Source organism: Aquarana catesbeiana, linkage group LG03, assembly GCF_042186555.1.
Source record: "Aquarana catesbeiana isolate 2022-GZ linkage group LG03, ASM4218655v1, whole genome shotgun sequence".
Taxonomy (NCBI): Eukaryota; Metazoa; Chordata; class Amphibia; order Anura; family Ranidae; genus Aquarana; species Aquarana catesbeiana.
The window spans coordinates 728,685,358-728,757,446 of record NC_133326.1 but is presented as its reverse complement, the minus strand read 5'-3'; the positions used below and the strand labels follow the sequence as shown (position 1 = coordinate 728,757,446).

Here is a 72,089-nt window from a genome sequence, read left to right as displayed (position 1 = left end):
GAATCAACCAATGTGGTTGCAGCTATTACGGATAGAATGAAAAACGAATGATAACTGTGCGAAAAGAATAACAATCAGATTTATTTATACAGAAAAGAAATGTTAGAATAATCAGATATTACCAAATATAATGTAGTGATGTTACAAATACAGTGTTGCCAGTGGACAAAAATAATTAATACAAGAAGGATATATTGTTACAATGAACATATAAATGCTATCAGTGTATTAAGGCAAATCCTAGGACAGAAAAAGTTAGAAAAAAGAAAAGAGAAATAAGATAATACGGATACGTTACACAGACAGATCTTACGTGACCATGCTTGTGGAGACCATGAGGATAAGAGAGGGTGCATCAATGGGAGCTTTGATTTTTATGTTCCCTCTCTACCCATCCCCACCAATTACACAAATGGACTACTTTCATTGGTTCAGAGTTGCATCAAGTTCTGATTGGCTGTACCTGAAGCCTAGTTGGCCATCATGCTTCTCACATAAGCATTAGACTCTCTTCGGTGCCTCTCTGTCTACCATGTTTCTGGTTGTTGGGTAAGCAACCCTCTATATATATATATATATATATATATATATATATATATATATATACACATATACATCAAATGGGGCAAGGTCATTTAATTAGAAAGTCCTCACAATGGTTCCCTTGAAGCCCCTTGATATAAATATGAAGCTCAATATTTCCACATCATACAGTAGGTAATAAACAAAATATATCAGGCATTCCAGCTCTAGTTTGAAGTCACCGGATATCAATGAACTGTCACTGAAAGTTGCACTACGGTGGAATTTTGTCAATGTTTGGACTTGATTTATGAGTTTTTGGTTGCACTACACTATATATTTTGCTTAATAAAATACCCGTCACCAATTATTATTACCATGAAGGAGAACTGACTCTGTAATACAAATCATAATAGAGAAATTATATACAAATATATTAAAATCTGCAACATTTCCAGGGACAAACCTCCAAATCCCGGGACTGTCCCTGGAATCCAGACACACCTGGCAGTTTATGAATGACATTTATTATATGTAATTATTTTACTATTACAACCACCATACATAGTACAGCTGTCATATGGAAGCAATCAGATGGCTGCACAACAATCACTTCCACACACCCACAAAGTGCGGTCCTCCCTGGGTGTGCTCCCGCCCATTTCCTGGGCTCATCGGTGGACCTGTGACCGGCATGGTGGGGCCATCAAGTAGGGGGAATGGAGATCAGCAAATGTCCATTCTCTGATCTCCACTTCCGGCTAATGACCCTGAAGTGATGTATGAAATGTCACTTCTGGGTATTGCTGGCACTTTCACCAGCCGGTATGGCCGGAGACTGTGATCTGTGCTCCATTAGCTTCAATATGGAACAGGTGGGATATTAGGAGTCTTTTATACCCCTGATTTCTCATTACCAGTTCAGCCACGGACGGATTTACCACCTTCCTGACCAGGCCATTTTTTTTGCGATACGGCACTGCGTCACTTTAACTGACAATTGAGGGGTTCGTGTGACGTTGTACCCAAACAAAATGTATGTCCTTTTTTTCCCCACAAATAGAGCTTTCTATTGGTGGTATATGATCACCTCTGCATTTTTTTATTTTTTGTGCTATAAACAAAAGAAATTTTGAAAAAAAAAAAACAATATTTTTTTACTTTTTGCTATAATAAATATTTCATTTTTTAAAAATATTTCTCCATCAGTTTAGGCTGATTTATATCTTCTACCTATTTTTGGTAAAAAAATTGCAATAAGCGTATATTGATTGGTTTGTGCAAAAGTTATAGCGTCTACAAAATAGGGGATAGATTTATGGCATTTTTCTTCTACTAGTAATGGCGGTGATCAGCGATTTTTAGCGGGACTGCAACATTGCGGCGGACAGATTGGACACTTTTGACACTATTTTGGGACCATTGACATTTATACAGCGATCAGAGCATAAAAATGCACTGATTACTGTATAAATGTCACCTGCAGAGAAGGGGTTAACACTAGGGGGAGATCAAGGGGTTAAATGTGTTCCCTGGGAGGTGTTTCTTACTGTGAGGGGATGGGACTGACTGGGGGAGGAGAGAGATCGCTGTTCCTAAGCATTAGGAACACAAGATCTGTCTCCTCACCCCTGACAGAACGTGGATTTGTGTGTTTACACACACAAATACCCATTCTGGCTCTGTCAGGTGTGATCGCTGGTGCCCGGCGGACATTGTGGCCACCGGGCACGTGAATCATCTCCTAAGTGACAAGGCGGGCGTGCGTGCGCTCCCTGTATCTCTTAAAGCACCCGATATACAGCTATGGTGATTCGCGCAGGGGAGCCATTCTGCCACGGTATAATAATGGCGGGCAGTCGGCAAGTGGTTAAGGAGAACCAGTTACCCAAAAAAGAATCACATTGTCTCCATGTGATAAAAAAAAAAAACGTTTAGTAAAACAGAAATGTAAAAATATTACTATACCTCCCAACATTTTGAGATGGGAATGAGGGACACCTACTAGCAAATCTATGTAGGCATAGGACACGCCCCCTGCCACACCCCGTTAAAGGAGAAATAACCAAAAACAAAGGTTAATTAAATCCACAAGGGCTTTTTTTTTTACCACTACTCTTCCTTTATATTGTCTTTTAACATTTACAAATGTAGAAATTTAGAAATTGGATGAAAGTGGGAAACACTTTTTGATAGTTAAAAAGTGCATTTTATATACATCTATAGAGATCAGACCAAAATGAGGGCCAAATGAGGAGGAAAGAGGGACAGAGGGACTTTGCTCCAAATCAGGGACAGTTGGGAGCGATAATATTACACCTAAATTGCACCTAAAGTCACCCCTACCCCAAAAATTTGAGTGCCCCCCCAATACATGTATGAATGTAAATGCATGTTTCAGGGACACCTACACACAAGGCCATTGCTTGCACTACACATTACATATCACCACACACACCGGAGTGAGATAAGAAATTATCAGCCCATTACTCACAGTTATCTCTAAACTGATGACCTGTAGGGGTTTGTAAAGTGCCGTCTATGAAAATATAGGGCACCAAAGTTTGTTGTAATTTCAGGGGCACACACAATTTTAAGGTTTGCCATGTTGGGTATTTATTTACTCTGTACAACCTCATCTTTTATATTTTACAAAAAATGTGGGTAATCTATTGCGTCTTTGTGCCTTATAGTTCATTTTAGTGTATGTAGGAGGGGCCTGGGGGAGCTGGACAAGGAGTTTCATGCTGATGCTTTGTCTTCAATACTGTCTCAGTCTCTGACCCAGAACAAGTATAGAGATAAGGAATTCTGACACTTTTCTGATTCTTATTCCCAGCATGCTTGTTCTGGGTTGGAGACTTAAAGTAGTAATAAATCCCAAAACAAAAATGACTAATATTGGAGCTTACCAATCCTTGGATGTGGTGGCTGCATTCCTTTTCTGTTTTTTTCTCCCTTTATTTTCCCCTGGTGATCCTGCCAGTAACACACTTCCTGTCTTAGGGTGGCTCCTCTATCTATGGAGGGGCAGTGGAGACCCCCCCTGGACAGTAGCATTGTCTGGAGAGGGGGGTGTTGGATGGACTAGTAGATTTAGACGGACTTTACATAAGTGACTAAGAAATGAAGGAGAACTCCAGATAAAACTTTATAAGCCGTTACATCAACATTTGTGTCTCCTTTTGGGATAAAGGTTTTACATCAATGAATAAAAGCTGACCATTGTAAGCACCCCTGTCAGTGGTAAATGGTTTGTCCCAACCCTCTAACTGACACTTTTGCTGGGCAGGTTGGTCTGTTATAGGAAGTTGAGAAATAACAGCAGAACCAACAGGTAAAAGAACGAAATAACAGGGGGACTCCGAAAAACATAGACTGCTGTGTACATGTCAGTGACAGATGCCATCATATCTGTCTCTTCTTATTTTGTCTTTACTACCACTTTATAAGTTCTTATATTACACACAGCCACTGAACTAGTATTTTCAGAAGGAGGCCCTCAGACTTCTCCCAGGAGCCACCACTTCCTCCAATCATTGGCTGATCAATGAACCAATCCCACCACCCATCCCTGTGATGTCACCAGACTGTGGATGGAGTTCTCACATCTCCCGCCTCTCCCCACATATCTTTATACAACCTTTCCATACACCTAACACAGCATGGAGGGGCTCAGTGAAGGTGGTGGTGAAGGTGTGGAGATGTCGGATTGGGTCACACAGATCATAAAAGGAGATCTGCCCGGCCTCATAATCCAAATATATTCTGACTCTGTTACTGAAGAGATTGGTGGGTAAGGGGGTATCAACATTGTCATGTATCACTTTATACTGATTACGTTCCCTGTCCAAACCCCAGGACTTCTTATTCCTTCCAATTGCTGACTGCAATCCTACCCTCTCTATACTGGGGTAACACATCCCGACTCTCCATTCATCTGATTCACCAACATCCACTTCCCAGTAATGTCTCCCTGAGGAGAAACTCTGACTGCTCAATACCTGAGGACAACTCTTAAATCTCTCTGGTGTTTCTGGGTGATTCTGGTTCTTACTTAACCAGGATACAGTTTTCCCATCATCTGATATCTGTATATTTTTACAAGCTGTGTTTCCATCCAGTAATATGTCTGCAGCTCCCTGTATATAGAAGTATACATTTACCTCTGTTATTATATGAGATAATGTGTGTAATGTGTTTGATATCCCCACCACATCCAGACCCCCTCCATCATGGAGGAGTTCCTCATGTCTCTCTCTGTCCTCATTATCTCCATCCTCAGTATCACACAAGTCACCTGTGTCTGATTCCCGTAAGACAGTCAGTGGATCCGTCATGTTACACAGCTCCTCGATGTGACGCATCTTCCTGGACAGCTCCTCCTTCTTTATTTCCAGATCCCGGATGGAGATGGAGATCCGCTCTGCCCTCCCGGAGATCTCCCTCAGGACTCTCTTCTCCAGGTCTTCCAGATGTCTCCTGAGATCACTAAACAGGGCAGTGACTCTCTCAGTGTCACCAGCTGCTTCTTCTTCTACTTTCCTCCTGTGTTCCTGCAGACTCTGGACTCTTTCCTCCGTCTCCTCTCTCTTTGTCAGAAGTTTCTGCAGAACATTCCGCAGTGTCTCCTTCTTCTTCTCAAAAGCCTCATCCATAATATCCATCTGGTGTCCCCGATGTTCTCCAGTCACACAAAACTTACAGACACAGGTCTCATCCTCAGTGCAGTAATACTCCAGGATCTTCTTATGGACGGAGCATTTCCTGCTCTCCATGGACAAGGTGGGGTCACATAAGAAGTGTTCTGGGGACTTTTTGTGAACTCTCAGGTGTTTTTCACACAGAGAAACCTCACAGAGCAGACAGGATCTAACGGCAGGTACAGGAGAGTCCACACAGTGAGTACAGAAGACCCCGGACTCCTCCTGATCTGGCTGAGCAGACAGGAAATTCTCCACTATGTTACGTAGTGTTATGTTCCTGTGCAGTGCAGGAAGATCTGGAAACTTCTCTCTACATTCAGGACAGGAATATCCTCCAGACCCCTCCTGTGTATCCAGCACACGATCAATACAGACCCGGCAGAAGTTGTGACCACATTTCAGGGTTACAGGATCGGTATAAATGTTCAGACAGATGGAACATTCCAGCTCAGCTCTCAGATCACCAGACGCCATCGCTGACAGCAGAAGAGAAATGAAACTGAAAGTCTCTGGACTCGGTTACAACTTGTCTGCACAGGGCGAGGCTGAGCTCGGCTCTCAGTTGACTTAGAAACCTTTCTATGTCAGATTAGGACACGCCCCATGACTGTGTACATTTACACTTATAATAATCTATTTAACCACTTGAGGGCCAGCATGACATACTTTTCTTCCAGCATTTGTATCCACAGGCCACATCAGGGTGCAGCACCTAGGGGTAGGGCACATTTTTCTGGCAGCAAGCCTGTTATACACCCAGAGCTGAAGAGAAGACCGTGGAGTCTAATCAAGTCTTCATCATCCTCCTCTGTCTTCCAGGAACAGAATAGCTTGAAGTCATCAGTAGCTGCTAAAGCTCCCTGTTCTTCCTCCTCATCCACAGATACTCCTGTCATTGCCTGCAAATTTGCATGGAGAAGTCAGCTGAGATATTTCAGCACAGTGTCAGTCACTTGCTGCATGAAGATGCACAGCAATTAATGAAGGTTGTGGAGGAGAGCAATGGGAGCATAGAGGGAGGTGAAATAAGGCAGGATCAACCAATTGGCATCAATGTTCCTGCAGCTGAGATCTACTGCCATGTTGGCTCCAGTTCTGAGTAACAGGGAAGTGATAATAAGGTCTAAGCAAGTGCAGAGCAGAAAAATGTTAAGTTACTAGTTTTGTTATTTGTTTTTGGAATTTGTTTAGTTTAGTTCAATTTATTCATTTTCAAACGAATTACACATTTTTGGAACAATTCAAATTCAAATTGGTCGAAAATTGATCGACCAATCTGAATTCTGTGTAAAGAATAGGTGGTTGTTAAGTAGCGGGCCAGCAAGCTGGCCACAGTGTCCTTTACAACCATAATTCATCTGCTGCCAGGTGGACACTGACTGCAGAATATAAACAAACAATTGCTGACATTAAAAAAAAAAATTGTAAAAGAACCTTTGGTTTGGTATGGATCTTTTTTTTTTGTGCAATATTTTTTATTGAATATTTAAAAAATAAACATATTACAGAACAGAAAGGATGGTAATAGTGATATACACATTAATTTGATATACATCTAGAAAGGGTGGTCATTAATTAGTTTTCAATAAATAATCTATACCTACAAGTAATGTCAATACTGCGAAATACCTCTTGTGTCATCAAAATCAATAGGGCCATATAGACCGTTTGTCGAATGTTGCACATTGTAACGAATTTATCGCTATAAGACGTTCGAAAGTATTCCTATTCACAGCTTTGGTGATGTCTGATATGTTTATGGCTGTTGTGGATTTCCAGTTGCGTAGGATTAGTGATCGTGTCTCTAGCAGTACATGTGTTATGACAGGTCTGAAGTCTGTGTGAAATTTCTCCATGTTTAAGTGCAGAATTGCCATAGTTGGGTCTGGGGGTGTGAGCATTCCAGTCATAGAGGAGAGCATTCTGCATACTTGGTACCATATACTTTTCACTGTAGGGCAATACCAGAGCATGTGTAGTAGGGATCCTGTTTGTCCGCATGCCCTCCAGCAAAGTGGTGAAGTTCCCGGGGAAGTAGTTTGTTAATCTATATGGAGTGTAGTGCCATCTGTTAGCCATTTTGATTGCTACTTCCCAATGTTTTACACAATGAGAAGCTTTGTGTATTTCCTTGAATGATTGTTGCCATTGTTCTGTTGAGAAGGTAAAGCCTAGTTCTTCCTCCCATTTTCCCATTGCTTTAGTTTTTGTGAATGTGAGTTTATCCCTTATGTGGTTGTAGAAAAAATATATGCCTTTCGTGTTACTTTCAGCTGTTGAGTAGAATTGCCATATTTTGCATGGAAGGGTTATACTTGGTCTTATTTGAGATTTAAGGAAGTGTGTGATTCTTAGACATGTGAACGTCCTATCACTCGGAAGGCTGTATTGTGTCATGATCTGATCAGTAGATTTGAGTTGTGATCCATTGTAAAGGTCTGAGATATGTGTGATACCATTATATGTCAGGTTCCTGACCATCAACAGTGGAATCTTTGTCTCTAGAAGTGTCAAGGTTATTTTGTAGTTTACGTCCTGTATGTCTTTATGTTTCTGTTCCAGTATGAATTTCCATGCTCTTAATGATATCTGCATTGGGGGAGTCAAATTTTTCATGTTCCATGGTATCCGCCTATCACTTATAAGTAGTAAAGTCAGGTCTTTTGTCGGTGCTAGTGCTTTTTCAATGTCCACCCATAGTGGCGTGTCAGTGGGTTTGAACCAATGTTTGGTCTGGTTTAATCGTATTGCCCAGAAATAGTCATATATGTCCACTAGTCCTGCACCTCCTGCTTTTCTATGGGATGTGAGGTTATTTTGAGAACATCTGGCTTTTTTCCATTTCATATATATCTCCATCCTTGATTCATTATATTGTTGATGTAGTGAAGAGGAATGTGGATTGGCAGAGTACGGAATATATACAATATTTGTGGCAATATCGTCATTTTGTAGGCTGTAATTCTGCCAAGCCATGAAATTTCATTATTGGACATGTTCCAGAGTTGGGCCTCCAGTTTGGCTACCAGTGGGACCATGTTAGCTTTGACAAGCGTGGAGGTTTTGTTTGTAAGTGTAATACCGAGGTACGTGATGCCTCCTTTGCTCCACATGTAAGGTAGTTGTGATTGTAAAAAATTGCGTGTGGGGGTGGTACACCAACATCCAGTATTAGTGATTTCGTGAAATTAACTTTGTAGTATGAAACTTCTCCAAATGTGCTAAGAATTTTGTGGGCTTACTGTAATGATGTGACCAGATTAGTCAAGAGCAGGACTACATCATCTGCAAATAGGTTGATGATGTGTGTGCTAGAGCCAAACTGGAAGCCCGTAATCAGGGGGTGTGTCCTTATAGCCTCAGCTAGGGGTTCTACCATCAAATTAAAGATGGTCGGGGACAGGGGGCACCCCTGTCTCGTTCCATTTATAATGTCAAAGGGTTTGGATAAAAACCCTGTAGAGTATACTTGTGCTGAGGAACATTAATATAGGGCCATAATGGCTTGTTGTATGGGGCCCTTGAAGCCAAACTTGGTTAGAGTAATTTCCATATAAGTCCAGTGGACTCTGTCGAACGCCTTCTCTGCGTCAATCGACAGTAGCAGAGAAGGCGTTCGAGTTTTTTCAGCAAAATGTATCACATTTACAATTCTCCTGGTTGCGTCAGAGGTTTGTCTCCCCCTCATGAAACCCATCTGGTCACGCTGTATGATAGATGGTATGATATCTGTTAATCTCCTGGCCAACAGTTTTGCATATACTTTTGTATCGGAGTTAAGGAGGGAAATAGGACAAAAATTGGCTGGTGTGGTGGGTTCTTTACCTGGTTTTGGTAGTGTTACTATGTGTGCTCTCAGCATGTCTTGTGGGAGTGTGGCGGTCTCAGCAGCTTTGTTGAATACCGTTGTCATGTGTGGTGAGAGAATATTGGCAAACGTTTTGAGGAGACTTTCCAGTAGGAAGTGTATTTATTATCTGTTCTATTTCCCGGACCGTAATTGGTGCATTCAGGATCTCTAGGTGGTGGTCAGAAAGGGTTGGGAGGTAAATATTCTGCAGAAATGAATTTATCTTTTCTACTGTCGGTTGTTGTGTGTTGGGATCAATGTGCAGGTTATATAGTGAGCTATAGTATTTTGCGAATTGGTTTGCAATATCTTGTGGGTTCATGATTTTGTGTGACAGTGTAGGATGTTTTAAATAAGCTATTCTGTTTTTTGTGCGAGCTGCTTTCAGTCTGTTTGCCAGATATTTGCCTGCTCTGTTAGCGTTTGCATAATAGTTTAGTCGTAAGCATCTGAGGTGTGTGTCATATTGTTGTGATAGTATTTCCCTGAGTTTTTCTCTGAGGGAATTTAATTTATCAGTTAATGGTATTGAAGGAGCCTTTTTGTTTTGAGTTTCTGTATTGTGTATGTCTGAGAGAACGGTGTTAAGCTGCTGAGCCTGTCTTTTTTTTTCTCTCGCTGCTATCTAAATTAAGATGGCTCTCATGAAGGCTTTGTGTGAATTCCACAAGATATATGGATCATTTACTGATCCAGTATTGTCTAAGAAAAAATGTTTTAGATGCTGAGATATGGTTTTGTGGTATTGTGGTTCTTGGAGTATTCGAGTATTGCAGCGCCAGATGGAGGGTGAGGAGGAGACTCCCCTCTCTGCAACAGACATAGATATAGCAGCGTGGTCTGACCACGTAATATTGTGTATTCTTGTTGTTTCCACGTTTTGCAGGAGCCATTTGTCCGCTAAGAACAGGTCTATGCGGGAGTATGAACAATGTCTGCTAGAGAAGAAGGTGTAGTCCCTTTCATTAGCGTGGAGACATCTCCATGTATCAAATAGCTCCTCTTTATGGAGCAGTGATTGAAGGGATAGTGCTCCTTTAGATTCACCTGAGGAAGTGTCCAGAGATGGATCCGGTGTTGCGTTGAAGTCTCCACAAATCAGGAGATTGCCATATTTCATGAAGTTTGCTTTGTAGAGCACCTTCTTTATGAATCTAATTTGGTGTGAGTTTGGTGCATATAACGTGACTATCGTGTATGGTTTGGAATTAATGTCTCCTGTGGCTATGATGTATCTACCTCCTTCATCAAGAACAATATCTTTGGGTTGAAATGAGAGGGAATTTTTAAAGGCAAGTAGGACACCTCCTTTTTTGTGGTGTGGTGTGCAGGCCATGTAGAGGTACGGATAGTCCTTGTGTGCACAGTATGGTGTGTTGTTGAGTTGGAAGTGCGTTTCTTGGACGCATAGGATATCCGCCTTTTGTTTATTAGCTTCTTTCCACAAAGAAAACTGTTTTGCCGGGTGGTTTAAACCTCTAGCATTAATTGATAGACATGTAATCGTCATTGTAAGGGATGTGAGGTAGTTCGTGGAGCTGTGTAGTAGGAGTACTCACTGCGACCAAAGGGCTTGACTTGTGTTGCTGCTGTGCCATTGGAGAAGGACATCTTTGGTGAATCATTTTCCACGGATGAGGCGAGGTTGTTTCAAGCTAAGCTGTGTATATCACATGAAAAGTAAGATGAACAAAGGCAGAAAACAAAAAGAAAAGTCAACATGGGTATCATAAGAAATGGATCCTAAAATTGATCCTCGTGCAGATGTAACTGCTACTGATGTTATAGGGGTAATGAAGAGATTCGAACTGTGAAACTCAACCCTTGAGATAAGCTTGTGTGTCTGTGGGCTTCAGTTAGGAGCTTCCACCTGCGTTTTTCTTATTTGAACGCTTGTGAGATACAACTTGCCATTCGTTTTGAATGAACGTGGGCCCTGCTGGATGTGATTGTGGTGTGGACTGGTCATGGATGATATCCCAGCGCCTTAAAGCAGTGAGCCCTTTTTCTAAGGTAGATACCGAGACAGTGACCCCATTGTGGGTAATAGAAAGTGTAGCAGGGTACTTCCATTTATGGAGTATTTTATGGTTCCTCAAGGCTTTTGTTATTTTCAGCAGGTTACGGTGACGTTGTATGTCTGGAAAGATCAGGGAGCAGTCTGATGTTGGCATACTACTGAGGAATGTTTTCTGGCTTACGTGAGGCCTGTAGTACACGATCTTTTATGTGCAAAAATGCATTCTCAGTAAGACATCTCTGGGGATGTCAAGGGGGAGGAAAGACGGTTTGGGGACCCTATGTCTCCTGTCCACAAGAAGATCATGCGCTGATGCTTCTGGCACCAGTGTGGAGAATAGGGTCTGGGCAAATTGCAGGAGCTGGGTAGGGGGAACATCTTCTGGGATACCCCTCAGCTTGAGGTTGTTCCTCCTGGACCTGTCCTCAAGGTCGGGCAGTTTGTCTTTTATCCATGTTATGTCCTCCCCCTTAGCTGTGTGAGCCTCCACCATCACATTGTAAGCTGAGGTATGTTCCTCCATTTTGTTTTCCACCTGATGTACTCTGTGGCCTATTGCTTGCACTTCTCTTTGACACTCATTTATCCCCCTGACCATATCTGCATGTAATGAGGAGAGCAGGGACAGTAACATTTCTTTCATCAGTGTCTGATACAGGTTTGTCTGCTGTGGGGAAGTCCTTAATAGGATCCCCATCTTGACTGTTCTGTTGGTTGGAATTACTGTGAGGCTTGCTTACCTCCATGTCCGTATCGGTCTGCCGTCTGACTGGAGAGTCCCTCCGCGGCTACGATCTGGCCAGACTCCTCGTAGAGGGGCTGGATGGGTCCGAGAAGGATTCGCTGGGTGGGTTAGAGGAGCTGATAGCGGCGGATGGAAGCACGTTTGCCTTTGCTCTGGCCTGAGGTCTCACGCTCCACCGCCATTTTGTTGGAGCCCGCGAGCGGCATAATAGCTTGTCATCTTTTGCGGCTGCTGCGGGTTTTTTCTGTGTCTGGGCATCCTCTGCTTGTTCAGCGGGGTCTCGCCGATAGGATGTCGGTTCGTGAAGCCATGAATGGCACCGGTGGGCTCTGATGGCTGTGGATTATCTCCTGTGGGCGAGCAGAGCTCCTAGGTTAAGCATCCATCTTGGAGCCCGGTCGCCACGCCACCCCCCGGGTTTGGTATGGATCTTGAGGGTAACCCCACACTAAAATAAAAAAAAACAGCGTGGGGGTCCCCCCAAAATCCATACATGAACCTTATCTGAGAATGCAGCCTGGCAGGTCAGGAAAGGGGGGGACAAGCGAGCATCTCCCTCCCCGAGAACCATACCAGGCCACATGCCCTCAACATTTATGCTTTGTCCCCCGAATGTAAATCCAGAGTCAATCACAAAGAATGCTGCAGACCAAACAAAAAAAACAGGTCTGCACGCGTCACTTGCCTCCTGGCGTCTGACGTGTCGGGTTTTCACCAATGATAAATGATGACAGGTGACCCTAATTCTTTGTTTATTTACCACTGGGACAGGGTTGTGGGGAAGAGGACCTTGTCCCCATCAACATGTGGACAAGGTGCTTTATGGGGGAGCCCCCCACTGCCCAAAAGCACCCCCCCATGTTGAGGGCATGTGGCCTGATATGGTTTGGGGGGGTGCTCACTCGTCGATAAGTGTCTGATATGGATTTTGGGGGGAACACCATGCCATTTTTTTCTTTTTAACCACTTGCCGACCGCCTAACGCAGATATACTGCGGCAGAATGGCACGGGCAGGCTAAATCACGTACCTGGTACGCCCCCCCTTGGTGCCCGAGGCGGTCGGCTTTGTTAGGGGAGCGATCCAGGCTGAGGGGGAGGCCACTCATTCGTGACCACCCCCTCACGATCGCTCCCAACGAATGGAAATCTTCCTCTGCTGCTGTAATGTAAACAGTGGCAGAGGAAGTGATGTCATCTCTCCTCGAGCTGGTCTTTTCGTTCCTGCGCCGAGGAGAGAAGACATCAATGTGAGTTGCAACAACACTACACTTACAGTAGAACACACTAGGCACACTTTTCACCCCCCATCACCCCCCGATCACCCCCCCTGTACCCCCTGTCACAGTGACACCAATAGCAGTTTTTTTTTTGCATTGGTGTCAGTTTGTGACAGTTATGAGTGGTAGGGCAGTTAGGGTTAGCCCCCTTTAGGTCTAGGGTACCCCCCTAACCCCCCTAACCCCCCTAATAAAGTTTTAACCCCTTGATCATTATGCGATCCTTTTTCTGATCGCTGTATTAGTGTCACAGGTGACACTAGTTAGGGAGGTAAGTATATAGGTTCGCTGTCAGTGTTTTACAGCGACAGGGACCCCCATATACTACCTAATAAAGGTTTTAACCCCCTGATTGCCCCCTAGTTAACCCGTTCACCAGTGATCACCGTATAACTGTTACGGGTGACGCTGGTTAGTTAGTTTGTTTATTATAGTTTCAGGGCACCCGCCGTTTATTACCTTATAAAGGTTTAACCCCCTAATCGCCCGGCGGTGATATAAGTTAAGTTTTAGGGTCAGATAAGGTCTGCGTCGCCCCAGGCAGCGTCAGGTTAGCGCCAATACCGCTATCACCCACGCACGCACCATACACCTCCCTTAGTGGTATAGTATCTGAACGGATCAATGTCTGATCCGATCAGATCTATACTAGCGTCCCCAGCAGTTTAGGGTCCCCAAAAATGCAGTGTTAGCGGGATCAGCCCAGATACCTGCTAGCAGTTGCGCTTTGCCCCTCGGCTCAGCCCTGCCCAGCCCACCCAAGTGCAGTATCGATCGATCACTGTCACTTACAAAACACTAAACACACATAACTGCAGCGTTTGCAGAGTCAGGCCTGATCCCTGCGATCACTAACAGTTTTTGTTGGTAGCGTTTTGATACAGTCGCTAACAGTCAGGAGCTTTTTTGCCTCTGAGTCTCACTAGTGTACCACTAAATTTAGAGCCCAAAATGGCAAATCGAAGGTACACTAGTGAAGAGGCCTACACGTTTCTGAGCATGACAGATAGTGAAGAGGAAGTCATTTATCTGTCAGATTCAGGCTCAGAATACGATTCTGTAGAGGACAGCGGCTCCATGACAGATAGCTCTGATGATGGAGTTGTGGTCCCTGCTAAGGTCAGGTGTACCAGACCCCAAACTTCTTCTTCTGTCCTTGATGTGCAAGAAACGCAGGTCCCTCGTATGGAGCAGAGAAGTACTAGCGCCGCTATTTCTTCTGGTGAACTGGCAAGTACCAGCGGCCTAGTACACCCTGGTCGTACATGCAGCACTGCAGTAACACTTGGTGATGTGGCGAGTCCCATAAGTGCAGTAAAAGCTGGCGAGGTGGCAAGCACAAGCAGTGTCCCACTGCCACCAAAAAGATGAACACAGGCCCAGCGTGCCCATAGTGCCCTTCCTGCTGAATTCGCCAATCCTAATTGGGAACCCACCACTTCTGCAGCACCCGTACTTCCCCCATTCACTGGCCAACCCGGCATTCTGGTGGAAACAGTTGATTTTACGTCACTGGATTTTTATTCTCTGTTTTTCACCGAAGATCTCTATAGATCTATTGTGGACCAAAACAATTTGTACGCTGGTCAACACATCGCCACTATTCCCCAGTCCTCCCTTGCTAGAGATTGGAAACCAATTACGGTTTCCGAATTTAAGATCTTTCTGGGCCTTTCCCTCCTCATGGGCATAACCAAAAAAAGTGAGTTGCAGTCATATTGGTCCACTGACCCAATTCACCATAAGCCTGTGTTCTCTGCTTCCATGGCCAGGGCACGATACGAGAAGATTTTGCGGTCCATGCACTTCAACAACAATGAACTCTGTCATCCTCGTGGAGACCCTGGATACGATCGACTCTACAAAGTTCGGCCCCTCGTAAACCACTTCAAACAACGTTTTGCAGACTTGTTTACTCCCCATCAAGTTGTCTGCGTTGATAAGTCCCTGATTAAGTTTTCTGGCCGCTTGTCATTCAAACAGTACCTTCCCAGCAAGCGTGCCAGATACGGGGTCAAGATGTATAAGCTCTGTGACAGGGTCACAGGCTATACATGTAGTTTTATGTTTACGAGGGCAAAGATAGTCACGTAGAGCCGACAAACTGCCCTGACTACATAGGAAGCGCTGGCAAGATAGTGTGGGACTTGGTGTCACTCTTATTCGGAAAGGGGTACAACTTGTAGGTGGACAATTATTACATGAGCGTGCCACTTTTTAGCCACCTTTTTGATCATCAGATTGGAGCATGTGGCACCGTGTAGATTCCCGTCTTAGGCTGGGGGAGAGAGCCTGCTTGAAGTGTAATAACTTGCTCGCTATGAAGTGGAGGGACAATAAGAATGTTTTCGTTCTTACCTCCCTTCATGCAGACACGACGGTCCAAATTCCTACGGCGACTGGTGTTGTGGAGAAACCCCTCTGTGTCCACGAATATAACCTTAATATGGGAGGGGTGGACCTCAACGACCAGTTGTTGGCGCTGTACCTAGTTGCCCGTAAGGCCAGACGCTGGTACAAAAAAGTGTCTGTTTATTTATTTCAATTGGCTTTGCTGAATGCTTATGTGCTATACAGAGCTTCAGGACGGACTGGATCCTTCTTTAAATTCCAGGAAGAGATTGTCAGAGCCCTTCTGTTTCCAGATGGTGCTCCACCTCACCTTCCCAATCCAAATGCAGTAAGCCGGCTGCATGAGAGGCATTTTCAATATGTCCTCCCGAGTACCCCTACCCAACGAGCCCCCCAAAAAAGATGTCGTGTCTGCAGCAAGCGTGGATTTAGGCGTGACACCCGGTATTATTGTCCCTTCTGTCCTGACAATCCTGGTCTTTGCATTGGTGAATGTGAACGCTACCATACACTAGTTGAGTATTAGCGTAGGGTACAGCACTGCACAGACTAGGACACACTTTCACAGGGTCTCCCAAGATGCCATCGCATTTTGAGAGACCCAAACCTGGTACCAGTTAAAAAAGTTAAAGTTACAAAAAAAAGTGTAAAAAAAAAAAAACAAAAAAAAGTAAAAAAAAAGAAAAAAACACAAAAAATATATAAAATAAAAAAAACAAAAATAGTTGTAGTCGTTTTATTGTTCTCTCTCTATTCTCTCTCTATTGTTCTGCATTCTATACTGCAATGTTTTATTGTTATGTTTTTATCATGTTTGCTTTATAGGTATGCAATTTTTTTATACTTTTTTTTTTTTATTGTTAACCACTTTTTTGTTTTCAGGTACGCCATTCAGCTGCAGAGCGGATTTATTTATCTTGACAGCAACAGCGTTTGCTCCCACGATACATAAAGCTGTGACTCCAGCGCTGTCGGAGATGATTTCACCACCACAGTTACATACTTCAGCATATATGCCGAAGCGTGAGGGCAGCAGTGGGTGGAGGAGCGATTTGCTCCTGCCTTTTGCGGGAGGATGCCCCCATGCTTCGGCATATACCGTATTTATCGGCGTATAACACGCACTTTTTTCCCCTTAAAATCAGGGGAAAGTCACAGGTGCGTGTTATACGCCGATCCCCGCCGATCCCGAGCTGTCATATTTTCAAAATCGCGGATCGCGATTTGAAAATGGCGCCGCCGGAGCCGAAGTACACAGAGCCGGTCCTCGGCTCTTTCCGGCGGCTCTCGTTTACGTTCGGCTCCACTCGTAGTCCCGAGCGGAGCTATCCGAACCTACTCGGATAGCTCCGCTCGGGACTACGAGTGGAGCCGAACGTAAACGAGAGCCGCCGGAAAGAGCCGAGGACCGGCTCTGTGTACTTCGGCGCCGGCGGCGCCATTTTCAAATCGCGGACCGCGATTTTGAAGCCCTGGAAGCAGGGACAGGGGATCCCAGGCTGCACTGGGGCAAGGCTGCACTGGGGCAAGGCTGCACTGGGGCAAGGCTGCACTGGGGAAGGCTGCACTGGCAAGGCTGCACTGGGGAAGGCTGCACTGACAAGGCTGCACTGGGGAAGGCTGCACTGACAAGGCTGCACTGGGGCAAGGCTGCACTGGGGAAGGCTGCACTGGGGAAGGCTGCACTGACAAGGCTGCACTGGGGAAGGCTGCACTGACAAGGCTGCACTGGGGAAGGCTGCACTGACAAGGCTGCACTGGGGAAGGCTGCACTGACAAGGCTGCACTGACAAGGCTGCAATGAAGGGCATTTAAATGTAAGTTTTTTTCCCTTCAACTTCCCTCCTAAAAGTTTTTTTTCCTTAAAATTCCCTCCTAAATTGGGGTGCGTGTTATACGCCGGTGCGTGTTATACGCCGATAAATACGGTATATATTTTAGGTAGGCACAGGTTGCGTTAAATGTTTTATTTTTTACTATTTTTTTTTTTTGTATTTGCTTTGCAGGTATGGTAAGTATTACTGTTATACTGTAATGTTACTTTGTTTTTTGTTAACCATCATTTGCTTAGCAGGTACGCCATTCAGTTGCAGCGCGGATTTATTTATCTTGACAGCAACAGCGTTTGCTCCCACGATACATAAATCCGTGACTCCAGCGCCGTAGGAGGTGATTTCACCACCACAGTTACATACTTCTGCATATATGCCGAAGCGTGGGGGCAGCAGTGGGTGGAGGAGCAATTTGCTCCTGCCTTTTGTGGGAGGATGCCCCCATGCTTCGGCATATATAAACAGTTCATGTATGCCCATCATTAGAAGTGGGTGGATGAAGGGAGGTATTCTAATGGTGGGCATACCCACCGATCAATATCTTTTTTTAGTTCAGCCCACAGGCTGCATGAAAAAAAAGTTTACAATATATGCCTAACAAGGACCAGCAACGTACTGATATGTTGCTGGAATTTGAGTGGTTATACCAGAATGATGCCTGCAGGTTTAGGTATCATCTTGGTATCATTCTTTTCAGCCAGCAGTCGGCTTTGGGAAATTGGGAAAGCATTTTATCACACCGATCTTGGTGTGGTCAGATGCTTTGAGTGCAGAGGAGAGATCTAGGGTCTAATAGACCCCAATTTTTTTTAAAAAAAGAGTACCTGTCACTACTTATTGCTATCATAGGGGATATTTACATTCCCTGAGATAACAATAAAAATGATAAAAAAAAAATAAAAATGAAAGGAACAGTTTAAAAATAAGATAAAAAAGCAAAAAAATTATAAAGAAGAAAAAAAAAAAAAGCACCCTTGTCCCCCCCCCTGCTCTCGCGCAAAGGCGAACGCAAGCGTCGGTCTGGCGTCAAATGTAAACAGCAATTGCACCATGCATGTGAGGTATCACCGTGAAGGTCAGATCGAGGGCAGTAATTTTAGCAGTAGACTTCCTCTGTAAATCTAAAGTGGTAACCTGTAAAGGCTTTTAAAGGCTTTTAAAAATGTTATTAGTTTGTCGCCACTGCACGTTTGTGCGCAATTATAAAGCATGTCATGTTTGGTATCCATGTACTTGGCCTAAGATCATCTTTTTTATTTCATCAAACATTTGGGCAATAGAGTGTGTTTTAGTGCATTCAAATTTTAAAAAGTGTGTTTTTTCCCCCAAAAATGTGTTTGAAAAATCGCTGCGCAAATACTGTGTGAAAAAAAATGAAACACCCACCATTTTAATCTGTAGGGCTTTTGCTTTAAAAAAATATATAATGTTTGGGGGTTCAAAGTAATTTTCTTGCAAAAAAAATAATTTTTTCATGTAAACAAAAAGTGTCAGAAAGGGCTTTGTCTTCAAGTGGTTAGAAGAGTGGGTGATGTGTGACATAAGCTTCTAAATGTTGTGCATAAAATGCAAGGACAGTTCATCCCCCCCCCAAATGACCCCATTTTGGAAAGTAGACACCCCAAGCTATTTGCTGAGAGGCATATCGAGTTCATGGAATATTTTATATTGTGACACAAGTTGCGGGAAAAAAGCAAATTTTTTTTTTTTTTTGCACAAAGTTGTCACTAAATGATATATTGCTCAAACATGCCATGGGAATATGTGAAATTACACCCCAAAATAAATTCTTTGCTTCTCCTGAGTACGAGGATACCACGTGTGAGACTTTTTGGGAGCCTAGCCGCGTTCGGGACACCGAAAACCAAGCACCGCCTTCAGGCTTTCTAAGGGCGTAAATTTTTGATTTCACTCTTCACTGCCTATCACAGTTTTGGAGGCCATGGAATGCCCAGATGGCACAACCCCAACCCCCCCCCAAATGACCCCATTTTGGAAAATAGACACCCAAAGCTATTTGCTGAGAGGTATAGTGAGTATTTTGAAGATCTCACTTTTTGTCACAAACTTTTGAAAATTGAAAAAAGAAAAAAAAAATACATTTGTCTTGTCTTTCTTCATTTTCAAAAACAAATGAGAGCTGCAAAATACTCACCATGCCTCTCAGCAAATAGCTTGGGGTGTCTACTTTCCAAAATGGGGTCATTTTGGGGGGTTTTGTGCTATCTTGGCATTTTATGGCCTTCGAAACTGTGATAGGTAGTGAGGAGTGAAATCAAAAATTTACGCCCTTAGAAATCCTGAAGGCGGTGAGTGGTTTTCGGGGCCCCGTACGCGGATAGGCTCCCAAAAAGTCCTAAACATGTGGTATCCCCGTACTCAGGAGAAGCAGCAGAATGTATTTTGGGGTGTAATTCCACATATGCCCCTGGCATGTTTGAGCAATATATCATTTAGTGACAACTTTTGTGCAAAAAAAAAAAAAAGTCACTTTCCCACAACTTGTGTCAAAATATAAAATATTCCATGGACTCAACATGCCTCTCAGCAAATAGCTTGGGGTGTCTACTTTCCAAAATGGGATCATTTGGGGGGGGGTTGTGTCATCTGGGCATTTTATGGCCTTCAAAACTGTGATAGGTAGTGAGGAGTGAAATCACAACTTTACGCCCTTAGAAATCCTGAAGGCGGTGCTTGGTTTTCGGGGTCCCATACACGGCTAGGCTCCCAAAAAGTCTCACACATGTGGTATCCCCGTACTCAGGAGAAGCAACAGAATTTATTTTGGGGTGTAATTTCACATATTCCCATGGCATGTTTGAGCAATATATCATTTAGTGACAACTTTGTGCAAAAAAAAAAAAATTGTCACTTTCCCGCAACTTGTGTCAAAAAATAAAATATTCCATGGGCTCAACATGCCTCTCAGCAAATAGCTTGGGGTGTCTACTTTCCAAAATGGGGTCATTTGGGGGGGTTTTGTGCCATCTTGGCATTTTATGGCCTTCAAAACTGTGATAGGTAGTGAGGCGTGAAATAAAAAATTTACGCCCTTAGAAATCCTGAAGGCGGTGAGTGGTTTTCGGGGCCCCGTAGGCGGCTAGGCTCCCAAAAAGTCCCACACATGTGGTATCCCCATACTCAGGAGAAGCAGCTAAATGTATTTTGGGGTGCAATTCCACATATGCCCATGGCCTGTGTGAGCAATATATCATTTAGTGACAACTTTGTGAAAAAAAAAACAATTTGTCACTTTCCCGCAACTTGTGTCAAAAATAAAATATTCCATGGACTCAACATGCCTCTCAGCAAATAGCTTGGGGTGTGTACTTTCAACAATGAGGTCATTTGGGGGGGTTTTGTGCCATCTGGGCATTTTATGGCCTTCAAAACTGTGATAGGTAGTGAGGAGTGAAATCAAAAATTTACGCCCTTAGAAATCCTGAAGGCAGTGATTGGTTTTCGGGGCCCTGTACGCCGCTAGGCTCCCGAAAAGTCCCACACATGTGGTATCCCCGTACTCAGGAGAAGCAGCTGAATGTATTTTGGGGTGCAATTCCACATATGCCCATGGCCTGTGTGAGCAATATATCATTTAGTGACAACTTTTTGTAAATTTTTTTTTTGTCACTTGGGACAAAAAAAATAAATATTCAATGGGCTCAACATGCCTCTCAGCAATTTCCTTGGGGTGTCTACTTTCCAAAATGGGGTCATTTGGGGGTGTTTTGTACTGCCCTGCCATTTTAGCACCTCAAGAAATGACATAGGCAGTCATAAACTAAAAGCTGTGTAAATTACAGAAAATGTACCCTAGTTTGTAGACGCTATAACTTTTGCACAAACCAATAAATATACGCTAATTATGTGGGGGTCTTGTGAGCCAAAGATGGACTGATGCCTCTGTGAGGTGAAACAAATATAGATAAGCTGCAAACACTAACCATGTTTCATTGCGTGCATAAACCAAAAAGTATATAAATAAACGTGCCTGCGCTGAAAAAACATATATATCCCAATATTTGGGAGGTGCATATATAGTGTAAAACTATACTACAAAATTTCAATATATAAAAAAAAAAATGCTAGTAATATATAAATTATAGAATAAATACAATCCTTATATAAAAAATATCCTTTGTATTAGATATTTGGGATGATGGTACTTCTATTTGGTAATCTACTTATTTCAACATAGGCGCTCTTCCTTATTATAAAGAATATCCCATAAAGTGCAACATGCAAGAAAACAAAATATATATGTGGTTATAAATATAAGATCAAAATGCAAAATCAAGTGTCCACATTTAAAAAGTTCAATTCATTGATATTAACACATAAAGTGCAAGTAAGTAGTGTCCACAGAAAACAGTGTTCCTCATGCTCCTCCTTAATAGTGTTCACAATCCAGCATGCTTCAGTGCCCTCCTGTGACCCCCCACTTGTGTTTGCGCTCACCTCTGAGCGTGTGACACGGTAATTAAACGGTGTCCAAACACGCATTGGAGCCACCCCTTGGGCTCATACAGGATATGCTGGTATAAACTCCACCACTCTCAGATGTCATCAGATAGTTTCACATACAAGAAAGAAAAAGCTCCATAGTGTGATACAGTAGGGATTTATTTAAAATATATTAAAACTTCAAGGGTCTCTTCCCTACAACCCTGAGCGGTGGTTGTGGGGTTCTGCAGGGGGTGACTTATCGAAATCTGGAAGTCCCCTTTAACCACTTGACATCTGCGCTATGACGGCCACAGCGTGGACCTGAATTCCTGGGAGGCCGTCATATGACGGCCTCCCCTGTGCACGCACCCTGCGCGCGTCCTGCGGGGCGCGTGCCTAGCGCACTGTGATCACCGAGTCACTGAGACTCGGGTGATCACCGATCCAAGTAAGGGGCCGGTCCTGGCCCCTTACCATGTGATCAGCTGTCAGCCAATGACAGCTGATCACATGATGTAAACAAAAGATCGGTAATCGTTTTTTTTTTCTACTCACGCTGAGTAGAAAAAAAAGTAGAAAAAAAGCCGATCACTGGCTCAGATGTGAAGGACATCGGTCCCGAAGTGGAAGAGGCACATCTGCCTCATCAGTGCCACCTAATAGTGCCACCTAACAGTGCCCACAGTGCCACCCATCAGTGCCCACAAGTGCCAGCTATCAATGCCCACAAGTGCCACCTATCAATGCCTACCAGTAGTGCCAATCAGTGCCACCTAGCAATGCTGCCTATCAGTGTAACTGATCAGTGCCCATCACTGCCACCCATCAGTGCCCATCACGGCCGGCTATCAGTGCGAATCACTGCCGCCTATCAGTGACCATCACTGCCGCCTCATCAGCATACATCAATGAAGGAGAAAAATTACCTGTTTTAATTTTTTTATAACAAAATATAAAGAAATATATATATATATATATATATATATATATATATATATATATATATATATATATATATATATATATATTTTTTTTTTTAATTCAGTTTTTACATTTTTTCAACAAAAAGTAAAAACTGCAGAGGTGATCAAATACCACCAAAGGAAAGCTCTATTTGTGTTGAAAAAATGATAAAAATTTCATATGAGTACAGTGTTGTATGATCGCGCAATTGTCATTCAAAATGCGTCATCACTGAAAGCTGAAAATTGGTCTGGATAGGAGGGGGGTTTAAGTGACCAGTAAGTAAGTGGTTAAAAAGAGGGCCCTCAGATCCCGTTCCCCAATGTGAATGAATATGGAGTACACTGTACCCTTACTCATTCACCAAAAATAAATAAAAACAAAGACAGTTTTTGTCTGCTGCTCGCTCGTCCCCCCCCCCCCCGCCTTCCTGGCCTGCCAGGCAGCATGCTCAGATAAGGATCTGGTATGTAATTTAAGGGGACCCCACACTGTTTTTTTTTTAATTTTGGCATGGGGTTCCCCTCAAAATCCATACCAGACCCAAGGGGCCTGGTATAAATTGGGGGACCCCCACACTGTTTTAAATTTTGTGTTGGCATTTGTTTTGTTTACATTCTGCTGTCAGCGGGGAATCCTGCTGACAGCAGGTGAGTCATGGTTGTTAACCGCTTCAGGCCCAGAAGATTTTACCCCCTTCCTGACCAGAGCACTTTTTGCGATTCGGCACTGCGTCGCTTTAACTGACAATTACGCAGTCGTGCGACATGGCTCCCAAACAAAATTGACGTCCTTTTTTTCCCACAAATAGAGCTTTGCTTTGGTGGTATTTGATCACCCCTGCAGTTTTTATTTTTTGCGCTATAAACAAAAAAAGAGCGAAAATTTCTCTGTTTAGGCCGATACGTATTCTTCTACATATTTTTGTTAAAAAAAATCGCAATAAGCGTTTATTGATTGGTTTGCGCAAAAGTTATAGCGTTTACAAAATAGGGGATAGTTTTATGGCATTTTTATTAATAATTTTTTTTTACTAGTAATGGCGGCGATCTGCGATTTTTATCGTGACTGTGACATTATGGCAGACACATCGGACATTTTTGACACATTTTTGGGACCATTGTCATTTATACAGCAATCAGTGCTATAAATGCACTGATTTCTGTGCAAATTAAACTGGCAGTGAAGGGGTTAACCACTAGGGGGCAGGGTAAGGGTTAAGTGTGTCCTGGGTAGTGTTTTTCTAACTGTGGGGGGGCGTGGCTACGTGTGACACGTCACTGATCATAGCTCCCGATCACAGGGAGCAGAGATCAGTGACATCGTCACTAGGCAAAACGGGGAGATGCTTGTTAACATTAGCATCTCCCCATTGTTCCTCCCCGTGAGATGATCGTGGGTATCCCCGCGGGACTCGCGACCCGACTCACGGAGGTCCCGGCCAGAGCACAGGCAATGGCATGGCGGCAAATTTAAAGGGACGTACCTGTACGCCCATTTGCCCAGCTGTGTCATTCTGCCGATGTACATCGGCGTGCGCCGGTCGGGAACCGGTTAAGGACGCCGTGGCCAGCTGGTCCTTAACAACCAGCTATTGTGATTTGCGAATATCCAAAATGAATGCCTAAGGCAACAGATTCCAATATTCGTTTTGTATCTTTCCCATTCTGTTTTTTTATTCTTTAGCCCTGGTTCACATTGATGCTACTTTGAAATCACGCTACTTCACTTGAAGTAGCGCAATTTCAAATTAGCAAAGTCAGCGCAATTTCAGGTGCTACTTGATGTACATGAATATGGGGAATTGCATGGGTTTTTTTTTGCTTTTTTAATAATGGAGTTGTCAAAAACTGTCTCTTTGTTTTTATTTATTTTTGATACTTTTTTGGTGAATGAGAAGGGGTACAGTATATCCCATATTCATCAGTGTTGCCAACCCGCCAAAGTGAAATTTACAGGCAGAATGCCAACATTTACATAGGCACCGATTTTTTACTGGCAAAAAATCATGAAATTTACTGATGGATCCACATTCTTTACTGACACTGAAAAAAAGGATCTAAAATGACTGTTTTTAGTGCTAAACAGTGCAAATATCAATATTTGAACTATAAACACATAGCTAGTGCTATTAGCAATGTGTTTAACCACTTCAGCCCCGGACCATTTGACTGCCTAAAAACCAGAGGACTTTTTCCAATTTGGCACTGCGTCACTTTAACTGCTATTTGCGCGGTCATGCAATGCTGTACCCAAACAAAATTTGCGTCCTTTTCTTCCCACAAATAGAGCTTTCTTTTGATGGTATTTGATCACCTCTGCCATTTTTATTTTTTGCGCTATAAACGGAAAAAGACCGAAAATTTTGAAAAAAAATGATATTTTCTACTTTTTGTTATAAAAAAATCCAATAAACTCAATTTTAGTCATACATTTAGGCCAAAATGTATTCGGCCACACGTCTTTGGTAAAAAAAAATGTCAATAAGCGTATATTTATTAAAAAGTATATAAATAAACATGCCTGCGCTGAAAAAACATATATATCCCAATATTTGGGAGGTGCTTGGGGACAAGATGCTTTAGCGGTACCTCCTCAGCCCTAAACCACCCCCCATGTTGAGGGAATGTAGCCTGGTATGGTTCAGGAGTTTGGGGGCACTCACTTGTCCCCCCCTTTCCTGACCTGCCATACTGCGTGCTTGGATAAGGGTCTGATATAGATTGGGAGGACCCCACACTTTTTTTTAATTCATTTTTTAATGTCAGCAATTGTTTGTTTATGCTCTGCTGTCAGTGGGGAATTCCACTGACAGCAGGTGAGTCATGGTTGCCGAGGACACGGCGGCCACAACGCCACCCCACTCCTTAACAAGCAACTATTATTGACTCCACATGACTGCAGTGATAGAAATAGAACATGACCAATAGAAACATGAACATTCCTAGTCAGGTCCTCTGGTGGACGGCAGATGGCAGGATGACTATAACAATTCAGACCCTGATCTGCAAATCTATTTTTGGATTCTTTTCTATGAAATAAAGATTCCCCAGGACCCCTTTAGACATGGACAATACTAGTTCTAGCAGCTCCTCAGTCCAGGCATTCCCCTATAACACTAAATTCTCATCACTTCCTATCACTATATGATAAAAGAACATTTCTCTATATAAATGGAGACTTTAGGAAGAAAACATTCAGAGAGAAAATATCTAACAAAATCTTAGGAAAGCAATGAGGAGAATGTTGGGGTGTCTTCTCTAATTTAAAGAGAAAATATGAAATGATACTGGACTTTAAATTAGTAGCCACTCATAGACCCAAGTGAAAAAGAGAGAGCACTCAATTGAATAAAAAGCCAAAATTTATTATAAAAAACATTAGAAAAACCTTGAAATCATGGAGTGGATTCAAATATAGGTAAGTACATATCGTAGAATATTGTCCCATGTGGGTCGATCCTATGTATGTATGTACAAGGTAACCTGTAGGTATGCCCATAGATATGGTGAACTTGTAGCTTGGGTTAGTGCTAGTCTTACATATCAGGGCCCCATTTAATGGGCACACTGGCAACATTTGATGGGCACACTGGGGGCACACTGACAGCATTTGATGGGCACACTGGGGGCACACTGGCAGCATTTGATGGGCACACTGGCAGCATATGATGGGCACACTGGCAGCATTTGATGAGCACACTGGCAGTGTTTGATGGGCTTACTGGCAGCATTTGATGGGCACAGTGGCAGCATCTGATGGGCAGAGTGGCAGCGTTTGGCACAGTGGCAGCATTTGATGGCACAGTGGAAGAGTTTAAAGGGAACAGTGGCAGCTTTTGATGGCACAGTGGCTGCAATTGATAGCACAGTGGCTGAAATTGATGTTTGTTTTTCAAAAAAGTTTTGCGCCCCCTCCAAAAAAAAATTTTAAGCACCAGCTGCCACTGATTTCCAGAACTGAAAGCTGCCAACATTGATAGAAACAGGAAAAGGAGGAATAAAATAACTGTAATTGTGAAAAAATATATATACCGTATTTATCGGCATATAATATGTGGGAATTTTAAGGAAAAAAATTTTAGGAGGGAAGTTTAAGGAAAAAAACTCACATTTAAATGCCCATCAATGTAGCCTTGTCAGTGTCCATCTGCAGCATTGTCCATCATTGCATCCTTGTCAGTGTCAATTGCAGCCTTGCCCCTGTGCATTTGCAGACAGTCTGTACTGTCAGTACCTTGCCATTTAAAAATGGCGCTGCTGAGATACAGAGACGGATGTCCTGTATATCTTGGTGGTGCTCGGCCACTCTTGGCTGTTCTCAGTGGCCGAGAACAGCCGAGAGCCACTGAAAGCTGCCGAGAACAGCCGAGAGGCTCACAATCGGCGGGGGGTCGGCGTATAACACGCACCCATGATTTCTCCCTGATTTTAAGGGGAAAAAAGCGTGTGTTATAAGTCAATAAATACGGTAATCAGCATGTGACTGTGAAAATAAAAATACAATAATCAATGTAATTAGCCTACTAATAGGCTTGATGTGATTGCTGCCCACACCACTTAGAGTGTATCCACATGTGACTCTCAATAGGTGTGATGGCGATTTCTACCTACCTCACTTATATGCTTAATGATACATAAAATAAGTGATTAAAACCTTTTGTCTATATAAGAATCAACCAATGCGGTTGCAGCTATTATGGATAGAATAAAAAACTAATAATAACTGTGTGAAAAGAATAAAAATTAAATTTATTTATACAGAAAAGAAATGTTAGAATAATCAGATATTACCAAATATAACGTAGTGATGTTACAAATACAGTGTTGCCAGTGGACAAAAATAATTAATACAAAAAGGATATATTGTTACAATGAACATATAAATGTATCAGTGTATTAAGGCAAATCCTAGGACAGAAAAAGTTAGAAAAAAGAAAAGAGAAATAAGATAATACGGATACGTTACACAGACAGATCTTACGTGACCATGCTTGTGGAGACCATGAGGATAAGAGAGGACGCATCAATGGGAGCTTTGATTTTTATGTTCCCTCTCTACCCATCCCCACCAATTACACAAATGGACTACTTTCATTGGTTCAGAGTTACATCAAATTCTGATTGGCTGTACCTGAAGCCTAGTTGGCCATCATGCTTCTCACATAAGCATTAGACTCTCTTTGGTGCCTCTCTGTCTATCATGTTTCTGGTTGTTGGGTAAGCAACCCTCTTTGATCCGAACATAACCAGTTCCTCTGATATGGCTATCTCTATAAACAATCGGGTAACTTAGTTATCACCTGACTATTGAAGACATCAAACAGCTTTTGAGAAGCATGAAGAAGTCTTGTGAGCCGAGCCCATATCTCATCATAATATCATAAAAAATATTATATACATCATCTTCCTGTAAAAATAAAAAAAAAATTAAAAAAAATATATATATACACACAACTAATGGGGCATGGTAATTTAATTAGAAAGTCCTCACAATGGTTCCAATGAAGCCACTGGATATAAATATGAAGCTCAATATTTCCACAGCATAGATAATAAATAAAATATAGCAGACATTCCAGCTCTAGTCTGAAGTCACCGGATATCAATGAACTGTCACTGAAAGTTGCACTACGGTGGAATTTTGACAATATTTGGACTTGATTTATGAGTTTTTGGTTGCACTACACTATATATTTTGTTTAATAAAATACCCGTCACAGATTTTTATTACCATGAAGGAGAACTGACTCTGTAATACAAATCATAATAGAGAAATTATATAAAAATGTATTAAAATCTGCAACATTTCCAGGGACAAACCTCCAAATCCCGGGACTGTCCCTGGAATCCAGACACACCTGGCAGTTTATGAATGACATTTATTATATGTAATTAGTTTACCATTTCCACCACCATACATAGTACAGCTGTCATATGGAAGCAATCAGATGGCTGCACAACAATCACTTCCACACACCCACAAAGTGCGGTCGTCCCTGGAAGTGCTCCCTCCCATGTCCTGGGCTCCTCGGTGGACCTGTGACCGGCATGGTGGGGCCACCAAATAGGGGGAATGGAGATCAGAAAATGTCCATCCTCTGATCTCTACTTCTGGCTAATGACCTGGAAGTGATGTATAAAATGGCACTTCTGGGTATTGCTGGCACTTTCACCAGCCGGTATGGCCGGAGACTGTGATCTGTGCTCCATTAGCTTCAATATGGAACAGGTGGGACATCAGGGGTCTTTTATACCCCTGATGTCTCATGAACCACTTCAGCCCCGGAAGGATTTACCTGCTTCCTGACCAGGCCATTACGGCACTGTGTCGCTTTAACTTTAATTGTGCGGTCATGCAACGTTGTAACAAAACAAAATGTATGTCCTTTTTTCCCCCACAAATAGAACTTTCTATTAGTGGTATATGATCGCCTCTGCATTTTTTTTATTTTTTACACTATAAACAAAAGAAGAATGACAATTTAGAAAAAAAACCCTATTTTTTTACTTTTTGCTATTCCACTTTTTTATATTTCTCCATCAGTTTAGGCCGATATATATCTTCTACATATTTTGGTAAAAAAAAATTGCAATAAGCATATATTGATTGGTTTGCGCAAAAGTTATCACATCTACAAAATAGGGGATAGATTTATGGCATTTTTATTATAGATTTTTTTAATAATAATGGCGTGATCATTAGCAGGATTGCAACATTGTGGCAGATAGATCGGATGCTTTTGACACTATTATGGGGCCATTGACATTTATACAGCGATCAGAGCTATAAAATGCACTGATTACTGTATAAATGTCACTGGCAGGGAAGGGGTTAACACTAGGAGGCGATCAAGGGGTTAAATGTGTTCCCTGGGAGGTGTTTCTTACTGTGGGGGGGATGGGGACTGACTGGGGGAGGATAGAGATCGCTGTTCCTAAGCATTAGGAACACAAGATCTGTCTCCTCACCCCTGATAGAACGGGGATTTATGGGTTGACACCCACAAATCCCCATTCTGGCTCTGTCAGGTGCGATCGTGGGTGCCCGGTGGACATCGCGGCCGCCGGGCACGTGCATTGGCTCCTAAGTGATGCGGCGGGCGCGCTCCCTGTACCCCTTAAAACACCTGCCGTAAAGCTACAGCGATTTGTGCAGGGGAGCCATTCTGCCGCTACATAATGATGGCGGGCGGTCAGCAAGTGGTTAAGGAGAACCAAATACCCAAAAAAGCATCACATTGTCTCCATGTGATGAAAAAAAAGTTTAGTAAAACAGAAATGTAAAAATATTACTATAACATTTTGAGATGGGAATGAGGGACACCTACTAGCCAATGTATGCAGGAATAGGACACGCCCCCTGCCACACCCCGTTAAAGGAGAAATAACCAAAAAAAGGTTAATTAAATCCACAAGGGCTTTTTTTTTACCACTACATTTCCTTTATATTGGCTTTTAACATTTACAAATGTAGCAATTTAGAAATTGGATGAAAGTGGGAAACACTTTTGATAGATAAAAAGTGCATTTTATATACATCTATATAGATCAGACCAAAATGAGGGACAAATGAGGAGAAAAGAGGGACAGAGGGACTTTGCTCCAAATCAGGGACAGTTGGGAGCGATGATATTACACCTAAATTGCACCTAAAGACACCCCTATCCCAAAATTTTTGAGTGCCCCCCAATACATATATGAATGTAAATGCATATTTCAGGGACACCTACACACAAGGCCATTGCTTGCACTACACATTACATATCACCACACACACCGGAGTGAGATAAGAAATTCTCAGCCCATTACTCACAGTTATCTCTAAACTGATAACCTGTAGGGGCTTGTAAAGTGCCATCTATGAAAATATAGCGCACCAAAGTTTGTTGTAATTTCAGAGGCACACACAATTTTAACCACTTGTTGACTGGCTCACACCGATATACGTCGGCAAAATAAAACGTGTGTGCAAAACGACTTACCCGTACGTTGCTGCGTCACCGGCGGCTAGCGGGCACGCGTGCGCATTTTTTTATAGCACTGATCGCTGTATGAATGGCAATGGTCCCAAAATAGTGTCAAAAGTGTCCAATCTGTCCGCCACAATGTCTCAGTTACAATAAAAATCCCAGATTATTGCCATTACTAATAAAAAAAATGTATAATAAAAATGTTCTCACATCTCCCGCCTCCCCCCACACATCTTTATACAACCATCATATACACATAACCCAGCATGGAGGGGCTCAGTGAAGGTGGTGGTGAAGGAGTGGAGGTGTCGGATCGGGTCACACAGATCATAAAAGGAGATCCGCCCGGCCTCATAATCCAGATATATCCTGACTCTGTTACTGGAGGGATTGGTGGGTAAAGGGATCTTATTACTGTCATGTATCACATAATACTGATCATCATCATCATCCCAGTACAATCTCCAGTACAATCCCCAGGACTTCTTATTCCTTCCAATCCCCGACTCCCTCCATCCCTTCCCTAGACTTGGATAACACATCCCAACTCCCCATCTCTCTGATCCCCCGACATCCACATCCCAGTAATGTCTCCCCGAGGAGAAACTCTGACTGCTCAACACCTGAGGAGATCACTGGAATCTCTTTGTTGTTTTTGGGTGATTCTGGTTTATATCTGACCTGGATACAGTTTTCCTGTCATCTGATATCTGTAGATAATTATGAGCTGTGTTTCCATCCAGTTTAATGTCTGCTGCTCCCTGTATATAGAAGTATACATTTACCTCTGTTATTATATCAGATAAACCTTTGTGTAAGACCCCCGCCACATCCAGACCCCCTCCATCATGGAGGAGTTCCTCATGTCTCTCTCTGTCCTCATTATCTCCATCCTCAGTATCACACAAGTCACCTGTGTCTGATTCCTGTAAGACAGTCAGTGGATCCGTCATGTTACACAGCTCCTCAATGTGACGCAACTTCTTGGACAGCTCCTCCTTCTTTATTTCCAGATCCCAGATGGAGATGGAGATCCGCTCTGCCCTCCTGGAGATGTCCCTCAGGACTCTCTTCTCCAGATCTTCCAGACGTCTCCTGAGATTAGACATGTGCAATTCGTTTAGTTTCAAATTAATTTTTTAACAAATTTTGACAAATTCGTTAATTCCCGAGTCTCAAATTTCAAATTTCTGAGTTTAGAATTTCGAATTTCCGAGTCTCGAATTTCCGAGTTTCGAATTTCCAAATTTTGAATTTCCGAATTTTGAATTTCCGAATTTCCGAGTTTCGAATTTCCGAGTTTCAAATTTCGAATTTCCGAGTTTCAAATTTCCGAGTTTCAATTTTCAAATTTCCGAGTTTTGAATTTCTGAGTTTCGAATTTCCGAATTTCGAATTTCGTTTTTCCGAGTTTCTAATTTCCAAGTTTCGAATTTCCAAATTTTGAATTTCCAAATTTCCGAATTTTGAATTTCCGAGTTTCAAATTTCTGAGTTTCAAATTTCAAATTTCCCAATTTTTAAATTTCCGAATTTCAAATTTCCGAGTTTCGAATTTTCGAGTTTCTGAGTTTCGAATTTCCAAGCTTCCGAGTATCGAATATCCGAGTTTCAAATTTGGAATTTCCAAATTTGGAATTTCCGAATTTCAAATTTTCAAATTTCGAATTTCCGAGTTTTCGAGTTTCAAATTTCGAATTTCCGAGTTTCGAATTTCAAATTTCCGAATTTTGCATTTCTGAATTACTGAATTTCGAATTTCTGAATTTCGAATTTCCGAGTTTTGAATTTCCAAGTTTCCGAGGTTTAGAATTTCCAAATTTCGAATTTCCAAAAATTCGGAAATTCTAAATTTCGGAAATTCGGAAATTCAGAAGTTCAGAAATTCGTAAATTCAAAATTTCAGAAATTCGGAGTTTCGAAATTTCAGAAATTGGAAAATTCAAATTTTCAGAAATTCAAAATTTTAGAAATTCGAAGATTCAAAAATTCAAATTCTGAAATTCGAAATTTCGGAAATTTTATAAATTTGAAAATTCAAAAATTTGGAAATTTGAAAATCAAAAAATAAGAATAAAAACTGAAAATTCAAAAGATTGAAAATCTGAAAATTTGAAAACCTGAAAATCTGAACAAATAACTAACTAATAATGAATATTAAATGATGGTATTGGAATTTCCTTTCAAATCTGGCTGTTAGTGAATGTAACAAGTACAAATTTATCTGAAGTTATGAATTATCTGAAATGACGAATGCCATATCTAAACGAAAGGAACGTAACGATCTAATAATAATAAATAATAATAATAATTTTTTTTATTATTATTATTATTATTTATTATTAATTTGTTCCATTCCATTTGTTTAGAAGCGGCATTCGTTATTTCGGATAATTCGTAATGTCAGATAAATTTGTATTTGTTATGTTCACTAACAGCCAAATTTAAATGGAAATTCCAATACCTATAATTTAATAGTTAGTTATTATTTCAAATTTTACTGTTTTTCTTACTTTTTTTCAGATTTTCTAATTTTTGGATTTTCAAATTTTGGAATTTCCGAATTTTAGAATTCCGAAAATTCGGAATTCGGAAATTTGAAAATTCGAAATTTGGAGAAAATTGAAAATTCGAAATTCGGATATTTAAAAATTCGGAAATTCAAAAATTCGTAATATGAAATTCGGAAATTTGAAAATCCGGATTTTCGTATTTCTGAATTTTCGAATTTCTGAATTCAGAATTTTCGAATTTCCGAATTCAGAATTTTCGAATTTCTGAAAATAGCAAAAAACTAATAAAAAACAATAATTGATTGCAAACCGCGCTCCCTGTAAAGTGCAAGTGCAGATGACACACTCTAATGTAATCAAAGTAAATGTAGTATAAATATATTTTGTCAATAGTGATACTCATGAGTAAATATCACCCAAGTGAAAGCAGCAAATAATCAAACATCAAAGATTGAAAAATAAAATGAAATAAAACAAAACAAGTGAAAGCAACAGTCCAAATTCAAAATGAGTTAAAAAAATTAAAAGTGTTCAAATAATGTTGAAATTGGACTCCTGGATGACTCCTCCTGGGGTTCAGCAAGGCATCAAACAATGGTAATCCACCACCAACACTGGCCACACAGCCTACTCACCAGATTGTGGTGACTCCCATGACAGAAGTTAAAGAACGCTTCAAGAACAGCCAAGGAAGCTCCACACGATCACGGCTTGGTTCAGGTGCTATAACTCAGGTACCTCAGGTAACACTGTAACTGCTTAGATGCATGCAAACGAACTCCCAGATAGAGGTGGGTCATTGAAGACCATTAATGCCATGTATGGGAAAAAGATGAATGAACTCCCATCGTGAAGTATGCCAAAATGTATTGGTCAGGCTAAAAACAGGCTAAAAAAGCTAAAAACCACATCACCCACATGTGGTGTACGAGCGGACAAACAAAATACATTGCGAATGGAAATGGCGTGTCACGTTCGGTGCGTCCGACCAGTTTCGTCAGGTTTTGTCAGTGATGGTTTCGTCAGTGACGTCATCAGGGATCGCACGAACTGGCACGCCACCTCCTTAAATACACACATCAATCAGAGGCTTCCAATCCGGTGACATCCCACCTTGCAGAGGGATTAACCAAAATTAAATTAACACTGCCATCTTGTGTCCAGCAAGTAAAATACGGTTATAAAATTCCTAAGGTATGACCCATCTCTATCCGGGAGTTTGTTTGCATGCATCTAAGCAGTTACAGTGTTACCTGAGGTACCTGAGTACCAGCACCTGAACCAAGCCATGATCGTGTGGAGCTTCCTTGGCTGTTCTTGAAGCGTTCTTTGACTTCTGTCATGGGAGTCACCACAATCTGGTGAGTAGGCTGTGTGGCCGGTGTTGGTGGTGGATTACCATTGTTTGATGCCTTGCTGAACCCCAGGAGGATTCATCCAGGAGTCCAATTTCAACATTATTTGAACACTTTCTTGAATTTAATTTCTGAATATTTTTTGAATATAATTTTTGAATTTAATCTTTTGAACTCATTTTGAATTTGGACTGTTTCTTTTACTTGTTTTGTTTTATTTCATTTTATTTTTCAATCTTTGATGTTTGATTATTTGCTGCTTTCACTTAGGTGACATTTACTCATGAGTATCACTATTGACACCATATATTTATACTACATTTACTTTGTTTACATTAGAGTGTGTCATTTGCACTTGCACTTTACAGGGAGCGCGGTTTGCAATCAATTATTGTTTTTCATTTTTCATCACCACTATAATGTGCTGCTCCTTAATCTACATTAGTTTAACCAGGTTCCATTAGTGCGGGTTGGTAGTTTTCACTATCTATTATATATATATATAAAAGCAAAAAACTAATGAAAAGAAAACGAAAACAAACTAATTTTTTGTCAGTGCATATGTCTACCTGAGATCTCTAAACAGGTCAGTGACTCTCTTGGTGTCACCAGCTGCTTCTTCTTCTACTTTCCTCCTGTGTTCCTGCAGACTCTGGACTCTTTCCTCCATCTCCTCTCTCTTTGTCAGAAGATATGACAGAACATTCCTCAGTGTCTCCTTCTTCTTCTCAGAAGCCTCATCCAATGACTCCATCTCATGTCCTTTATGTTCTCCAATCGCATAACAAGACATACACACACAGGTACCTTCGTTAGTGCAGAGATATTTCAAAACTTCCTTATGGACAGAGCATTTCCTGCTCTCCATGGACAAGGTGGGGTCACATAAGACGTGTTCTGGGGACTTTCTATGGACTCTCAGGTGTTTATCACACAGAGAAACCTCACAGAGCAGACAGGATCTAACAGCAGGTACAGGAGAGTCCACACAGTAAGTACAGAAGACCCCGGACTCCTCCCGATCTGGATGAGAAAACAGGAAAGTCTCTGCTATGTTACGTAGTGCTATGTTCCTATGCAGTGCAGGACGACTCCTGAACCTTTTTCTGCATTCAGGACAGGAATATTCTCCAGACCCCTCCTGTGTATCCAGCACACGATCGATACAGACCCGGCAGAAGTTGTGTCCACAATTCAGATTTACAGGATCGGTATAAATGTTCAGACAGACGGAACATTTCAGCTCAGCTCTCAGATCCCCAGACGCCATCGCTGACAGCAGAAGAGAAACTAAACTGAAAGTCTCTGGCTGAGCTCAGCTCTTAGTTGACTTAGATACCTTTCTACGTCAGATTAGGACACGCTTCATGACTGTGTACATTTACACATATGAAAATCTATTTAACCACTTGAGGGGCAGCATGAAATACTTTTCTTCCAGCATTTGTATCCACAGGCCACGTCAGGGTGCAGCACCTAGGGGTAGGGCACATTTTTATGGCAGCAAGCCTGTTATACACCCAGAGCTGAAGAGAAGACCATGGAGTCTAATCAAGTCTTCATCATCCTCCTCTGTCTTCCAGGAACAGAATAGCTTGAAGTCATCAGTAGCTCCATCAAAGCTCCTTGTTCTTCCTCTTCATCCACAGATACTCCTGTCATTGCCCCACCAATTGGCATGGAGAAGTCAGCTGAGCTATTTCAGCACAGTGTCAGTCACTTGCTGCATGGGGATGCACAGCAATTAATGAACTGCAAGGTTGAGGAGGAGAGCAGTGGGAGCATAGAGGGAGGTGAAATAAGGCAGGATCAACCAATTGTCACCAATGTTCCTGCAGCTGAGATCTACTGCCATGTTGGCTCCAGTTCTGAGTAACAGGGAAGTGATAATAAGGTCTAAGCAAGTGCAGAGCAGAAAAATGTAAAGTTACTAGTTTTGTTTTGTTATTCGTTTTTGGAATTTGTTTAGTTTGGTTTAATTTCTTCATTTTCAAATGAATACCAAATTTTTGGAACAATTAAAATTTAAATTGGTCGAAAATTGATCGACCAATTGAATTCTGACACTGACTGCAGAATATAAACAAACCATTGTCGACATTAACCACTTTAACCCCGGAGGATTTGGCAGCTCAATGACCGGAGCACTTTTTGCAATTTGGCACTGCGCTGCTTTAACTGCTAATTGCGCGGTCATGCAATATTGTACCCAAACAAAATTTGCGTCCTTTTTTTCCCACAAATAGAGCATTCTTTTGATGGTATTTGATTGCCTCTGTGATTTTTATTTTTTACGATATAAATGGAAAAAACTGAAAATTTTGAAAAAAAATTATATTTTCTAATTTTTGTTATAATTTTTTTTTAATAAATTCAATTTTAGTCATACATTTAGGCCAAAATGTATTCAACCGTATCTTTGGTAAAAAAATGTCAATAAGTGTATATTTATTGGTTTGTGCAAAAGTTATAGCGTCTACAAACTAGGGTACATTTTCTGGAATTTACGCAGCTTTTAGTTTATGACTACCTATCTCATTTCTTGAGGTGCTAAAATGGCAGGGCAGTACAACCCCCCCCCCAAATGACCCCATTTTGGAAAGTAGACACCCCAAGGTAATTGCTGAGAGGCATGTTGAGCCCATTGAATATTTTATTTTTTGTCACAAGTGATTGAAAAATGACAACAACAAAAAATTACACAAAGTTGTCACTAAATGATATATTGCTCACACATGGCATGGTTATATGTGGAATTACACCCCAAAATACATTCTGCTGCTTCTCCTGAGTACGGGGATACCTCATGTGTGGGACTTTTTGGGAGCCTAGCTGTGTACAGGACCCCAAAAACCAATCACCGCCTTCAGGATTTCTAAGGGTGTAAATTTTTGATTTGACTCCTCACTACCTATCACAGTTTTGAAGGCCATAAAATGCCAAGATAGCACAACCCCCCCCACCCCCAAATGACCCCATTTTGTAGAGTTAACACCCCAAGCTATTTGCTGAGAGGCATGTTGAGTTCATGGAATATTTTATATTTTGCCACAATTTTCAGGAAAATTACAAGTTTTTTTTTTTTTACACAACTATGTCACTAAATGATATATTGTTCAAACCTGGCATGGTTATACGTGGAATTACACCCCAAAATACATTCTGCTGCTTCTCCTGAGTATGGGGATACCACTTATGTGGAACTTTTTGGCAGTCTAACCGCGTACAGTACCCTGAAAACCAATCACCGCCTTCAGGCTTTCTAAGGGCGTACATTTTTTATTTCACTCTTCACTGCCTATCACAGTTTCAGAGGCCATGAAATGCCCAGATAGCACAAACCCCCCCAAATGACCCCATTTTGGAAAGCAGACACCCCAAACTCTCTGCCGAGAGGCATGTTGAGTATTTTGCAGATCTTGCTTTTTGTCAAAAAGTTTTAGAAAATGAAAAAAAAAAATTCTTTACTTTCTTTGTTTTCAAAAATAAATGAGATCTGCAAAATACTCACCATGCCTCTTAGCAAATACCTTGAGATTTCTAGTTTCCAAAATGCTGTCATTTGGGGGGTTTGTGCTATCTGGACATTTCAGGGCCTCCGTAATTATGATAGGTAGTGAAGAGTAAAATCACAATTTTATGCCTTTAGAAAGCCTGAAGGCGGTGATTGGTTTTTGGGGTCCTGTACACGGCTAGGCTCCTAAAAAGTCTCACACATGTGGTATCCCCGTACTCAGGAGAAGCAGCTGAATGTATTTTGGGGTGTAATTTCACATATGCCCATGGCATGTTTGAGCAATATATTATTCAGTGACAACTGAAAAAAAAAACAGTTTTAATTTTCCCAAAACTTGTGGCAAAATATCAAATACTCCATGGACACAACATGCCTCTCAGAAAAAGCTTGAAGTGTCTTCTTTCCAAAATGGGGTCCTTTGTGGGGGTTTTGTGCTATCTTGGCATTTTATGGCCTTCAAAATTGTGATAGGTAGTGAGGAGTGAAATCAAAAGTTTACACCCTTAGAAATCCTGAAGGTGGTGATTAGTTTTCGGGGTCCTGTACGCGGCTAGGCTCCCAAAAAGTTCCACACATGAGGTATCCTCATACTCAGGAGAAGCAGCAGAATGTATTTTGGGGTGTAATTCCACATATAACCATGCCATGTTTGAGCAATATATCATTTAGTGACAATAAAGAAGAGCACCTACATTGAAATAAATAAATTACCAAGTAAAAGTACCATCATCCCAAATGTCTAGTACAAAGAAAAGGGCAGGGAGTAAGGAACAGCCGCAGTTAGCTGCTTCTGTCAGCGGATGTCCCAACCCTCCACACACAAGGGGAAACAAGGGGGGACTATAGCGGTACTGAAGGTAGTCAAGAATTTGATAGAGGAAAATGAAAATGAAAGAGTAGTATAATAAAATTTATTTTTTAATGAAGAACAATGTTTAAAAATTATTACAGTGTCACATACAGTCGTAATGCATAGCAAGAGCAATCTATACAACCATACGAATTGCACCCAATAATAACAGGGGGTACATATATGACTTAGTTTCTCGACCGGTTTCGCGGTATTCACCGCTTCCTCAGGAGAGTACAGTCTAAAAAGTAACATGAAAAGCATATAATGAATACAAACAGGTCTGCAAATACATGATAGCTTCTTAATATGGTTGCAGCAAAGTCATAATGCATAAAACATTTACATACAAATTGGATACAAAAAGGGCAGGCTCACCCGTTCAGACATTTTCAGTGGGAGTGTATAGCCCCATATAATTCCCCCCGCGGCGAACACAGGGGATAGCGAACAGCCTCTGGTAAGTAAAACAATTGAATCATAGATTTGTATATATCAATAAACCACAAAGTAAAGAGAAAGAGTGCATTAAAGGGGTACCAGTGACATAGCTCTAGGATTAAAACCAGTGTGCAGGAGCAAGAGTAGTAAGGGGGGAGGGAAAGGGGGGGGGGGGGGGACTGGAGGGAAAATGGGGGAAGGAAATTGAAATTCCTGTCTTCCGGGTTGGGGTGCTCATATAGCGGCCGGACGCGGCCGCTGTGTGAGCCTACAGCCTCCCCATGCCGCGCCAGTTGAAGCCCACCATTCGGGGGTAAGTTTCGCTCTCCCTCTCCCCTCCTCCCCCCTTCCCCTTCCTGGTTCCTTTCTCCTGTTCCCAGTCATGTCCTTTTTCTTGTATGCCTTTCCCCTTGTCCTATATCAGTTTTGCCTATTGCTACCTCCCCATGCAGGGTTGTTTATAGTGCTAATTCAGACCTATCTATTGTCATTGGATATTTTAATCTGTTTAGTCAGGATCAATATCCTTCAATTTGATATTGCCTGACACATTATCAATTTACCTTTATGGTCTGTATGCTTACTTTAGGGGGTTATCTCTTTCATTTGTAGGCTACCTCCTTGTGCTATCATGGATGTTAATCTCCATTAACTTTAATTACAGCCGCTGCAGTTGATCATTTTCCTCAGTACACATTAATGGCTCCAGCCCTGGTGGGCTCTCATTGTTAACCCAATAGGCGCCTGGCTTGTTTCAACCTCTGTATATCATATAATCCTCACCACATTGTTCTCCTTCATCTTAATTCATCTGCTTTTCAACTGACTAATGCTGTAGGGGTAAGTTAGCTCCTAACACCTGTGTGCATTTTTCTTACAAGGTTGACTTGCCTTTCACACTATTGAAAGCATCTGGTCCCGCTGTATTATCTGACCTCTAATTCCTTCCCCCCCCCCCCCTTCCTTTCCCTCCCCCCCCTTTTTCTTTCCCCCCCCTCCCCCCTTCCCCTCCCCCCCCCTCCCTCTTTTTCTCCCCCTCCTCCCTCCCCCTTCCCCCCCCCCCCAATTTCCTTCCCCCATTTTCCCTCCAGTTCCCCTCCCCCCCCCTTTCCCTCCCCCCTTACTACTCTTGCTCCTGCACACTGGTTTTAATCCTAGAGCTATGTCACTGGTACCCCTTTAATGCACTCTTTCTCTTTACTTTGTGGTTTATTGATATATACAAATCTATGATTCAATTGTTTTACTTACCAGAGGCTGTTCGCTATCCCCTGTGTTCGCCGCGGGGGGAATTATATGGGGCTATACACTCCCACTGAGAATGTCTGAACGGGTGAGCCTGCCCTTTTTGTATCCAATTTGTATGTAAATGTTTTATGCATTATGACTTTGCTGCAACCATATTAAGAAGCTATCATGTATTTGCAGACCTGTTTGTATTCATTATATGCTTTTCATGTTACTTTTTAGACTGTACTCTCCTGAGGAAGCGGTGAATACCGCGAAACCGGTCGAGAAACTAAGTCATATATGTACCCCCTGTTATTATTGGGTGCAATTCGTATGGTTGTATAGATTGCTCTTGCTATGAATTACGACTGTATGTGACACTGTAATAATTTTTAAACATTGTTCTTCATTAAAAAATAAATTTTATTATACTACTCTTTCATTTTCATTTTCCTCTATCAAATTCTTGACTACCTTCAGTACCGCTATAGTCCCCCCTTGTTTCCCCTTGTGTGTGGAGGGTTGGGACATCCGCTGACAGAAGCAGCTAACTGCGGCTGTTCCTTACTCCCTGCCCTTTTCTTCATTTAGTGACAACTTTGTGCAAAAAAAACTGTAAAGCCCCATACACACTATCAGTTTTTCTGCTGAGTTTGTCCTTCAGATTTACCAAAACCATATAATATGAGGTCAAACCTTAGGAGTTTCAATGTGTATGCAATCAGGCAGGCCCTTGCACTACATGGTATTGGTAAATCTGAAGGGAAAACTCAGCAGAAAAACTGATAGTGTGTATGGGGCTTATTTTTCCAGAAACTTGTGGCCAAATATAAAATATTCCATGGACTCAACATGCCTATCAGCAAATAGTTTTGGGTGTCTACTTTCCAAAAAAGGGTCATTTGGGGGGGTTTTGAACTGTCCTGGCATTTTATGCACAACATGTAGAAGCTTATGTCACACATCACCCACTCTTCTAACCACCTGAAGACAAAGCCCTTTCTGACACTTTTTGTTTACATGAAAAACTATTATTTTTTGCAAGAAAATTACTTTGAACCCCCAAATATTATATATTTTCACACAGTATTGTGCAGCAAATTTTCCAACACATTTTTTTGGGAAAAAACACACTTTTTTCAATTTTAATGCACTAAAACACACTATATTGCCCAAATGTTTGAAAAAATAAAAAAGGTGATCTTATGCAGAGTACATGTATACCAAACAAGACATGCTTTAAAATTGCGCACAAACGTGCAGTGGCGACAAACTTCATACATTTTTAAAAGCCTTTAAAAGCCTTTACAGGTTACCATTTTAGATTTACAGAGGAGGTCTACTGCAAAAATGACTGCCCCGATCTGACCTTCGCAGTGATACCTCACATGCATCGTGCAATTGCTGTTTACATATGACACCAGACCGATGCTTGCGTACGCCTTAGCGCGTGAGCACGGGGGGGACAGGGGTGCTTTTTTTATTATTTATTTTGCTTTTTTGTTATATTTTTAAACTGTTCCTTTCATTTTTTATTTTTTTTTTATCATTTTTGTTGTTATCTCACGGAATGTAAATATCCCCTATGATAGCAATAGGTAGTGACAGGTACTATTTTTTGAAAAAAATTGGGGTCTATTAGACCCTAGATCTCTCCTCTGCCCTTAAAGCATCTGACCACACCAAGATCAGTGTGATAAAATGCTTTGCCAATTTCCCAATGGCACTATTTATATCCAGCGAAACCTAAGTCATGAAATGCTCGTAGCTTCTGATTTCTTAGGCCATAGAGATGATTGGAACCATTCTGGTCTCCGATCAGCTCTATGGTCAGCTGTCAGAACCACCGGCTGCATTCTTGGGTTCCCTGTTGGGACAGGAGAGCCAGAGAAATCCATGGAGGACGGAGGGGGGGGGAAACATTCCCTCCCACTGCTTATAAAAGCAGTCTAGAGGCTAATTAGCTGCTAGGATTGCTTTTACACAAAAGGTGACCACTGGCTGAAAATAATGATACCAAGATGGTAACTAAGCCTGCAGGTATCATTCTGGTATAACCACTCAAAGTCCAGCAACATACCAGTACAATGCTGGTCCTTGTTGGGCATACATTGTAATTTTCTTTTTTTCATGCATCCTGTGGCCTGAACAAAAAAAAGAGATTGATCGGTGGGTATGCCCACCATTACAATACCGCGCTTTACCTACCCACTTCTAAAGATGGGCCTACATGCACCATTTTTTTTTAAACTGTGGTGGTGAAATCACCTTCTACAGCACTGGAGTCGCTGATTTACGTATCGTGGGAGCAAACGCTGTTGCTGTCAAGATACATAAATCAGTGCTGCAGCTGAATGGCGTACCTGCTAAGCAAATGATGGTTAATAATAAAACAAAGTAACATTACGGCATAACAGTAATGCCCTGTACACATGGTCGGACATTGATCTGACATTCAGACAACAAAATCCATCGTTTTTTTCCGACGGATGTTGGCTCAAACTTGTCTTGCATACACAAGGTCGCACAAAGTTGACGGAATTTCCGAACGTCAAGAACGCGGTGACTTACACCACGTATGACAAAACTATAAAAGTGCAGTTCAGTACCAAGCGCGCCACCCTTTGGGCTCCTTTTGCTAATCTCGTGTTAGTAAAAGTTTGGTGAGAGACGATTCGCTCTTTTTCAGACTCATGGTTTTCAGATCGTATTTCTGGTGTTCAGTTTGAGCTTGTGGGTTTGTATCTGCTCTTCAGTGCGTGCAGCGAGTTCCCATTGATTTTTCATTGTGTTCTTGTCCGTTTGTTACTGGTTTTCAGGTCGCTCTTCACAGGCCTTGCTGTTCTTCAGTGCGTTCTGTTACTCTGTTCTGACCAGCCGACCGTTTCCTAGCCATGTTGCGTATACGTACTCCTCGTAGAGTTCATGCTGTGCGGGGGCTTGGTGTTGGAGTTCTTACTTTGACACAAGCCCAGTCCATGAACAGGCCGAGGAGGAGTTCATGGACCAAGAATTGGTTGCTCCAGTGTGACCAATTCTGTCACATGCCTTTGCTCCGTGAGATCCGTGAGAATAATCCTGACGATTTCAGGAACTTTCTCAGGATGACGGACCCCGTATTTCACTGTTTGTTGGCTTTGCTGACCCCTTATACAAGCAGGCAGGATACCTGCTTGCGGCAAGCCATCACTCTGGAGCAGAGGCTAGTCGCCACCCTGAGGTACTTGGCAAGCCTGCAGGACCTCAAGTTCTCGACAGGCATCTCCCCCCAGGCTCTGGGGATCATTATCCCAGAGACCTGTTCTGCCATCATCCAGGTCCTGCAGAAGGAGTATATTAAGGTAAGATTTTTATCCTTTAACATCACATTTGATTGTATTTAATGTTTACTAATGTATTGTATTTCTTTCCTTATTCCCTAATTACCATGATTGTAATTTGCTGTGAATGTCCCCATTGTCCTCATGCATGCTGGATTTTTATTAAAAAAATGTCCTTCATACATATTTGCCTTCACTTACCTCCCCAGCATGCTCTCCTGGGCCCATATACACCTCGCCTAGTCACTTAACAAGGTATTTTGTCAGCTCCATTGTAGTGCTTTACCCTAAATACCCCCTAAAATGTGTAAAAATGTGATTTGTGCCAGAGGGTTTTTTTTGGGTGCCAAAATCATTTGGAACCCTCCCTCCCCCCAACTGCTAACTCAGCTGATACCAATCCTCTATCTGCTGACTTTGCCAAACCCATACACACTATACCCACCTCTTTTGTGGTCATATTTATGGATGAATTCCCCAAAGCATGTAGTGCAAGGGCCTGCCTGAATACTTTCAAATGGTACTGATAAAAGTTTTTGTATCCTATTATTATCTTGATAGGTAATAGCAGAATGTAAAAATGTGCTAAAATGTGTACAGTGTGTATTTATATCTTTGTATTATGACACTTCTTACCTGTCCAGTGGGCTGCCAATAGTGTAAAGTAAGGAGGGGCTGGCCAAAATAACACACATTATTTATGCATTCAGCTCTCAATGAAGTGGAGAGGGTTACCTGTCCAAAACATCTACGACCCCCCCTAAAATTTTTAAAATGGCCCATGAGGGTGGGAGGAATCTGATAGGTGGACCTTATACCTTTGTCTTTAAATACTCCCTAAAATAAAATTATATACTGATGTTGGCCAAGAATGTTTGTGTCTAATCTGCTTTCAATGTTTATGTGCAAAATGATAAATTTTTTTTCTTGTTTGACTCCACAGTTTCCTTTCAACCCACAGGAATGGCAGACAGTGGCCTCCCACTTTGCCCAGCGGTGGGACTTTCCCAACTGCGTTGGGGCAATTGATGGAAAACATGTCCACATCATCCCACCCCCCAACTCGGGGTCATACTATTACAACTACAAGGGGTTCAATAGTATTGTTATGTTGGCGGTGGTGTCGGCTACTTACGAGTTCCTGTATGTGGACGTGGGGAAGAATGGCCGGATGTCAGATGGTGGCGTCATCGCCCACACGCAGTTCTACAGGCGTCCCCAGAATGGCAGCTTGGACTTGCTACCTCCAGAAGACAATGCGGAAGGACTCCCATTCGTCTTAGTTGCGGATGAAGCGTTTGCACTGGGGGACCATCTTATGTGGCTATTCCCTATGAGGACCCTACCCCGGACCAGGGGGTTTTTAATTACCGGCTGGCCCGAGCCAGAAGAGTGGTGGAGAACACATTTGAAATAATGGCCAGCCGGTTCCGCCTATTTCTTACACCGATGCACATGGCGGAATATAAACTCAATCACATCATCCTGGCTTGCTGTGTTCTCCACAAATTTTTACGGAAAAATTCTTTGAACTATGCTGGCTCAGTTGGGCCTGAGGCTGGAATTAATATTATCGAATCAACCCTGACGGTGCTTGAAACTGGCCGTCCTGGCTTGCCCCCCCCAGAGTGCCCGTGAGGTCCGTCTAAGATACAATACTTTGCGGGTAGGAGGCCATTGATATGCCAGACAATGTCTGAGACATTTTTTAAATAAAAATATATTTTAAACTGAACAAATATTTGCTTTGATTTACTACTTGGCTTTCTTTAAGCTGACCATGACCGAAATTTGGGGAGTCCTGAAAATGGCGTGATTGTGTAAAATTATAAAGCACTGTTGGGTGTTATTTACTAAAGGATAATACACTTTGCACTACAAGTGCACTTGAGACTGCACTGAAACTGCACTTGTAGTGCAAAGTGGATTTGTCTTTAGTAAATAACCCCCAATAACAACAACTTTATACTCCAAAAAATGCTTTAGAGCATTGAAAGAAGAAGACACACATTGGTGATTATCAATCTTTTTAATCAAAGCACAATCACATGTGCATTTAGAAAAGGGTTTTTGAACAAACCAACATGTTTTTTGTATAACAATTTTTTAGGTCACATTAATAAGTAGAAATTGCCTTTTAAGGTAAAACAGGCATGTTTTAAAGAATAAAAAAATACACAACTCTGGAACTTACAAAGTTCAACTTTTATAGAAAGTGAAGGCAAAATCAGACATGAGTATTTATAACCTGTGTTTGATATTGCGTTTAGCAGATGGGGTGAAGTCACCCCTGGAAAAGCCAAATTTTGAAGATGCAAAGAGCATATATGCCGAAGCATGGGGGCAGGGGTGGAGGGGTGATTTGCCCCTAACATTAGAGGCGGATTGCCCCCATGCTTCGGCATATATTTTTTTAGGCACAGATTACGTTAAAAATTGTTTGGTTTTTTTTACCATGTTTTATTGTATTTGCTTTGCAGGTATGGTAAGTCTAATGCCCTGAACACAGGGTCGGACATTGAATGGACATTCCAACAACAAAATCCATGGATTTTGGCTCAAACTTGTCTTGCATACACACGCTCAAGTCTGTATGAATATGAGCAGCAAAACAACTTCATTCTTCTAGCATTATGAAGAAGAAGAGTGTGCTACATTAAACAATTTAAAACATTGCATCATGACGTAAGTGCTATATCCATTATGAACGCTAATTTTACCAGACCGAGCAGTTCCGTCTCAGAATTTATTCTGAGCATGCGTGGCACTTTGTGTGTCGGAATTGGCAACACATGGTCGGAATTTACGCAAACAGATTTTGTTGTCGTAAAATTTTATAGCCTGCTCTCAAACTTTGTGTGTCGGAAATTCCGATGGAAAAAGTCAGATGGAGCCCACACACGGTCGGAATTTCCGACAACAAGCTCCGATTGCACATTTTCCGTCGAAAAATCTGACCGTGTGTACAGGGCATTATACCCTGTACACACGGGCAGATTTTCCAACGTAAAAAGTGCGATCGGATTGTGTTGTCGGAAATTCCAATCGTGTGTGGGCTCCATCAGACTTTTTCCGTAGGAATTTCTGAAACACAAAGTTTGAGAGCAGGCTATAAAATTTTACGACAACAAAATCTGATCGGTTAAATTCCGATTGTGTGTACACAAATCCCATGCACAAAGTGCCATGCATGCTTAGAATAAATTAGGAGATGAAAGCTATTGGCTACTGCCCTGTTTATAGTCCCAACATACGTGTTTTACGTCACCCGCGTTCAGAATGATTTTCCGACAACTTTGTGCCACCGTGTGTATCCAAGACAAGTTTGAGCCAACATCTGTAGGAAAAAATCCATGGATTTTGTTGTCGGAATATCCGATCAATGTCCGACCGTGTGTACAGGGCATTAGACTTACCATACCTGCAAAGGAAATACAATAAAACATAGTAAAACAAAAAAAACATTTTTTGTGCCTAAAAAAATATATGCCGAAGCATGGGGGCAATCTGCCCCTAATGTTAGGGGCAAATCGCCCCTCCACCCCTGCCCCCATGCTTCGGCATATATGCTCTTTTTTTTCAACTGTGATGGTGAAATCACTTTCTACAGCGCTGGAGTCGCTGATTTACGTATTGTGGGAGCAAACGCTGTTGCTGTCAAGATGAATAAATCAGTGCTGCAGCTGAATGACGTACCTGAAAACAAAACAATGGTTAACCATAAAACACAGTAAACAGTAAATTATAAAATAAAACATTGTAGTTAAGCATAGAATACAGTAAAAAAGAGCAGAACAATAGAGCGAGAATAGAGAGAGAGAGAGAGAGAGAGAGAACAATAAAACAACAAATGTATTTTTTTTTATTTTATATTTTTTTGAAATGTTTTTTTTACTTTTTTTACATTTTTATTTGTAACTTTAATGGTTCTGTTCCAGGTTCGGGTCTCTCAAAATGCAATGGCATCTTGGGAGACCCTGTGAAAGTGTCTCCTAGTCTGTGCAGTGCTGTATAATACGCTAATACTCCACTAGTGTATGGTAGCATTCAAAACATTCACCGATGCAAAGACCAGGATGGTCAGGACAGAAGGGACAATAATAGTGGCTGTCACACCTATATTGGTGCTTTCTACAGACACAACATCTTTGGGGGGCTTGTTGGGTAGGGGTACCAGGGAAGACATACGGAAAATGTTTCTCATGCAGCCAGCTCACTGCATTTGCATTGGGAAGGTGGGGCACAGCACTGTCTGGAAACAGAAGGGCTGTGATGATCTCTTCCTGGAATTTAAGGAAGGATCCAGTTCGACCTGAAGCTCTGTATAGCACATAAGCATTCAGCAGAGCCAATTAGAATAAATATACTGACACTTTTTTAAACCAGCATCTGGCCTTACGGGCAAATATTTACGGTGCTATCAACTGGTTGTTGAGGTCCACCACTCCCATATTAAGGTTATATTCATGGACACAGAGGGGTTTCTCCACAACACCAGTCGCTTTAGGAATTTGGAACGTCATGTCTGCGTGAAGAGAGGACAGAATGAAAACATTCTTATTATCCCTCTACTTCACAGCGACCAGATCATTACACTTCAAGCAGGCTCTTTTCCCCAGCCTAAAACGGGAATCTACAAGCCACTGGGGTAAGCCCCAGCGATTAGATCGCATGGTGCCACATGCACCAATTCCATGATTAAACAAGTGACAAGTGTAATAATTGTCCACATACAAATGGTACCACTTTCTGAATAAGGGTGACACCAAGTCACACACAATCTTGCCAGTTCTCCGATTCTACGTAACTATCTCTTCCCTTGTAAACCATAAAACTACATGTATAGCCGGTGGCCCTGTCACAGAGCTTATGCATCTTGACCCCATATCTGACACACTTGCTGGGACGATGCTGTTTGAAAGACAAACGGCCAGAAAACTTAATCAGGGACTCATCAACGCAGACAACTTGATTGGGAGTAAACAAGGCTGAAAAACATTGGTTGAAGTGGTTTACGACAGGGGTCATCAACCCCCGGGCAGCGGCCCACTGCCGGGCCGTGGCCTGTTTGCAGCTGGGCCGCGAAGACTGCACTGTTTGACGAGCGGCGGCGGAGCGAGCAGAGAGATGACATCATCTCTCACCGCCCGCACGCATCATCGCTGTTCAGTGCTCACAGCAGGGCCGCTATACTGAGGCGAGCGAGCAGAGAGATGAGATCATCTCTCACCGCCCCCCTGCATCGCCGCTCTTCACACTCACAGCAGGGCTGCTATAATGCTGGAGGTAAGGCGGGGGAGCAGAGAGCTGATATCATCTCTCACTGCCCGTCTCCATTACTGCTCCTCCTCTGACACAGCGCGGAAGACTACTAATACACTGCTGGAGGTGAGACAGATCATCTCTCACTACCCGCGCCCCCCCCCCCCCATTACCGCTGTTCTCCCTCACTACCCACTACTCCAGACTTGCCTCTGAACTAATGCGCACACCTGTGCTGCCACCACTGCAGTGACAATTTTCCTGTGGTGGCAGGTGACGTGGCAAATGACAAGCTGCATCTGATGGCAGGTGACGTGGCAAGTGACAATGCAAATCTGGTGGCAGGTGACGTGGCAAGGAACAAAATGCATCTGGTGGCAGGTGATGTGGCAAGTGACAAACTACATATGAAGGCAGGCGACGTGGCAAGTGACAATCCACATCTGGTGGCAGGTGAGGTGGCAAGGGACAAAAAAGCATCTGGTGGCAGGCAACGTGGCAAGTGACAAGCTGCATATGAAGGCAGGTGACGTGGCAAGGGACATAAAGCATCTGGTGGTTGTGAAGAAACTCCTTCATTATTTTAGCTGTGTGCTTAGGGTCATTGTCTTGTTGGAAGGTAAACCTTCGGCCCGGTCTGAGGTCCTGAGCACTCTGGAGAAGGTTTTTGTCCAGGATATCCCTGTACTTGGCCACATTCATCTTTCCCTTGTTCCCAACCGTCGTCCTGTCCCTGCAGCTGAAAAACACCCCCACAGCATGATGCTGCCACCACCATGCTTCACTGTTGGGACTGTATTGGACAGGTGATGAGCAGTGCCTGGTTTTCTCCACACATACCGCTTAGAATTAAGGCCAAAAAGTTCTATCTTGGTCTCATCAGACCAGAGAATCTTATTTCTCACCATCTTGGAGTCCTTCAGGTGTTTTTTAGCAAACTCCATGTGGGCTTTCATGTGTCTTGCACTGAGGAAAAGCTTCCGTCGGGCTTCCAACTTTCTCCCATCTCCCGACTGCATCTCTGGAGCTCAGCCACAGTGATCTTTGGGTTCTTCTCTACCTCTCTCACCAAGGCTCTTCTCCCCCGATAGCTCAGTTTGGCTGGACGGCCAGCTCTAGGAAGGGTTCTGGTCATCCCATCCCGGGCCCCCTGCAGCAAGGGGCATGGTCGCCATGGCGACCTCAGCTACCCCTATACTTCTACCACTGATATATATATATATATATATATATATATATATATATATATATCTTGTATACAGTATATACTGTATATGTATCCAAATTATAAATAACTTTTTTCTTTTTTTATTGATGGATCACATGACTTCTGTTCTCAGCTGCGTAAAGGGCTTAGAGAGATAGGAGAAGAGACTCCTTGTAATAATGGGGGGACATGGCAAAAGCAGCTTGAATGAAGCACATGGGCCCAGTCCTTGCTAAAATGCAGAGACAGCAATACATTGTAATGGGTTGGGCAGGGGGAGTGTGTCAGCAGATGGCAGAAAAAATCAGTACACTGATTTCCATAAGGAAGAGCTGGGCAAGGGACATTTCAAAGGAGGCAGAGAAACAGCAGTACACTGATCTCTATAAGGAATAGCTAGGCAGGAGACATGTCAGAGGAGGCTGAATAACAGCAATACACTGATCTCCATAATGTAGAGCTGGCAGAGAACATGTCAGCAGGAAGCAGAGAAACAGCAGTACACTAATCTCCATAATGAAGAGTAGGGATGAGTCCAATGTTCGAGTCAAACGTAAGTCAGATGTTCACCCGTTTGCAGAATTTAGAACATTATGGGGCATTCACGTGAAATTTGAGTGCCCGCGGAACGCCCCATAGTGAAAGTGAGACCACCAATGCACTGCAAGATCGCAGTGCATTGACGGCTGATGATTGGCCAAAGCATGTACCTGACCTGCATGCTTTGCCCAATCACTGCTTTGGCCTTGTTAAAGGGCACTTACAGATTCTGATAAGCCCCACGCCCGCAGACCCCCACAACCACTGGGCAAGGTTGAGGGAAAGAGGCCCTTGTCCCCCATCAACATGAGGACAAGGTAATTTGGAGAGACCCCCAAAACACCCTCCCTATGTTGAGGCATGTGACCTGGTACGGTTCAGGGGCGGGGGTGCTCTCTCATTTCCCCTTTTCCTGCAGCCTGCCAGGTTGTGTGCTCAGATAAGAGTCTCGTATGGATTTTGAAGGGACTCCACGCCATTTTTTTTAAAATTTTGACGCAGGGTTCCCCTTAATATCCATACCAGACCCAAAGGCCCTGGTAATGTACTGGGGGGGACCCATGCCATTTTTCCCAATGATTTTTATCTATATTGCCGAGACCCCACAATTCATGACAGCCGCGTGCAGTTTCCTTTAGAAATGTCATTTTGCTGCGGGACTGTTTTAAACACGGGAAAGATGTGCTACTTTACAGGCCGACTAAGGGGACCCCCAGGCATGATATTTAAAGGAATATTTCATTTTTATTGTTTCACTTTAAGCATTATTGAAATCACTGCTCCTACAAAAATGGCAGTTTTTAAAACTTCTTTTTGCATTGATACATGTCCCCTGGGGCAGGACCCAGTTCCCCAAACACTTTTTATCGCAATAACTTACATATAAGACTATAAAAAGAGCATGTTTGATTTTTCATGCTCATGCCTCATAGCTTTAATGGGGTTCGCACAAATTTTTTGCCTGTTCACGGTGTTCTCGTGTGAACCGAACTGGGGGTGTTCAGCTCATCCCTAATGAAGAGCTGGGCAGAGAGCATGTCAGCAGGAGGCAAAGAAACAGCAGTACACTGATCTCTATAATGAAGAGCTAGGCAGGGGGGGGGCTCATATCAGCACAAGTCTGACCACTGGAGTAATGCCAAGTTGTGCTCCTAAGTAGAATGCAAAGAAGCAAACTCCCCCCTCCCCAGGGTGGTCAGTTTGAAACAGGAAACCAAGGGGACTGGCAGGATCACCAGATATTTCACATAATGAAAGTGATGCAGAGAGAACAGGATACCATTTAATACAAGTACATGGTAATACAGACACAAATCAGAAATGAAATGTTGGGGTAACATAACACGATTGTATCCTTTTTCAGGGGAGACAGTTTGGAAGGCAGGGAGTTGTCATATTTTAACCATAAATATTAAAGTAAATGTATTTGTTTGCTGAACAGTATGCCATTCTTTATGAGGTGATGATGATGTGGAGGGAGAGAGTCGGCATTTTTCAGCCAGAATTATTGAGTGAATTATTTTTCCAGAGACACTGAATACACATTGTACACATTTGAGGCACAGAGTCTTATCCTGTATAATAGGAGGCAATTTGCAAGGCAGGGAGGAGGCATTTATCAGGGAGAAATATGAAATCAAAATTTAGTTCCCTAAATTTTATATAAAAACTAAACAGATTTGATCCCATATGGAATTACATATTTTTTAATCCAAAGAAATGTGAGAAGCAGGAGAAGTTGTATGTCAGCTGTAAGTAAGTAATGAGACTGTTATTTATCAAAGACTCTATTTTATAATGTTACTGATGTGCTGCACTAAATGACTTTTTTTCATAAGAATGAATATTCCTAATACCGCCATTACAATAAAATTACACCATTATTAATTTTTAGAGTATAAAATGTAAACAAAATAAATAAACCTTGCACTCAGTGTAAATACTTAAGAAAAGCAGCACTAAAAACATATATAAAATAACAAGTGAAATATAAAGAATATAAAGCAAAAGGGAATAATAAACCAATAGTGAATGATAAAAAATATATTTGTGTTGGGAGGGGGAATATGGGGGGCTATTTGTGTTGGGGTGGCCTTTTGGGGGGGTATTTGTGCTAGAAGGGTGGATGCAGAGTGGGAATTAGAGCTGGGAGGGGGGATATGGATGTGGATTTTTACTGCAGAAGAAATTTAGGTGGGGGTTAAAGATTTGTGCTGGGAGGAGGGATTTGGGTGTTGGAGAAGATTTGTGCTGGGAGCAGGGATTTGGGTGTTGGAGAGGGTTTGTGCTGGGATGGGGGGATTTGGGTCGGGGAGAGGATTTATGGTAGGAGGGGGATTTTATGATGAGGATTTGTGCTGGTAGGATGGATTTGGGGATTGGAGATGATTTGTGCTGGGAGGATGGATTTGGGTGTAAGAGAAGATTTGTGCTGGGAGGAGGGATTTGAGTGTTGGAGAGGGTTTGTGCTGGGAGAGGGGATTTGGGTGTTGGAGAGGGTTTTTGCTGGGAGGGGGGATTTGGGTCTGGGAAAGGATTTATGGTAGGAGGGGGATTTTATGGTGAGGATTTGTGCTGGTAGGATGGATTTGGGGATTGGAGATGATTTGTGCTGGGAGGATGGATTTAGGTCGGGGAGAGGGTTTGTGGTTGGTGGGGGATTTTGAGGTAAGGATTTGTGCTGGTAGGAGGGATTTGGAGAATGATGATTTGTGCTGGGAGGGGAGATGGGGAGGATTTGTGCAGGGATGAGGGCATATTGGGGAGTAAGAAAATTTGTGCTGGGAGGGGGGATATGGGGAAGGATTTGTGTTAGGAGGGATTTGGGTGAAGTACAAAGAAGTCGAATTTGGGGGAGAGGATTTGCGCTGGAAGTGGGGATTTTGTGGGGTAAAAATATGTGCTTGGAGGGGGATTTTGTTAGAGGATAAGGATTTGTGCTGGGATGGGTGATTTGGTTAAGGAAAGTATATTTGCTGGTTGAGGGTATTTAGGGGAGAAAGGATTTGTGCTGGGAGGTGAGATTTGGGTGAGCGACAAAGATTTCTGCTGGAAGGGGGGATTTGGGGGGTTAGGACTTGTACTGAGAGGGGAGATTTGGGTGGGGGATAAAAATTGTTGCTGGGAAGGGGGATATAGATGGGGGCAAAGATTTTTTGGTGGGAGAGAATTTGTGATGGGAGGGGGATTTGTGGGAAGCAGATTTGTGCTGGGAGGGGTGATTTGAAGGATAGAGGATTTGTGTTGGGAGGTGATATTTGGGGGAAATATGATTTGTGCTGAAAGGGGCACAAGGGGGGGGGGTGCGTACAGAGGAGAGACTTTAGGTGGTATTGGGAGGGGGGATTTGTGCAAAGGACAAAGATTTGTGTTGCCAAGAGGATTTGAGGAAAGGATTTGTACTGGGAAGGATTATTTGGTTAGTGGGCAAAGATTTCCACAGGGAGAAGGGATTTTGAAGAGGAAAAGATTTGTGCTGGGAGTTGGGACTTTGAGTGGTAAATTATTTGTGCTGGCATTAGAGATCTGGGTGTGGGACAAAGATTTGTGCTGGGATGGGGAATCTTCAGAGGGCAGTACTAATGCTTGGAGGGAGGAGAAGATTTGTGCTGAAGAAGGGATTTGGGGGATCAATGCTGGGAGGGGGGATTTGGGTGTCGCTAAATATTTGTGCTAGGAAAGAATATGGACAGAGGTTGAGGATATTTTCTGGGGGGAGATTTTTTGGGGAGAGGATTTCTGCTGGAAGGTGGGATTTGGTCAGAGGAAATAATGTGTGATTGGAGGGGGGGATTTGGAATAGAGGGGATTGATGTTTTAAGGAGGGATTTGGTTGGGGAAGAAGATTTGTGCTGAGAGGGGAATATTAGATAGAAAATATTGATGATTATTATTAATTATTATTATTATTATTATTGATTAGTATTTATGTCTGTCAGACTCTTGCTGATGGCGCAGCAATTAAAGTATAACTTCTGAGTACCAGGAGACTCAGGTTTTATTTATGTCCCTGTATTCTCTCCCATTGATTTGTCTACAACCTCTGGTCATTGTGTCACATTTTTACCCCCCCCCAGGTCTTCTACATTCCTAGTAACACCTCTGGATCCAGAGCATGCAATGAGACAAATGTAAGGAGCCCACACTTCCACTGTGTCCCCTGCTGGGGGCGCTCTGCTCAGGGCTTGTTACCATTCACTCTTCACCAGACGAAGTCTCACTGAAGCTCCAACTCCCCTCATTCTCTCCCTGCATTGCTTGTTTACTGTGTATTGATTTGTCGCATTCCTCTCCAGTGGCAGCCCGTCCATAGGGGGGGCATGGGCGCTGCCCCCCCCCCCCTCCAGGCAGTCACAAAAAAAAGTAAAAATGTTTTTGTAAGTCTGGCCCTTTAAAAAAAAATACAAAAAAGGTCCTTAAGTGCACTGCGTTTCGGACGCTGGACACAGTGCGACGTCAGACACAGTGCACTTATGGGAAGCGCCACGTCTATGTAACCACGAGATTGCAGACGCGGTGCTTCATTTGCGGGGTTTTAACCCGCCTTGCGGCCCTTTCTGAAGCGCCAAGTAGCTTACGCCCGGCGCTCGTAATATCTATTACTATGGCCGGGCGGTTTGATTGACATCTCAGTTTGATGTCACTTCCTGTTTTCTCTCTCCCATTGCGCCCAGGAGAGAGAAAACAGGAAGTATGAGAGGAGCGGACTCCTCCATCACTGCTACCAGTGCCTACACAGTAGGAGAGGACACCACATACCAAGCTAAGTACCGCTATGCTCCCATGGAGAATGGGGGGGTAGGGGGGGTTTGATGTGACACAGGCAAGGCTGCATTTGGTGGACACAGGCTGCATTTGGTGGACACAGGCTGCATTTGGTGGACACAGGCTGCATTTGGTGGACACAGGCTGCATTTGGTGGACACAGACTGCATTTGGTTGGACACAGGCTGCATTTGGTAGACACAGGCTGCATTTGGTGGACACAGGCTGCATTTGGTTGGACACAGGCTGCATTTGGTGGACACAGGCTGCATTTGGTGGACACAGGCTGCATTTGGTTGGACACAGGCTGCATTTGGTGGACACAGGCTGCATTTGGTTGGACACAGGCTCCATTTGGTGGACACAGACTGCATTTGGTGGGACACAGACTGCATTTGGTGGGACACAGGCTGCATTTGGTGGGGCACAGGCTGCATTTGGTGGGACACAGGCTGCATGTGGTTGGACACAGGCTGTATGTGGTGGGTAGGGATGGGCTGTCTATTTGGGTCGAACATGAGTTCAACTCGAACATTGGCTGTTTGCCCGTTTGCCGAATAGCGAACAATTTGGGGTATTGGCGGCAAATTCGAAAGCCACGGAACACCCTTCAAAAGTCTATGGGAGAAAAGTGCTAATTTTAAAGGCTAATATGCAAGTTATTGTCATAAAAAGTGTTTGGGGACCTGGGTCCTGCCCCAGGGGACATGGATCAATACAAAAAAAAGTTTTAGAAAAGGACGTTTTTTTGGGAGCAGTGATTTTAATAATGCTTAAAGTGAAACAATAAAAGTGAAATATTCCTATAAATTTCATACCTGGGGGGAGTCTATAGTATGCCTGTAAAGTGGCGCATGTTTCCCGTGTTTACAACAGTCCGAGAGCAAAATGACATTTCTAAAGGAAAAAAAGTCATTTAAAAGTACTAGCGGTAGCGCCGGCTATAATGAACTGTCAGGTCTCTGCAATACACATAAAAGTCATTGAAAAAACAGCCTGGCATTCCCCCACAGTGCATTACCAGGCCCTTTGGGTCTGGTATGAATATTAAGGGGAACCCCAAAACAATTTTTTTTTTAAAAATGCGTGGGGGTCCCCCCAAATTCCATACCAGGCCCTTCAGGTCTGGTATGGATATTAAGGGGAACCCTGCACCAAAATTTTAAAAAAAATATAGCGTGGGGGTCCCCCTAAAAATCCATACCAGACCCTTATCTAAGCACATGACCTCGCAGGAATAGAGGGGGGACGAGAGAGCGCTGGGGAGAAGGGCCTCATCCCCATAACCCTTGCAGGTGGTTGTGGGGGTATGCGGGCGGGGGCTTATCAGAATCTGGAAGCCCCCTTTAACAAGGGGACTCCCAGATTCCGCCCCCCCTGTGTGAAATGGTAATGGGTACAAATGTACCCCTACCATTTCACAAAAAAAGTGTCAAAAATGTTAAAAAAAGACAATAGCTGGTTTTTGACAATTCCTTTATTAATGTCTTCTTCTTTCCCCGCTTCTTCTTCCATCTTCTTCTGGTCTTCATTCGGTTTTATTCCTCCATCTTGTATTTCCCCCGCTTCTTCCTCTGCTTCTTCCTCCGATCCTCTGCTTCTTCCTTCGGTCTTCTTGTCCACATCTTCCTCCCGGCTTCTTCTTCTTCGTTCTCTGGACGATCCGCATCCATGGGAGGTTCCCGCTGTGTGACGCTTCTGTTCTTCTGACAGTTCTTATATGACTGAGGGCGGGACCACCCGGTGACCCAGCCCCCTCTGAACCCCATGGCATTTTTTTTTAATTTTGGTGCGGGGTTCCCCTTAATATCCATACCAGACCTGAAAGGCCTGGTATACAATTTGGGGGGACCCCCACGCATTTTTTTTTTAAATTTTGGCTCGGGGTTCCCCTTAATATTCATACCAGACCCAAAGGGCCTGGTAATGCACTGTGGGGGAATCCCAGGCCGGTTTCTCAATGACTTTTATGTGTATTGCAGAGACCCGACAATTCATTATAGCCTATAATGACTTTTTTTTCCTTTAGAAATGTCATTTTGCTCTCGGACTGTTCTAAACACAGGAAACATGCGCCAGTTTACAGGCATACTATAGACACCCCCCAGGTACGAAATTTAAAGGAATATTTCAGTTTTATTGTTTCACTTTAAGCATTCATAAAATAACTGCTCCCCAAAAAAATGGACGTTTTTAAAACTTTTTTTGCATTGATACATGTCCCCTGGGGCAGGACCCAGGTCCCCAAACACTTTTTATGACAATAACTTGCATATAAGCCTTTAAAATTAGCACTTTTGATTATTCATGTTCGTGTCCCATAGACTTTAATGGTGTTCGCGTGTTCGAACAAATTTTTTGCCTGTTCGCATGTTCTGCTGCGAACCGAACCGGGGGGTGTTCGGCTCATCCATAGTGGTGGGACACAGGCTGCATGTGGTGGACACAGGCTGCATATGGTTGGACACAGGCTGCATTTGGTGGGACACAGGCTACATGTAGTGGAACACAGGCTGCATTTGGTGGACACATGCTGCATTTGGTGGGACACAGGCTGCATCTTGTGGGACACAGGCTGCATTTTGTGTGACACAGGCTGCATTTTATGGGACACAGGCTGCATGTAAGGACGTACTCCGATGGGAACACCTGATGGCATCTGGTGGCAGGCGACATGGCTAGTGACATGCTCAGGGCTCCCACTGATTCTGCATTATGGTGATTTGAATGATTTCATGTTATATTGCAATGTAATAATAGAAATAATGCGCTTCAATCATCCTGACACCATAACAACCATGGTGCCGGGATGATTGAAGTGCTAACACCAGGTGTTTGGAATATCTTTATCTGCTGATTATTAAACTTTCTAGAATTCACATGTTTCTATTGTTGTGTAAGATCTGGGCCTGCTGTCCCTCCATCCCTCTCTCCCTCTCCCTCTCCCTCCATCCCTTGTTCATCTCAGACGCTAACCACACCACCTTAGAGCCACCCCCACTATTTTGCTGCAATCACGCCCATTTTCACCAAGTGGGAGGGGTCAAAAAGAAAGGGCGGGGTCTGGCGCCCCCCCATCCTAAAACGTCACCAGCCGCCACTGTTCCTCTCAGTATCTCCTTAATCTTTCAGGGTGTGTCTGTCCTGTATGACCGGTTCTCCGTCCCCTGAAGGGTTCCCACTGACACCGAGAGACACGGAGGGGGGATTCCTGTAATATATCTCACAATCACATCATCAAGTCGTTCTTTTTTCTGCAGGCACTTTTCTAAGTTTCTATGGAACAGGCAGCAGTGTGCTCTCCTCTAAGGCAGGCCACAGATTATACAATTTTCAACCACAGGTTAGAAGAAATTCACCTGATTCCCCAACAGCACTGTCCGTGTTATTGGTGGAATCCTTACTGCTGCACTAATGTATCGTCACAGTGTACAGAAATACCGCACAGGATGAGTGTACTGAAGATATTTGAGAGACTTTGTTACACTACAAGTATACAGGTGTTGTTGTGAATTCAGGAAGAACTATATTTTATATTTACTGGCAGAAACATGAGAGATGCTTAGGCCTCACCAAGTAGATGAACTGTGATGTTAAATAGTTGAACTGTTGCCCTCTTGGGGACTTTTAGGATAAAATGGACATTCTCATGTTTGACCAAGCCTGTCTCTACTACCTCAAATATTGAAGACTTTTACAAGCATGTATTGTAAAGGAAGCTGTTGGAACAAAGACTATTCCTGTCACAAAACAAGGAGATATTTACATGGTATTGTGAAGAAACAAAAACTGCCACAGGACACAAGGGTATCTCGCATAGAGATAACCTCACTTATTGTGTTCGAATGAAGAACTGTTTAAATAGCTAACACCTTGGTTAACAGAACCATTGTATGAACTTTAAGGATGGTTCAGACAAACAAGTCAATTCTAAACACCCAGTGAGAATGTTCAAGGTCCCTCTCAACACATTAGTGAATGTTGAATATTATGCTAGTCAAAAATAATATAAGGTATCAATAAGGTTATCATAAGTCATTTTAAACTATCTCTGACATTGTAGGTCACAGAGACATTATAATGTTGGCGTCTGCGGACCCAACAACTTTGCTATGAAGAAAATGTATATGAAAGTGTGATTTTATAAGTAGAAGTGTTTTAAGTAACGAATTAGTATTAGGAAAAACATATAATCATGATTATAATCTTATAAGATTGTAGCCTACACTTAAGATAAACAAATGTTCAGTGGAGATACCAGAAGTTATACAGGTATCCATATAGATAATCATTTTATGTGGTATTGATGAAATATATAACAATGTGTGTGTTTCCTAGATAGACCAGTTTACAGATATACATTTATAGAGATACAGTTATATAACCAAGTTATGTAATGATGATTAATCAAACTTATACTGAGTGTATTTTACATTAGACCGAGTACCAGAATATTTAAAAGTATATACCTATCCTTACCATTATACACCTTATGAAAATAGGACGTATTAATTTAAAAGGATGGACTCAAAACATGTGTGAGACACCTGGTGGTTGAAGGTGGTATTATTTGAACTCACTAAATTTCCAGAGGAAGTTAATAATTAAGTCTCCTAACCCAATGGGAAGTGAGCCACCTCCTTTTGGGCAGAGCCATTATAATTTTTATGGTCTTATTATCTGAAATGGTATTTAGAGGCAAGGAAGATGGGAGACAAGGACCAACGAACGAACGAAGGGAAGGAGGAGAGAGCTCAGGGGGAGAGCTCAGGGATCCACCCTGAGGGGGGACACTGGGGGACACACACACTCCCAGACTGACACTCATGCACCATGCATGAATACATATCTTTACATTCATGAAAATTCCTCAACACCTAATACTTAGAACTCGGAGGTCACAAGAAGTAAATCCTCTTTAGGAGTATCCATTTTGAAACTACGGCAGCCATCTTAACTCTGCTAACTAGCCCATAGGAACTGCAGCCATCTTGGAATGGGTAATTATGTCATGTTGATTTTATTTTGCATGTTCTCTCAAATATTGATATGTTCTCACAAATATTGATGTATTGAATATTATACAGTTGATAATCATTCTCCCGAATCAATAACCGCCTTGTAGATTTTTCTCTAAAGATTCAGATTTTTCATTATATTTTTCTTTTTGCATAGTTGCCACATTTATTGACAAAGCAAACGTCTAATTTATTTCACAATTTTAACCACTTACTTACCTGCAGCAAAGTAACGGTTGTACGTGTGAAATACAGATATTCTGTTTAATTGTCAAGTTCACAAGGTTATTGATTCTACCGAGAAGTTATCATGGTGGTATTATGTCAAAGGGACGGTACGCCCATTTTTGCAAGTGTTTTTATTGATTTTCAAGACGTTCATGTAACGCAATCGGTATCTTAATTTCATGTGATTATTTGTGTTTGTTTACCAATAAAATTTCTATTTTGTGTGACCACACGTCTCCGTGAATAAGTTTCACAAGTATAGACTGCGTCACATAGATTGATTTTGTATCTTAAAAATATCTTCGTTAAAAATTACTCAAGGATAATTATTGTGCGGGAAACCTGTCCTTAAAAAGGCACAACTTATTCTGACTGAAAATTCACGACATAATGGAGGCACTGCTGAGATAACGTCGATGTTTTGTACAAGATCAATCATAGTTATGGTGGTGACATACATAATACTTTGCATGAAATTTTAATTATTAATTTTTTTTTGTTGTTTGCAAAAAAAAAAAAAAATGTCTGGTCAAAGTGAATTTCATGTTGGGGGGGATTATCAAGAGTCAGCCCTTAGTGGTAGTATGAGTACTCAGAGAAAATTGGTACATGTACAGGAAATGTTGGAAATAATTTCTAAAATTGAAATGACGGATCATGTCAGAAAAAGTTTGTCTAATGAGACTGGTCTAGAAGCATACATTAAAGACCGTAAAAGCCGCGCCAGTCAGTTAATGAAAGACATGTGGAACGCGGAAGGTCAAGGTGATGAACTCACAGACAGCTTCTCTAAGACAAAGGGAATAAAAAGGCTTGATCACCTTCTTTTGGAATTAAGTATTATCCTGCTGTATCTTCAGATTGAGTTCAAATATCAAAGTACCCAACAGAAAGATGATATCTTAGATTTTCTAGATAAATTTGAACAAGTAAAAAAGGACGCTAAAACAATTATGGACGGACTCCACCAAATAAGTAAAGAGTGGGAACAATTAATAGAGGAGAGGGAGAGTTTTCTGCAGGAAAACGAGTCTCCTGACGAAAATTGCTGAGTAATAGGCAGTGGAAATTTAGGAAGTTGCCGAGTAATAGGCAGTGGAAATTCAGGAAGTTGGCAGGAACCCCTAAGTAAGCAATTAGAAAAATTAATAGAACAAATGAAGTTTATGCCCCAGGATAATACTCAGATACGCATCCCTGAAAGGGACGGGTTTGATAGTACTTCAGAATCTGACTCTGAATATGATTCTGACTCTGATTCTGAATATGAAGGTTGGGAGTTAGACGATGAGGAGGAATCGGAAAAAGAATCAATATCTTACCCCAAGCCATCTGTAGAGCAAAGGGGAGTAAAAAGTGAAGTACGACATGAAAGGGGATCTAATCAATTTTCTTTGGGATCAGAGAAAAAGCCAGACACCCCTAAACAAGATACCTCAGAAATAATAAAATTTGTAAATGATGCTGTCCCAGTCTTTAGTGACGAGTCTGACAGTACTTCAGAATCCGACTCTGAATCTGATTCTGAATATGAAGGTTGGGAGTCAGACAATGGGGAGAAATCAGAAAAAGAACCAATATCTTACCCCAAGCCATCTGTAGAGCAAAGGGGAATAAAAAGTGAAGTACCACATGAAAGGGGATCTAATCAATTTTCTTTGGGATCAGAGAAAAAGCCAGACACCCCTAAACAAGATACCTCAGAAATAATAAAATTTGTAAATGATGCTGTCCCAGTCTTTAGTGACGAGTCTGACAGTACTTCAGAATCTGACTCTGAATCTGATTCTGAATATGAAAGTTGGGAGTCAGACAATGGGGAGGAATCAGAAAAAGAACCAATATCCTACCCCAAGCCATCTGTGGAGCAAACGGTAAAAAGTGAACCACCACATGAAAGGGGATCTAATCAATTTTCTTTGGGATCAGAGAAAAAGCCAGACACCCCTAAACAAGACACCTCAGAAATAAAAAAATTTGTAAATTATGCTGTCCCAGACTTTAAGGAAGAGGGATCCATGTGCGTTATTGACCACATCGAGACCTATGAAAATACCCTATCAGTTTTAGGCCTAGATGATGACCAGTCTAGGATTAATTTCCTGCCATGGGTATTTGAAACCAAACACCGTAGATTCTGCGAATCTTTAAAAGGTCTGTATGGTGCTTCATGGCAAGAAATTAAACACTGCTGTCATCTAAAATTTGGCCCATGTGAAAATGTTACCGCGGCTACAGCGGCTATACCCAAGCTCAGATGTAACAGTAATCAAAGCCCCAACGAAAATCTGTCTGTGCTCAAAAGTGCTTCCCACGTAGCAGAAAAGGAGCCAGATCACAACCACCCTGAGTTTAAATCCACATCTTTCAAGGCCCTACCTAACTACATAAAAGTGAGTTTAGCAAAAGATTACAAAGGGGGGTGTCCACCGGAGTCGTTGGTAAAAGAGAGTAACAATTTGTATTCTTTCCAACAGACTGATGAAAACAAAGGGGGGCCTGAGCCCTCAAATAAATTTGTGAATGAAATTCATGTATCTCCTAAATCAGTACATGGTGAAACCCAGAAAAAGACATACGCTGACAAAGTCAGAGGAGACGTGCCAAAGAGTTTCCCTAGCAGGAGACCAGATACCCCACCAAATAGAAGGGGGGAGCAAAGACCACCTCGGGAGTACCACCCATGGGATCCTGGCCCAAACTTTGAAAGAAACTATAGGGTGTATCTCCCACGGGTCAGAATTAAACCTAAGGGTAAACACCCTCACCAGTGTGATTGGCCCCGGGGGCCTACACAGGTAAATAGGGAGCAATCACAGGGTAGGACACCCCAAAATCCCCGGAAAAATAGGGAGCAACTAAGGCCCAGACAAATATCCCAAAATGAAGACAGTGGTTCTGATGGGGATATGTCTGATCAAACTGAGCCAGTAGTCCCTAGAAGACACAGAAACCGGGTCCCACGACCCAATTCTGATCAACCCGTAAGCAATGCAAAATCCAAAATCGTTCAAATTATGAATATGTTACACGGTTTTATTGCTGTACGGAACGTGAATAGCATTTCTTCAAGGGGCAAATCCTGTGGCCAACCAAGGGCCACAGAGCCTTTGGAGCGCCTATGGTAAAATAAATCAGAGGAATGCACTGAATAAAGGTATAGGAGACAGAAGTTCTAACACCATGTTTTTCCCCAGGTCACAGTAATGAGGATCCTGAAATCCCTACCGGGGGATGGTGGTTGTTAGATATTAATTATTCTACTATTTTTCAGTGGTCACTTCATTCCTCTGACATACACAGGTCGCTCCAAACAGCCTAATTTCAAGAAGTCGCCTAAGACGGTGATTCCAGAGGAAGACCGAATCCTAAAGACATTAATATCAGGAGGCCTAAATGGTTTGATATTTTGGTAAAAGATGAGGAGTCACCCGCATAAGGTAGTTTGATTGCCTCAAATGAATTGTATTGACACCCCAAAGGGGGGAGATTTTATTTGTTTTATTCCTCACAAGTAGAAGGTTGACTATAATGTCAAATATCTTAGTACTGACAATAAGTATCACCTGTCAAACTTAAATATTTTAATTGTTATTATTCCAGAACCGCTACAAGTAAGCTACAAAAAAAAAAAAATGGTTCTGAAGAATGTCAGTCAGTCATTCATGTCTGGTATCCACAGCTGTAAAGAAATGTCCTCATGTTAATAAGCCCTGAAGCTTTGTCCCCCAGAGCAAATGTTTCATACATTGTCCTGCTATCCAGAGCGTTTAGTTAAAGGACTGATGACACAATGAAAAAAAAAAAAAAGGCTCTGAGGAAGCCCAGGATACCAGCTTAACATTGAGATCTCAAACACAGATCATGTAAAAAAAAAAAAAAGGAGACTATATATGTCTTTTCTAACGGAATCCATTTTCCCTTACAGGACTAAGATGTCCATGAGCCGGTCAACAGAACCGAGAGCCCAACGTGTGTGAAACATCCAGCGAAGGAAACGTATGGGGGATTCCGGAACACCACTGATGGCCAGTCTACACGGACAAACCTCCCAGGACGGCCAAGACCCAAAGGTGCCCGAAGTGATCCATTTCCCGCCAACCAACGGATGACGGCCCTGAGATGCACACCTCAATCACCAACCCATTTTGTGTTTTCCCTTCAAAGAACTACACCCACATGAAGGTGTCTACACCCTTTAAACATAGATCCACAATACGGATCCATCTCCACAGCTAGATTTACAAGACCCGAATGAAGCCATATTTCTTCAACGTTTTGCATTGGTGAAGTCTTTCAAACGACTCCCGGCATTTGAACACTTCACAAGGGGGGATTTGTTGTGAATTCAGGAAGAACTATATTTTATATTTACTGGCAGAAACATGAGAGATGCTTAGGCCTCACCAAGTAGATGAACTGTGATGTTAAATAGTTGAACTGTTGCCCTCTTGGGGACTTTTAGGATAAAATGGACATTCTCATGTTTGACCAAGCCTGTCTCTACTACCTCAAATATTGAAGACTTTTACAAGCATGTATTGTAAAGGAAGCTGTTGGAACAAAGACTATTCCTGTCACAAAACAAGGAGATATTTACATGGTATTGTGAAGAAACAAAAACTGCCACAGGACACAAGGGTATCTCGCATAGAGATAACCTCACTTATTGTGTTCGAATGAAGAACTGTTTAAATAGCTAACACCTTGGTTAACAGAACCATTGTATGAACTTTAAGGATGGTTCAGACAAACAAGTCAATTCTAAACACCCAGTGAGAATGTTCAAGGTCCCTCTCAACACATTAGTGAATGTTGAATATTATGCTAGTCAAAAATAATATAAGGTATCAATAAGGTTATCATAAGTCATTTTAAACTATCTCTGACATTGTAGGTCACAGAGACATTATAATGTTGGCGTCTGCGGACCCAACAACTTTGCTATGAAGAAAATGTATATGAAAGTGTGATTTTATAAGTAGAAGTGTTTTAAGTAACGAATTAGTATTAGGAAAAACATATAATCATGATTATAATCTTATAAGATTGTAGCCTACACTTAAGATAAACAAATGTTCAGTGGAGATACCAGAAGTTATACAGGTATCCATATAGATAATCATTTTATGTGGTATTGATGAAATATATAACAATGTGTGTGTTTCCTAGATAGACCAGTTTACAGATATACATTTATAGAGATACAGTTATATAACCAAGTTATGTAATGATGATTAATCAAACTTATACTGAGTGTATTTTACATTAGACCGAGTACCAGAATATTTAAAAGTATATACCTATCCTTACCATTATACACCTTATGAAAATAGGACGTATTAATTTAAAAGGATGGACTCAAAACATGTGTGAGACACCTGGTGGTTGAAGGTGGTATTATTTGAACTCACTAAATTTCCAGAGGAAGTTAATAATTAAGTCTCCTAACCCAGTGGGAAGTGAGCCACCTCCTTTTGGGCAGAGCCATTATAATTTTTATGGTCTTATTATCTGAAATGGTATTTAGAGGCAAGGAAGATGGGAGACAAGGACCAACGAACGAACGAAGGGAAGGAGGAGAGAGCTCAGGGGGAGAGCTCAGGGATCCACCCTGAGGGGGGACACTGGGGGACACACACACTCCCAGACTGACACTCATGCACCATGCATGAATACATATCTTTACATTCATGAAAATTCCTCAACACCTAATACTTAGAACTCGGAGGTCACAAGAAGTAAATCCTCTTTAGGAGTATCCATTTTGAAACTACGGCAGCCATCTTAACTCTGCTAACTAGCCCATAGGAACTGCAGCCATCTTGGAATGGGTAATTATGTCATGTTGATTTTATTTTGCATGTTCTCTCAAATATTGATATGTTCTCACAAATATTGATGTATTGAATATTATACAGTTGATAATCATTCTCCCGAATCAATAACCGCCTTGTAGATTTTTCTCTAAAGATTCAGATTTTTCATTATATTTTTCTTTTTGCATAGTTGCCACATTTATTGACAAAGCAAACGTCTAATTTATTTCACAATTTTAACCACTTACTTACCTGCAGCAAAGTAACGGTTGTACGTGTGAAATACAGATATTCTGTTTAATTGTCAAGTTCACAAGGTTATTGATTCTACCGAGAAGTTATCATGGTGGTATTATGTCAAAGGGACGGTACGCCCATTTTTGCAAGTGTTTTTATTGATTTTCAAGACGTTCATGTAACGCAATCGGTATCTTAATTTCATGTGATTATTTGTGTTTGTTTACCAATAAAATTTCTATTTTGTGTGACCACACATCTCCGTGAATAAGTTTCACAAGTATAGACTGCGTCACATAGATTGATTTTGTATCTTAAAAATATCTTCGTTAAAAATTACTCAAGGATAATTATTGTGCGGGAAACCTGTCCTTAACCACTTAAGGACCGCCTCACGCCGATGTACGTCGGCAAGGCGGCACGGGCAGGCAAAATCACGTACAGGGTACGTGATTTGCCTCCCGCGGGTGGGGGGTCCGATAGGACCCCCCCCCGCCGCCCGAGGCGGTCCCGTTCTGTCCCCCGGCGATCAGAGACGAGGGGGAGGCCATCCGTTCGTGGCCCCCCCCTCGCGATCGCCGCCGGCCAATGAAAACACTCCTTTGCTGCTGTATGCTAAACAGCAGCAAAGGAAGTGATGTCATCTCCCCTCGGGTCGGTATTTTCCGTTCCGGCCCGAGGAGAGAAGACATCTATGTGAGTGCACCAACACACACACACACAGTAGAACATGCCAGGCATACAAAACACCCCGATCCCCCCCCCGATCGCCCCCCGATACCCCCCCCCCCCCTGTCACAAACTGACACCAGCAGGTTTTTTGTTTTTTTTTGTTTTTTTTTTCTGATTACTGCTAGGTGTCAGTTTGTGACAGTTACAGTGTTGGGACAGTTACTGTTACCCCCCTGTAGGTCTAGGGTACCCCCCTAACCCCCCCCAATAAAGTTTTAACCCCTTGATCACCCCCTGTCACCAGTGTCGCTAAGCGATCATTTTTCTGATCGCTGTATTAGTGTCGCTGGTGACGCTAGTTAGTGAGGTAAATATTTAGGTTCGCCGTCAGCGTTTTATAGCGTCAGGGACCCCCATATACTACCTAATAAATGTTTTAACCCCTTGATTGGCCCCTAGTTAACCCTTTCACCACTGATCACCGTATAACCGTTACGGGTGACGCTGGTTAGTTCGTTTATTTTTTATAGTGTCAGGGCACCCGCCGTTTATTACCGAATAAAGGTTTAGCCCCCCGATCGCCCGGCGGTGATATGCGTCGCCCCAGGCAGCGTCAGATTAGCGCCAGTACCGCTAACACCCACGCACGCAGCATGCGCCTCCCTTAGTGGTATAGTATCTGATCGCATCAATATCTGATCCGATCAGATCTATACTAGCGTCCCCAGCAGTTTAGGGTTCCCAAAATGCAGTGTTAGCGGGATCAGCCCAGATACCTGCTAGCACCTGCGTTTTGCCCCTCCGCCCAGGCGAGCCCAGCCCACCCAAGTGCAGTATCGATCGATCACTGTCACTTACAAAACACTAAACGCATAACTGCAGCGTTCGCAGAGTCAGGCCTGATCCCTGCGATCGCTAACAGTTTTTTTGGTAGCATTTTGGGGAACTGGCAAGCACCAGCCCCAGGCAGCGTCAGGTTAGCGCCAGTACCGCTAACACCCACGCACGCAGCATACACCTCCCTTAGTGGTATAGTATCTGATCGCATCAATATCTGATCCGATCTGATCTATACTAGCGTCCCCAGCAGTTTAGGGTTCCCAAAAACGCAGTGTTAGCGGGATCAGCCCAGATACCTGCTAGCACCTGCGCTTTGCCCCTCCGCCTGGCCCAGCCCAGCCCACCCAAGTGCAGTATCGATCGATCACTGTCACTTACAAAACTCTAAACGCATAACTGCAGCGTTCGCAGAGTCAGGCCTGATCCCTGCGATCGCTAACAGTTTTTTTGGTAGCGTTTTGGGGAACTGGCAAGCACCAGCGGCGTAGTACACCCCGGTCGTAGTCAAACCAGCACTGCAGTAACACTTGGTGACGTGGCGAGTCCCATAAGTGCAGTTCAAGCTGGTGAGGTGGCAAGCACAAGTAGTGTCCCGCTGCCACCAAAAAGACAAACACAGGCCCATCGTACCCATAGTGCCCTTCCTGCTGCATTCGCCAATCCTAATTGGGAGCCCACCACTTCTGCAGCGCCCGTACTTCCCCCATTCACATCCCCAACCAAATGCAGTCGGCTGCATGAGAGGCATTTTTATGTGCTCCCGAGTACCCCTACCCAACGAACCCCCCCAAAAAGATGTTGTGTCTGCAGCAAGCGCGGATATAGGCGTGACACCCGCTATTATTGTCCCTCCTGTCCTGACAATCCTGGTCTTTGCATTGGTGAATGTTTTGAACGCTACCATTCACTAGTTGAGTATTAGCGTAGGGTACAGCATTCCACAGACTAGGCGCACTTTCACAGGGTCTCCCAAGATGCCATCGCATTTTGAGAGACCCGAACCTGGAACCGGTTACCGTTATAAAAGTTAGTTACAAAAAAAGTGTAAAAAAAAAAAAATATATGAAATAAAAAAAAATAGTTGTCGTTTTATTGTTCTCTCTCTCTCTATTCTCTCTCTCTATTGTTCTGCTCTTTTTTACTGTATTCTATTCTGCAATGTTTTATTGTTATTGTTATTGTTATTGTTATTATGTTTTATCATGTTTGTTTTTCAGGTATGTAATTATTTATACTTTACTGTTTACTGTGCTTTATTGTTAACCATTGTTAACCATTTTTTTGTCTTCAGGTACGCCATTCACGACTTTGAGTGGTTATACCAGAATGATGCCTGCAGGTTTAGGTATCATCTTGGTATCATTCTTTTCAGCCAGCGGTCGGCTTTCATGTAAAAGCAATCCTAGCAGCTAATTAGCCTCTAGACTGCTTTTACAAGCCGTGGGAGGGAATGCCCCCCCCCCACCGTCTTCCGTGTTTTTCTCTGGCTCTCCTGTCTCAACAGGGAACCTGAGAATGCAGCCGGTGATTCAGCCAGCTGACCATAGAGCTGATCAGAGACCAGAGTGGCTCCAAACATCTCTATGGCCTAAGAAACCGGAAGCTACGAGCATTTTATGACTTAGATTTCGCCGGATGTAAATAGCGCCATTGGGAAATTGGGGAAGCATTTTATCACACCGATCTTGGTGTGGTCAGATGCTTTGAGGGCAGAGGAGAGATCTAGGGTCTAATAGACCACAATTTTTTCAAAAAAGAGTACCTGTCACTACCTATTGCTATCATAGGGGATATTTACATTCCCCGAGATAACAATAAAAATGATTAAAAAAAAAAATATGAAAGGAACAGTTTAAAAGTAAGATTAAAAAAGCAAAAAAATAATAAAGAAAAAAAAAAAAAAAAAAAAAAGCACCCCTGTCGCCCCCTGCTCTCGCGCTAAGGCGAACGCAAGCGGCGGTCTGTCGTCAAACGTAAACAGCAATTGCACCATGCATGTGAGGTATCACCGCGAAGGCCAGATCGAGGGCAGTAATTTTTCCAGTAGACCTCCTCTGTAAATCTAAAGTGGTAACCTGTAAAGGCTTTTGAAGGATTTTAAACATGTATTTATTTTGTTGCCACTGCACGTTTGTGCGCAATTTTAAAGCATGTCATGTTTGGTATCCATGTACTCGGCCTAAGATCATCTTTTTTATTTCATCAAACATTTGGGCAATATAGTGTGTTTTAGTGCATTAAAATTTAAAAAAGTGTGTTTTTTCCCCAAAAAATGCGTTTGAAAAATCGCTGCGCAATTACTGTGTGAAAAAAAAAAATGAAACACCCACCATTTTAATCTGTAGGGCATTTGCTTTAAAAAAATATATAATGTTTGGGGGTTCAAAGTAATTTTTTTGCAAAAAAAAATAACTTTTTCATGTAAACAATAAGTGTCAGAAAGGGCTTTGTCTTCAAGTGGTTAGAAGAGTGGGTGATGTGTGACATAAGCTTCTAAATGTTGTGCATAAAATGCCAGGACAGTTCAAAACCCCCCCAAATGACCCCATTTTGGAAAGTAGACACCCCAAGCTATTTGCTGAGAGGCATGTCGAGTCCATGGAATATTTTATATTGCGACACAAGTTGCGGGAAAGAGACAAATTTTTTTTTTTTTTTTTTTTGCACAAAGTTGTCACTAAATGATATATTGCTCAAACATGCCATGGAAATATGTGAAATTACACCCCAAAATACATTCTGCTGCTTCTCCTGAGTACGGGGATACCACATGTGTGAGACTTTTTGGGAGCCTAGCCGCGTACGGGACCCCGAAAACCAAGCACCGCCTTCAGGCTTTCTAAGGGTGTGAATTTTTGATTTCACTCTTCACTGCCTATCACAGTTTCGGAGGCCATGGAATGCCCAGGTGGCACAAAACCCCCCCAAATGACCCCATTTTGGAAAGTAGACACCCCAAGCTATTTGCTGAGAGGTATAGTGAGTATTTTGCAGACCTCACTTTTTGTCACAAAGTTTTGAAAATTGAAAAAAGAAAAAAAAAAAATGTTTTTTCTTGTCTTTCTTCATTTTCAAAAACAAATGAGAGCTGCAAAATACTCACCATGCCTCTCAGCAAATAGCTTGGGGTGTCTACTTTCCAAAATGGGGTCATTTGGGGGGGTTTTGTGCCACCTGGGCATTCCATGGCCTCCGAAACTGTGATAGGCAGTAAAGAGTGAAATCAAAAATTTTCACCCTTAGAAATCCTGAAGGCAGTGATTGGTTTTCGGGGTCCCGTACGCGGCTAGGCTCCCAAAAAGTCCCACACATGTGGTATCCCCATACTCAGGAGAAGCAGCTAAATGTATTTTGGGGTGCAATTCCACATAGGCCCATGGCCTGTGTCAGCAATATATCATTTAGTGACAACTTTATGAAAAAAAAAAAAAAAAAAAAAAAAAAGTGTCACTTTCCCGCAACTTGTGTCAAAATATAAAATATTCCATGGACTCAATATGCCTCTCAGCAAATAGCTTGGGGTGTCTACTTTCCAAAATGGGGTCATTTTGGGGGGTTTTGTGCCACCTGGGCATTCCATGGCCTCCGAAA

General features: G+C 42.4%; 2 protein-coding genes across 2 annotated transcripts; both read right to left on the bottom strand.

Moving 5' to 3' along the window:
- Nucleotides 1-61: 61 nt before the first annotated feature.
- Nucleotides 62-5,917, bottom strand: LOC141133787 (E3 ubiquitin/ISG15 ligase TRIM25-like). Its single transcript, XM_073623342.1, has one exon. The coding sequence runs from the start codon at nt 5,700-5,702 to the stop codon at nt 4,128-4,130; it is 1,575 nt and encodes a 524-aa protein (XP_073479443.1). The 5' UTR covers nt 5,703-5,917; the 3' UTR covers nt 62-4,127.
- Nucleotides 5,918-30,860: 24,943 nt separating this feature from the next.
- Nucleotides 30,861-35,856, bottom strand: LOC141133786 (E3 ubiquitin/ISG15 ligase TRIM25-like). The gene is made up of 2 exons (XM_073623341.1): nt 35,123-35,856; nt 30,861-31,781 (listed from the first exon to the last, which is right to left on the bottom strand). The coding sequence occupies exons 1-2, from the start codon at nt 35,821-35,823 to the stop codon at nt 31,319-31,321; spliced, it is 1,164 nt and encodes a 387-aa protein (XP_073479442.1). The 5' UTR covers nt 35,824-35,856; the 3' UTR covers nt 30,861-31,318.
- Nucleotides 35,857-72,089: the final 36,233 nt, after the last annotated feature.

Excerpts from the sequence above, each read along its gene's own strand:
- LOC141133787 (XM_073623342.1), bottom strand. The coding sequence starts at position 5,702 with ATGGCGTCTGGTGATCTGAGAGCTGAGCTGGAATGTTCCATCTGTCTG.
- LOC141133786 (XM_073623341.1), bottom strand. The coding sequence starts at position 35,823 with ATGGCGTCTGGGGATCTGAGAGCTGAGCTGAAATGTTCCGTCTGTCTG. Across the intron at positions 31,782-35,122 it reads GACCTGTTTAGAGATCTCAG|GAGACGTCTGGAAGATCTGG; the intron begins GTAGACATATGC and ends GTCTAATCTCAG.